At 37.1% G+C, this 68,112-nt stretch overlaps 10 protein-coding genes and 1 long non-coding RNA gene across 14 annotated transcripts; 8 read left to right on the top strand and 3 right to left on the bottom strand.

The window, feature by feature from the left end:
- The first annotated feature begins 2,398 nt into the window (after window positions 1-2,398).
- On the top strand, window positions 2,399-6,751 carry LOC137576203 (solute carrier family 35 member F5). Its single transcript, XM_068289168.1, has 7 exons — window positions 2,399-2,728; window positions 3,319-3,694; window positions 3,761-3,901; window positions 4,984-5,037; window positions 5,101-5,695; window positions 5,760-6,174; window positions 6,243-6,751. The coding sequence occupies exons 2-7, from the start codon at window positions 3,605-3,607 to the stop codon at window positions 6,292-6,294; spliced, it is 1,347 nt and encodes a 448-aa protein (XP_068145269.1). The 5' UTR covers window positions 2,399-2,728; window positions 3,319-3,604; the 3' UTR covers window positions 6,295-6,751.
- Window positions 6,752-7,312: 561 nt separating this feature from the next.
- Window positions 7,313-8,823, bottom strand: LOC137576671 (uncharacterized). Its single transcript, XR_011032311.1, has 2 exons — window positions 8,606-8,823; window positions 7,313-8,468 (listed from the first exon to the last, which is right to left on the bottom strand). It is a non-coding gene; the product is annotated as an uncharacterized lncRNA (long non-coding RNA).
- A 3,849-nt stretch (window positions 8,824-12,672) lies between these two features.
- LOC137576001 (peptidyl-prolyl cis-trans isomerase 6) lies at window positions 12,673-13,999 on the top strand. The gene is made up of 3 exons (XM_068288809.1): window positions 12,673-12,804; window positions 12,975-13,099; window positions 13,345-13,999. Exons 1-3 carry the CDS (start codon window positions 12,718-12,720, stop codon window positions 13,745-13,747), a joined length of 615 nt encoding a protein of 204 aa, XP_068144910.1. The 5' UTR covers window positions 12,673-12,717; the 3' UTR covers window positions 13,748-13,999.
- A 2,728-nt stretch (window positions 14,000-16,727) lies between these two features.
- Window positions 16,728-18,979, top strand: Ugt317A1 (UDP-glycosyltransferase family 317 member A1). Its single transcript, XM_068290076.1, has 5 exons — window positions 16,728-16,924; window positions 17,041-17,199; window positions 17,266-17,353; window positions 17,409-17,864; window positions 17,918-18,979. The coding sequence occupies exons 1-5, from the start codon at window positions 16,922-16,924 to the stop codon at window positions 18,808-18,810; spliced, it is 1,599 nt and encodes a 532-aa protein (XP_068146177.1). The 5' UTR covers window positions 16,728-16,921; the 3' UTR covers window positions 18,811-18,979.
- A 142-nt stretch (window positions 18,980-19,121) lies between these two features.
- On the top strand, window positions 19,122-20,133 carry RpS24 (ribosomal protein S24). Its single transcript, XM_068291899.1, has 2 exons — window positions 19,122-19,255; window positions 19,565-20,133. Exon 2 carries the CDS (start codon window positions 19,575-19,577, stop codon window positions 19,968-19,970), a length of 396 nt encoding a protein of 131 aa, XP_068148000.1. The 5' UTR covers window positions 19,122-19,255; window positions 19,565-19,574; the 3' UTR covers window positions 19,971-20,133.
- A 674-nt stretch (window positions 20,134-20,807) lies between these two features.
- Window positions 20,808-26,551, top strand: LOC137577445 (5-oxoprolinase). Its single transcript, XM_068290914.1, has 6 exons — window positions 20,808-21,085; window positions 21,154-21,433; window positions 21,507-21,819; window positions 23,162-23,924; window positions 23,985-24,994; window positions 25,054-26,551. Exons 1-6 carry the CDS (start codon window positions 20,909-20,911, stop codon window positions 26,405-26,407), a joined length of 3,897 nt encoding a protein of 1,298 aa, XP_068147015.1. The 5' UTR covers window positions 20,808-20,908; the 3' UTR covers window positions 26,408-26,551.
- Window positions 26,552-26,785: 234 nt separating this feature from the next.
- LOC137578227 (small subunit processome component 20 homolog) lies at window positions 26,786-35,600 on the top strand. Its single transcript, XM_068291898.1, has 5 exons — window positions 26,786-26,916; window positions 26,975-32,213; window positions 32,406-34,288; window positions 34,352-34,984; window positions 35,048-35,600. The coding sequence occupies exons 1-5, from the start codon at window positions 26,872-26,874 to the stop codon at window positions 35,480-35,482; spliced, it is 8,235 nt and encodes a 2,744-aa protein (XP_068147999.1). The 5' UTR covers window positions 26,786-26,871; the 3' UTR covers window positions 35,483-35,600.
- A 471-nt stretch (window positions 35,601-36,071) lies between these two features.
- Sec24AB (Protein transport protein Sec24AB) lies at window positions 36,072-45,051 on the top strand. Of its 2 annotated transcripts, none has more exons than XM_068291059.1 (10): window positions 36,072-36,356; window positions 38,761-40,367; window positions 40,432-40,558; window positions 40,623-41,122; window positions 41,196-41,421; window positions 41,498-42,120; window positions 42,195-42,430; window positions 43,371-43,468; window positions 43,535-43,673; window positions 43,750-45,051. In XM_068291059.1, the coding sequence occupies exons 2-10, from the start codon at window positions 38,796-38,798 to the stop codon at window positions 43,859-43,861; spliced, it is 3,633 nt and encodes a 1,210-aa protein (XP_068147160.1). In that variant the 5' UTR covers window positions 36,072-36,356; window positions 38,761-38,795; the 3' UTR covers window positions 43,862-45,051. The 2 variants fall into 2 exon arrangements, with proteins under 2 accessions (XP_068147160.1, XP_068147161.1); XM_068291060.1 differs by lacking the exon at window positions 36,072-36,356 and adding an exon at window positions 36,401-36,417.
- Window positions 45,052-49,156: 4,105 nt separating this feature from the next.
- LOC137577566 (zinc finger protein 692-like) lies at window positions 49,157-56,629 on the bottom strand. Of its 3 annotated transcripts, XM_068291062.1 has the most exons (4): window positions 54,771-56,629; window positions 54,605-54,714; window positions 49,660-50,606; window positions 49,157-49,555 (listed from the first exon to the last, which is right to left on the bottom strand). In XM_068291062.1, the coding sequence occupies exons 3-4, from the start codon at window positions 50,604-50,606 to the stop codon at window positions 49,528-49,530; spliced, it is 975 nt and encodes a 324-aa protein (XP_068147163.1). In that variant the 5' UTR covers window positions 54,605-54,714; window positions 54,771-56,629; the 3' UTR covers window positions 49,157-49,527. The 3 variants fall into 3 exon arrangements, with proteins under 3 accessions (XP_068147163.1, XP_068147164.1, XP_068147166.1); XM_068291063.1 differs by lacking the exons at window positions 54,605-54,714; window positions 54,771-56,629 and adding an exon at window positions 50,845-50,954; XM_068291065.1 differs by lacking the exons at window positions 54,605-54,714; window positions 54,771-56,629 and having other exon boundaries at window positions 49,660-50,718.
- Window positions 54,629-55,531, top strand: LOC137577568 (protein transport protein Sec24A-like). Its single transcript, XM_068291066.1, has 3 exons — window positions 54,629-54,723; window positions 54,790-54,928; window positions 55,005-55,531. The coding sequence occupies exons 1-3, from the start codon at window positions 54,651-54,653 to the stop codon at window positions 55,114-55,116; spliced, it is 324 nt and encodes a 107-aa protein (XP_068147167.1). The 5' UTR covers window positions 54,629-54,650; the 3' UTR covers window positions 55,117-55,531.
- A 3,761-nt stretch (window positions 56,630-60,390) lies between the features above and the next one.
- Window positions 60,391-63,695, bottom strand: LOC137577565 (uncharacterized). The gene is made up of 3 exons (XM_068291061.1): window positions 63,529-63,695; window positions 61,068-62,014; window positions 60,391-60,963 (listed from the first exon to the last, which is right to left on the bottom strand). Exons 1-3 carry the CDS (start codon window positions 63,541-63,543, stop codon window positions 60,936-60,938), a joined length of 990 nt encoding a protein of 329 aa, XP_068147162.1. The 5' UTR covers window positions 63,544-63,695; the 3' UTR covers window positions 60,391-60,935.
- Window positions 63,696-68,112: the final 4,417 nt, after the last annotated feature.

The following is a 68,112-nucleotide window of genomic DNA, read 5'->3' as shown; positions in this document are numbered from 1 at the left end:
ATGTTTTGAGTTCGAGTTTCAAGTAAATTAGATCAAAATCTATGAAATTATAACATTAATCTTTGGCCAATTGTCAAAGTCTTAAAGTCAATTTTGGAAAAAGAATCCACTGAGTGCATCCTTATCGATATATTTTGCAGTTATCTTTTCCAGGTGGACTTACACTAGGTACATTCCTATCCTTCGTGGCTAATAATAAAATGATTAAGTTTTTATATTTAATTGTCAGATTTTGTTCAGTTTTTTTAAGACGTAATTTTTCTTGAGGAAAGTTTCGTGGATCTCTTCATAGAATCCGATTTCGGTATACGATCAGAGATAAATATTTGGCCATTTGTTGACTTACGATATAATCAGAGATAAATATTTGGCCATTTGTTGACTTACAAACCTTCGACATACTTTTAAAGGGCATACATTTGTCGGAATACTTAGGGATGTTAATTTCTTTGGTTTTTTACTTTTACTTTCACATTTTTTGCCGTTTCCTTTTTATTTTTTCTAGGATAATTGATAATGGGCTTGCCACTCCACAGTCAGTGGGTTGAGTTTGCTGTTCATCTCCGTCTCCAGGAGCAGACGTCAGGCTGCTTTTCCTATTGCTAATGAGTTTAATGCTGCTGTAATCTGCTTACAGGAACATATAATTGAATCATAATACGTATATAGAAAAAATCAAAATAAAGAAACATGAAATTATGTCATTTGTCGACAACAAAAAAAGGGATTTAAAAGTACACACACACACACACACACACACACATTTATATATATATATGTATATAAAAAGTACTACAGGACATGAGGGAGTGGGGGTTCGGAGGGAAACACACCTAGAAAGTATTCCCCATTTTTATTGGCCAAGCCCAAGTGAAACTTAACGGAAAAGAAAATTACATCATGCTCGTCTCAATGGGTCGACATAATATTATTTTCTTCATCGTCGTCTACACTGGCTGTAGGGGCTCAATTTTTTTATTTATTTATTTTATGCCTACGCACATCTATGCCAAGGAGTGGAGCAATACGATAGAAAGGATGGGCGGTGGGCGAGTCGGTGGGTGGGTGGGCAGGCTGAGGCAAACGGAAAGGCAGTTTGACAGGTGTCGCCGACTCAACTGACTGACAGAGCCTGAGCACGGGCCAAGAGAGAGAGAGAGAGAGAGAGAGAACTTGGATTGTTGCAAGGTATGGCGGGTGGTAGTGAGGGGGGAGTAGCCGACCCCGGGGTTGTCCTGGTGGCAACGGCAGCGGGTGGTGGTGGTGTATGAAAAATTGTAGCCTATTATTCTTTGTATTGTTTTATGTGTGTATGCGTGTGTATGTGTATGTGTGTTTATGGTGTGTGTGTGTGTGTATGTGTGTTACACTTATTTTTGTTGTCTTTTAATAGACGGCGGGGGGCAGCCAACGGCAAATACATATAACAAAGGCAATTTCTTTGGCCTAGCCCCAGCCCAGCCCAGCCCAGCTCAGCCCAAACCAGACCAGACCAGACCAAGCTCAGCTGGAGGGTGTTTTTATCCATCATCATCACCATCATTCCAATCAGTAGATAAATAACGCATAAAATGAGGTGCTTAATCGGGTTTTGTTGTTTTTTGAAGTGATGAAAGTGAAATCTCAAGTAACAACTTTATATTTGGTTATCATTTACAGCTTATTTGTTGTTGTTGCTGTTGTTGCTGCTATTGTTGCTGTTGTTGCTACTGTTAGTATTGGCAGTATTGGTGGGCGTGACAACATAAATTTTATCTTTAAATTGCACGCGTATACAAGTGATTTGTCAACATTATTGGCATGAATTGGATAGAGTAACCTTAAATGATTGGCAGCTTGACTAAGAGCCATCAAATTGTTGCAACTAAAATGAGTGCGGTTATGTATTTAGATATTAAAACCATTATAAATAGATATCACATATTACTAACTGAAACAAATATCAAATTTTCAAATTTTTAGCCGTTATTTTAGCAAATGAACTGTGAGGTGTCGAACGCTCAAGCCGTCAAAATAACTTTTTTTTTACAAAGGAATTGTGACAAAAAATAAATTTTTAGCAAATGTGTTGAAGGTGAATGATGAATATTTCACATTAACTTAAATATTTTCATTAAAACGTTTCATCATAATTATTCATCTAATCTGCAATAATATCCTGTTATACGTGTATGTAATGAAATTACCATCAAGGAAAAGAGAAAACAAAAGGCAATTGAATAATTTTACAATATTTTTACAATTTATTCTCTATTTCATTCGTTTAAAACCAACGGTTATTACTTTAAACAAAAAAATACTGCACATATGTGGCGCCCTCTTGTGCGGTATTTTTAGTATTTTCACAGTTGCTCACACTGTTTTTGGCATTTCCTGACTTTTAAAAGACAGCTTTTTATTGCTGTTTTTGTTGTTGTTTTGAGTGTGAATTAAAGAGAATTTGTTTCAAGAAATTCTGTAATCACTGCTTAAAAACATTAAGTAATAAGTAAATGAGCTAAATAACAACTAAAAGCAAAGGGTCGGGAACGAAGCCGCCGCCAACGCACGCAAATTTAAATATTTGTGTAAAAATCAGTATTATATTGCTCCTACTACATATACCCAAGCCGAAAAAGTCAACTAAAATTAATGAATTTGATAACTACTACTATCAAAAGCGCTGAATTAAATTAACTGAAAAGGAATTAAAACGAAAGAGCCAGCCAAGTACTAAAGAGAATCAAAGGTAAGATGACCACAAACGAAAACCAAAACCCATTTACATGCAAATGAAGTGAAAGAAATTGAGTAGAAAAAAGTAAAAAAGACCAAAACTTGTTGCTGGTTATTAAGATATTTGTTGGCACAAATGGACAATAGGATGTTTATTGATTTTGTTATCAGTTAGCGGTAAACACACGCCCCTTTTTTTGGGTACCTGTCAACGCCATCACCATCCCGCCACCCTCCCATGTTCGTTCTCTGTCACTCACTCTATCCCGCTCGCACGCCCACAGCAAAGTGCGTTGTCTTTGCTCATATTATTAACAACAATAATTCGATAACAAAAACAAAACTGAATCACATATGGTTGCCTCTCCCTTGCCCCTCCCTGCCACTGTCAATGAACCCCTAAATTAATTTATTTAGCAAACATTTATATTTCAATGCTAATTGATTGCCTTGTTAAATGAAATGTTCTGCCCAATTTTTGATTTTTTTTTCTGCTCACTATCTGTCTCTTCCTCTTTCTCCGTTTTGCTCTGACCTGCTTCTTGATTAATTAATAAAATCAATAATTGCATTTGTTTTGTCTGTTTGTTTGTTTGTTTGCAGGTTTACAATGACCGTAAAGCTATCCTCCAGAGAATTGTCAATTTGCCATTTACTCTTATCGTATTGATAGATTGACAAAATGAAAGAAAAGAGCTGGCGGCATAAGCGTAAATAATTATTATTTGCCTTTTGATAAGCCACAAAAAAAAAAAAAAAAATAAATAAATTGAAATAAGCCAAGACGAAACAGCATTGGTAAGAGGGAAAGGCACACGACCGCAACGCAACGCAATTAAACGATAAAATAAAACAACAACAAATATTAAAAAATAAACTATAAATAAACATGCTAGGACGCACACAAAAGCTTCTATTGGGCATTGCAATCTTGATACTAGTCGATGTCGTCTGGGTCTCATCCAGTGAGCTAACCAAGGTAAGTGTAAACAAACCTCCGCAGACATACAATAATAATTAAAACTTTAATTTATTTTTCACACAGTTTCTCTACAATGAGGCCAAATTTGATAAACCCTTCTTCTGCACATATTTCAAGACTTCAATGTTTAGCATCTATTTGCTCATCATTGGCATTGTGGCACCCTGGAAAGAGTCCTGCGATCGACAGAATGGCAATTATGCGGTAATGTTTAACAACCTTAAACCTTTAGATTAAATTGTCTTTGCTTTGGTCTTAAAGTTTTTTGAGGTTAAAATATTTCAAGTATATTCTGCTGCCCACCAGCTTCCGCTCTCATTTTAGACGAATGAGAAAATTGCAATAGGAACAGTTTTTAAACGTAAAACGGACTTATTTACGATTCATTTTTAGGAAATAAAATTAAAATATTCTCTGTTAGATTGCTTAGAAGGCAATGATTTAAAGGCTAACAAATCGTGTTATTTATTTATTTAAAACCCTAAGCAAAAGGAGAAATCAATTATTATTGGGCAAATACGTACATTATACGGAATCGAAAAAGGAAACAAATTTATAGACTTTCTTTTGTTAAAGTGAATGTAATCGTCGTGTAGTTAAAGATTTTTTTATTTAATATATCACAAAAAATAAAGCTTATCTTTAGAATCTATTAGTGTGAACACTTTAGATTTGTTTGCACGTTTCCCATTATAAAGTTACTTTACAATGATATAGAAACAATGAAACTTTCAATTTCAATTTTTAATTAAATTAAGTAGTTATTTTGTATTCAACTTCTTCAAGCTTAGCCTCTTCTTTCAAATTAAAAGTTCTTCGTCTCTACAAAGGTTCAAGATCCATAAAGTGCAATGAGAAATTGAAATATTTGTTATTCTGGAAAGAAAGCTTCAGTATTTTGTTATTAATCTACATACTTGGCAAAAGACAGAATGAAAAACATTATTGTATCTAAAATAAACAACTTATTATATATAGAAATGCTTTAACAAAGCATTTATAAAAGATATAAAGGGTTATAAAAAATGGACTCTTCTTTCGAAAATGATTTCATCTTTAAACCTTTTCTACATACATTTCATATAATTGCCTATTAATTTATTAAGTAGAATTTCAATTGTTATCGACAATAACTTCCAAAAGCAATAAACATTTCATATGCCATATACTTTTATGGCATAGTCTAAAGATACCCGATTTCATTTAATGACTGTAAATAAAAGAAAGCAGAAAATACTTCTTCTTTTTTTTTTGCATATTATTAAGTTTATGTCCTTCTGTTTTAGATGATGGAACAGAATGCTGATGATGAAAACTATTATTCCAATCAGGCAGCTTTGGTAAGTTTTGAACTGAAGTCATCTCCATGGAATTTAATTAAATAGGTTCTCTCTTTCTCTCAGGGCGATCCCACCTATGTGCCCATACGTTCAGCTGCTAGGCTACATCAAATGCCGCCATCTAATACCCTATCCGGGACAGAGAGTGATGATTCGAGTGTGCGGAGTGTACGTTTCAGCAAATTGGCCGAGGTCAGAGAAATGTCTGCTCATGAAGCGACCGATGCTCTAATGGCAAGACTCTCGTATGCAGCCAGTTTGCGTATAAAACGACAAAAGACCCATCATAAAACGGCCAAGACGGCATTGCTCTTTTGTTTGCTCTGGTTTGTGGCCAATTACTTCTTTCAATTGGCCTTGGGCATGGATGAGACGGCAATGATAACGTTGATCAGCTCCAGCTCTTCGTTTTTCGTAATATTTCTGGCCGCAGTGTTTCCATCAGCATCGGGGGATAAACTAACCATAAGCAAAATGATTGCTGTTGGCCTCAATATAGGTGGCATTATAGCCGTCACCATGAATGATCTGCATGACACGAAAATGTCCAGAGGCGTGATATTGGCCTTGTTTAGTGCATTTTTTTATGCCTCGTATTTGGTATTTGTGAAAAGGAAAAGCGATACAGAGGAAAAAGTGGATATACCTTTGTTCTTTGGTAAGTTGCAAGATATTTTCAACATTTCAACCAATCTTTAATGAAGGGTTTAATTTTCTTGCAGGATTTGTGGGCCTTTGGAATCTCTTGCTGTTGTGGCCAATTTTCTTTATCTTACATTTTACCAAAATTGAAATCTTTGAGTTGCCCAGTCAGGGACAATTCGCTTTATTATTTCTAAATGGCTTTGTTGGCACCGTTTTGGCCGAGGCCTTGTGGTTATGGGGTTGTTTCTTAACCTCATCCCTCATTGGCACGTTGGCCATGTCGTTGCAAATTCCATTGGCCATAGTATTTGATGTATTGCTGAAACATAAGCCATATTCGCCCATGTTCTATATGGGCTCTATTCCCATATTTATAGCTCTGATACTAGTAGCTCTACTAGCCCGGAATGATGATTCAGATCCACTGATGAAACTGTTGAAAATTCTGTATAGAAAATTGGTATGTGGCTGTCAAAAGGCCAACATAGTGAGGTATGAGTTCTTATCATTTTTTGCCAAGATGATTTACTTATTAAACTTTGTTCTCTTTTCCTTTGCAGAGTCAACGACGACGAGCAACAGGAATCCCTTATAAGCAACAGTGTTGATTGAAGGACTTTATTATTATTTCATAACATTGCTCATTGCAACAAAAACAAAAGGATTAAGAAAACAAAACTTGGCTGTTCACGACTTCGTTTCGAATCGTTCTTTGATCTTTACTTCATATAGGGACAACATAATATACTATACTGCACAATTTATTTATCGTTTAGTTATTGATTATCTCTGCTCTTATGTTTTATTTATTTAATTATATATATAAAAAAAAACCAAGATCTATAAATATTTCTAATTTTTGTAAATAGCTTTAGCTTTTAGTGCTTATTCTATGTGATAGTCTTAGTTCTTAACCGAAAGGGGAAAAAAATTAAAATATTCATATTTATTGTGCTTTAGCCTGTATATGTATCTTGTTGATTCAACTGCAACCTCAATTACAAAATATTTAAACATTCATTTTGTCGAACAATAAGATATGCCTATTAAACGAATATATACATACATACATATATATTTTGCTATAGTTGTAGTTTTACATGTTGAGCTAGAAGAGGGGTAGGAGGAGCATGTTGCATCACCTGATGATTGCTGCTGGAGAGACCAAAACCAAAGTGACCAGTTTATCTGTAAATTGCCCCAAGAAATTTCGTACTTTTGAGTTTGAGTTGAGGTAGCTTACAAGGTTTTGGCTGTGTGCGTCCTTAAGTTACATAACAAACCCGTTGGAAAGGTTGGAAAGCACTGAGATCGCCTACTACATCGTATAGCCCCATTTACAACTGGAAACAGTTCTTTTTTTGGCAAAATCTTTGCAGAATTTGTTATACATCATTCAGAACAGATTTGAAGAACTCATTCAACTCCTACGGCCCTGGAATGATTGTATAACAATAATACAATTATTTTTTAAAAAGGATATAGTTGTTAACTATCAACCTAACTATTTTTTACCAGCACTCGCAACTATGGCCTTCTACTAGTATGGACTCCAAGCCCCAATCATAATTGACTGGGCCACTTAGGAAACTGATCTGTCAAGAACTGCTTCAATAATATTGCTTAATAATTTGACTCTCGTGACATTTACGTGATTTTATTTATCTCAGTTTACAAGCAAAACAAAAAATATATGGATAAGGCGATTTCAACAATTCTTTCCACATAGAAGAACTTAAAAATAATTATATCCCAATTCAATCGATCTTCAGATGATTCTCTGTGCTGGCGATAGGGTAGATCGGTCACTTAAAATGGTTAAAGGGATTATGTTTACTAAGAAATGCAAATTGCTTATGCTAACAAATAGAAATATAAGGATCAGTGTTTATGTGTGCGGGATTTCATTGGAGTATCGGCACCCGAATTCATTAAGCCGTTTGCTCTAGTAATATAGATATCCCTCATCAACATCATTATAAAAAATATCATTTGGATCGTTGAAATCTATTGTATCTGGATAGTGGTTGCCTTGGAAAAGATCTCCATCATCAACATCGTTATAAAAAATATCATTTGGATCGTTGAAATCGATTGAAGCTGGATAGTGGTTGCCTTGGTAGGAGTTGCCGTTACGGCCTTTGTAGTTACTGTTACCAGTTCCTTTGCTAGAAGATGAGCCATGACTATTGCCTCCAGAATGGGATGATGCGTTGTTTCCTTTCTTGTTGTTACCTTGCTTCTTGCTTCCCTGAGGATGATTGTTGCCTTGGGAGTAGGATGTGCTCTGATCATTGTTGTTACTTCGGTAGGAGTTGTTACGGCCGTTGCGGCTGGAAGAAGACCCTTGGCCATTTTTCGCATAATTGGATGATTTACCCTTGCTTGCCTGCGAATGATTGTTGTCCTGGGAGTTGGATGTCCCCTTATCATTGCTGTCGGATTCGGTTCCCTTTTTATTTGGGTATATTGTAAGGCGTTTCGGGGTAGCCCCTGGGTAGGCAAGATCTACTGTTGTATGAGAGGCACTTCCAGAGATTTCGCAATCAATCCCTAGAGCAGCAAATCCCTCGGTCACACTAAGTAAATTCTTAAGTATTTTCTGGGGCTCGGTCTGACTCATGTTGGAATTCGATATAGTCCTTAGCCGGTTTGATGTTATTCCAATCTCTGATCAGAGTCAGCAATGTTTCAACGATTTTAGGTTAATTTTCAGTTATTAGGTGGATCACTTGGTAGATTGCAAATCGTTGATGCTCGTCCGTTTCAAGTGTTCACAATAGTATCTGGAAAAACAAAACAAAAGGTGCAGCGGATGAGTTTCACATCTGAGATGTGGGTCGAATGAGAATGAATGAGTCCACTTTTAGTCCTCACCCGCAACAAGATCTCTTCATTCAATCGATTCCTTGTATTTACTTACCATTGATCTCACCAAATAGATGTACCCAGATGGACTTCACAAGACAATAAGACAAAATAAGTGTACTCCTTGTGTGCTCTAAATGAAGACTGCCCCTCCTTGTCAGACTTGGGTCTTATATAAGGTTCGGGTCGTGATTGGCTTTTCCACAAGCAATCGAATATGGAATGTATTCGGTGTCTCGTTGTGACTATAAACAATTGTTCAAGTCGTTTTGTTTCCCAAGAAATAAAAAGTGCTGATGCCAACAAATAGAAACGCCGACTTTGGCGTAAAAGAAATCTTTCAAATAGGACCGAATACATATGTATGTATGTACATGTGTATGTAAATCAGGGGTAGGCACGCATACAATCAACTGCAACTGTGTGTGTGGCAACGATCACGAAGTACGAACCTTTTTCTTGCTTTACACTGAAAAAACAGTATGGCAAAAAGAAATATATCTTGCTGAACAGCAACTGATTTGTGTGTTTTGTTTTTATTTTTTGTATTATAACCTACTTAAAGAAACTTAAAAGCAAATAACGCATTGCACATCGAATTAAAATTGTCAATCAAGAGGAAACAAATTTTTCCATTTGTCAATAAACATTTTTTTAAGTGTAGTTTTGACATGTGGACCAATTTTTTTTTTAAATCATTTTTTTTTCGGACAACCACGAGTCGAATTGTTTCCGAAGTGCCATTGCCGAACCTACACGAGCATTTACAGTGTATGTGAGACGACTGCGCTGCGGCAGAGCTAGGGCCTAGTCCGGGGCATGATGAAATAACATAGGATGTTGAGTCTGAGTGAGAAAGCGATATGATTGTTCCTCTCAACAAGCAAACATGCACCGAAGTTAAGTGTATACTTCGGAAAGCTTCGGCTTCCGACGAGACCACCTTATGTTATTTCATCATGGTCCGGGGAATGGGCCGTGCCGACCACTGATGTAAATACTTACATACATATGTATGTATGTACATATATAAAAATCTTATGTATTACATTGTCTATTTTCAGTCCAATTTTATTCAAATTACCTATGTATGTATGTATGTACATATATATTAATGACAAATTTTAATTGCATGAGTTGAAATAATATCTCTAACTTTAATAGTATAACAATCAGTTTAATTCATTTCGGAGAGTCGGATGAAGGCGAGGCCAAGATTAAACTTGATACTGATCACGAATTTACTTAAGGATTACAAACATTTTGGCGACTTTAACATACCATTTCACCCTGTCAGTGCATGGTATAACAAGCCCCTTTAGCCGGCGGACTGACTAGTCAGCGCCTTGCAGGAACGGATATGAAACAAAAACTGGGTGGTGGGGGGTCCAAACAAAGAGTGCGTAGCCGTCCCTGGCGCCTTTTGCCGCTAGCAGCGTTTGATGCCTTGAGAGCCAGATCGTATGTCTCCAGGCCTTGGAATCGCTTCCTCAGCGGTAAATGTCGAACCCGCAATCGAGTACTTTATGGGCTCGATCTGTTGATATTTTGGAGACTTTAAAACTGGATGCTTGTTATAAGTACCCAATGGTCAGTGTTGATGTATTTGGGTTAGTGGTTAAGTACTTATGCTTACTTTGAAATACCGAATGCTCATGAACCAAACCGGGGTCAGTTTTATAGGTGGACATGGATTGTTCCCCATGTTTATTGCTCTGCTTATAGTTTGGAAAATTTGAATATCAATTACACTTCAAACTCTTCAAAACCTGTTTAAAATGCTAATATGCAATTATGGAAAACACATTTTTCCAAAAAAACCATGTTCGAAAGGAATTAGCGACCCTAAATTACCCTAGAAAACAATGTGAGGGACTTATTTCAAGTGGCTGCTGAACAATGTTATAAACAAATATCATAAACAAACCTCAAATGTCAAAGAAGCTAACTCAGCTAATAGAATTTCATCTGCTTTTAAATTGAGACCGTGAGAGTGAGCAGAGACGACTCGGCATCTCATTCTGTTCGATATGGGTTCAAAACTACTCAATTTTCTTATAAGAATATAAAATCCATCCTTATTATTATTAATTTAGATCAATTAGTCCAAGTTTTAACTAATTCTAAAACATAATGCTTTTACAAACAAATGGGGAAACTAAAGATCCAGGAACAAGTTGATATGTGTGGGATATGATTACATATGTGAATTATGACCTTAAGTACTTAAAAGTCCTGGAATATAGGTGACCTGCGGAGGTGAACAGGTCCTTGTGACAACTCCAACCATTCTAAAAATTATCATCGCAGATATCGCGATCGTCGGATAGATCGTAGTCGTCATAGTTTCGATTGTCATGCCAATAGTTAACACAATCGTTGTTGAAACAATTTTTTCTATTATAGTAGCACTTAGAATCAGGAGCAAAAATTTTAAGTATGGAGCCTTGAGTAGCCAATCGATCGATCTTCGTATTAACCTCAGTAAGCTTTGTCTCATATCTGCAATTCTCGTTATCCAAATTGGGTTTATATAACTCTCTAATTAAAATCAAGATTTTTTTTAGCCTTATTTCATGTACATACATATGTATGTCTGATCAATGGTTGTTAGTTATTGTTGCCACCTCATAATGGCCTTGTCTGTAACGTTGTTGGTAGCAAAAAAAGCATTTTTATTAGAATCTAGGGTCGTTTTGTGAGCCGGGGGGATTGCGGGATGACCATTTAGCACCATTTACCATTATGACTTCCTGCAGAATCGTATCATTTGTTGCAACCTCCTTGGAGACGATTCTTAAGTGGAAGAAACCATTCCCACGAAAGTTACTTTCCGATTAAGGAGCATCCTTTGGCGTATTTCTTCGACGAAGTGACCACCATGAGTACAATTAAATCAAAATTCGTTAAAGTTGCTTATCTTTAAGTCGCTTAGTTTTTGGACTGACTAAGAGTGCTTTTATCTTCGGTTTTTGGACACTGCTTGTCCTGATCCTGCTCGGATGCCAGTTGATCAGACTTGTTGTGGGAAGTCCTGTCACTTATTGCTTTTAACTGGATTAACATCAGTCTTTTTTTGACAAGGATAAACAGACAACGTTACGCGTTTGTTTCATGTATAGAATAAGCTTTAATTCAATATTTATGTATATTTGTTCACGTGGTTGTCCAGATGAGGACTGTTTCTCTTCCTCAGGTGTGGGAATTGAATAGATCCTGAACCGATCGAATTGGACTGAGGGTGGACAGAGGGTGATTTATTTAATAGTTCAAGCGGTTATCCTTACAAAGAAATACCAAGTATTATGTTACAAAACAGGACATTAACTAAGGCTCAGTATTCAAGTATTTTGGGTAAGTGTAAGTGGGTTAGTTCTTTATTTCAGAATGCTTAGGGTAGCAAACATAACATATGTATGGGATTTTTGAAGTTTCAGCGTTTGTGTATGACCCGACAACCGTATATGTACATATCTTTATCCAACTGCCTACATATCTCATCATAACTTTCATTGTATATTTGTAAATTTGTAGTATGCAGTTTATCTTAGATTTACTAGACCTAAAACTTTTTCTTAGGGTCCGAAGGTGTACGATTATTTTTTTTAAATTTTAATAGGTGTCTTTTTTTGCCAGGTCTGAATTTTGGGGCTTTATATCAAAATACATATTAAAAAAAATCGTTCGAGATTCGCCCACAACGGTACATCATCTCGATAGAATGACCAACTCAGCGCAATAAATTAATACATTAAAACTTTTACTAAAATTATGTAAAAATCGAATGAAAATTTAAGATGTAAGAAATTATGTCTCCATATTTTTGCCGCCACTGTATAGACGATGGAAAAAAGTTAACTTGAACATTTGTTCCTTAACCGTAGAAAGTTTCCAATAAACGAGATAATCCTGTACATTTCTCTATGTTTATATTGGTAAAAAAAAAAAACTCTATTAGTTTTAATAACGATTTTAAAATCGCAAACACGATAAATCAGAGCGCCATTGGGCTAGAGATGAATAAATGTCGATAGTCGGACTGTACAAAAGCAGAGCGAATTTAAATTCACTCTGGCCGAGCGAATTCACCAAGACAAAGCGAATTGAAAAAACCAGGCGAATTATAGCAGGTTTATTTTTTCGTATTCGCTGTCAAAAATTCAAACGATGAAGTTGTTAACCGCTTTGTGCGCTCTTGGCCTGGCCGGCTTTGTATTGGCTGATGATAGCAAAGGACCCAAAGTGACCGACAAGGTATACACACACACACTCATACAGATACACAATAGGCAAAGCGTTGGTGGTATACATACAGATGCAAACAGACAGCCGCCATTTCCCTTGAAGCCCCCCCCTTCCCTTTATGACGTTTTGATTTATGTGTTTATTTATTTTAATTCTGAATGATGACGTATGTCTGGTAGGTGTTCTTTGACATCACAATTGGCGGTGAATCGGCGGGACGCATCGAGATTGGTCTATTCGGCAAGACGGTGGAGAAGACGGTGAGGAACTTCAAGGAGCTGGCCGAGAAGCCTCAAGGAGAGGGGTAAGTGAAATAGATTAACCGTGCAATTGAATACAATTGCAACGAGTGCGAAAGAGAGGCGGCTAGACCAAGATTTATAGGTTAGATAATTCAAGACGCTTCAATAATACACTACGTGGCCTTTTGCTATGAGAAATTGTTTAACAAAAGCAACAAATTAATGTAAATTTGTGTGTGCAAATTGAATTGAAGTGCTTACTAAATTTATTCCCTGTTGCTGTTTCCTCTTTTTTTTCTGTGTATAGCTACAAGGGCAGCAAGTTCCATCGCATCATCAAGGACTTTATGATCCAGGGTGGAGATTTCACCAAAGGCGATGGCACTGGCGGTCGCTCCATCTATGGTGAACGCTTCGAGGATGAGAACTTCAAGCTGAAGCACTATGGCTCCGGTTGGTTGAGCATGGCCAATGCTGGCAAGGACACCAACGGTTCTCAATTCTTTATCACCACCAAGCAGACCAGCTGGTTGGATGGTCGTCATGTGGTCTTTGGCAAAATTCTGTCCGGCATGGATGTGGTGCGTAAAATTGAATCGTCTGCCACCGATGCCCGTGATCGTCCCGTCAAGGATGTGGTCATTGCCAACAGCGGATCTCTGCCAGTACCAGAACCATTCTCCGTCTCCAAGACTGATGCCACTGAATAAACGTAGACAAACACACACAGAGATTGGAAGAGGAGCTCTTCCTTCTTCAGAATTTTAATAAAATAAAAAACAAAAATAAAATCATTAAGCAATGAAAACAAATAGTTGATTTTGCATTTAAAAACCTCACACATTTTTGCTTATTAAGAGATTTGCTTCTTTTTTCCATTCTTAGATCTTACGTTTGCTCAACTATATTCGATCATAAATATATATTAATAAATAACAATAACTACTACTTTTTGTGATAAAGATCGATGAGTTTTATTGCATTTCCAGTTTATGTTGCGGAGGGGTTATAAGGTTCAACGAACCGGTTTTTTACCTTCTACCCTCATATGTGTGTGTGGGTGTGTGTGTAAGCCGCTTTCTTCTCGCTTCTTTTGTATGGAAAACCCGTTTTATTTCTTTGTTGCTAATTCTTGTTTGCTCCCTTTTCTTTAATATTATTATTATTCTTTGGTTTTTTTTTTACATCCCGCTTTCATGTTATCGACAAATTGACAAGTTCTTGTCCCACTTTCCTATACCCTACCCCTAAAGTGGGGGACAATTTCAGTCTCTGGTTAAAAAATTCCTTATCAAACCTTTAAAAACGGGAAGTAAACGCGAGTTTAGTTTCATTTGGAACAGATTACTTCAAAACTAATACATATATACGATCCTCTTATAATCTTCTGTGAAACACTTAAATTCTAATCACAATTAACAAAATATATGTATATTCCTTTTTTTTATCAATTTAGATCCCTTCTCTCTCTCTCTCTCTTCCATTAGGTAAGAGCTTGTTGGACTGAAATTTCTTTAAGACTATATTATAACTATATTTGTTTTAATTTTTATTCATTTCTTTACATCACGAAACTAATAAACTTTAAGTTAAATTACTTTCTATGTGAAAAACAACTACTTTTAGTAATTTTATGTAATAAGTTAATATTTTTTAAGAATTGACGTTTAAATTTCCAATATTCTTTAAAATTTTTGACAAAAACAGTGACTAGAGACTAAAGGTAAAATATATTCAAAACTTTGACTCTAATTTTCTATTTTGGGACTTGAAATTAGATTTTAGGAACGGACTGTTTATTTTCAACAATTTTTGAACTGGGTTGAAAAAGGATTTCTCTTAATAATTAGAGTCCAAACAAAATGCACATAGAACTTCACTTTTAGTAGGAACAACTGTAAGGGTATTAAAACTTCGTTACAGCTCAAAATATTTACAAATCCATATGGTTTTAGCATTCTGTTTGACATGTTTGCGGTAATTATTTATATACATATTTGTCTGCGATCTTGACAAAATAAAAACAGCTGCTAAATTAATTCGGCTAACTTTACTTAAATCAAAGCGTAGTGAAGTTTAAATAGGCAAAATAAAAATATACATACATACATATATAGAGAATAATACGTATTTTTTGTTGTAAAATCTTTTTTTAGAATTTAAAGAGAAAGTTTGCAATGTTCTTGCCATTTTCTGTCCAGTTTTAAAACAAAGGGAACTTCATAAATGGTAGCTTGGACTTCCTCAGTAATTGAAATATTTAAATAGTTCAATACATTATTATTTAAAGAGGGACTTAAATCGGAGAACTGAAAAACGCCCAGATATGTAAGCCTTTCAAAATTTTGAAAAACTGAGAAAATGTTTCTTTGCACAATTGATTTCTTACTCTATTTTAGTGTTTTAATTATCTTATATTCAAAATTCGTAGACCTACAAATTTCCACTCCGGAATGTACCCATTCTTCCTCCAAAACTTTAACAATGTCGTACTACTAAAATGATTTCTTATTAATTTCTTGCAAATTTGATTTGACATTGATATTTTAAAACTTTAAGTTACCCTACAATATAAGGGGACAAATCTTCAAATACAAAATTTTAAATTCGCAAATTTTGACTTTCAAGTTCACATAACTTTGTCTTATTAAAAGTAAGCGAGGTGTGTTTAAAAGCTTTGAAATTCTTAAAATTTTAGATTCGTAGTTAAAAAGTTAATTCAAGTGGTTTCTAAACAAAAATGGATGGACATATTTATAGTGTGAACTATTTATAATGTAATAATTTTATTTATAAAAAAAGTAAGATTATGATTTTCATAATCCATAATGTTCATAAGATTTAGGTATGTATTTGTGTCTTCTCTTGCCAAAAGTTAAGTAAAACAGTATGAAAAGAATTAAAGACCGACAAAAAATATGCAAGTTTATGTGAAATTTCAAGGTTTTGTCATTGCTTTTTCTTTGACTTGGATTAAAATCATGTCTTACCACAAGGTCGTAAAGTGTTAAGTATAGAGTCAAAGTTTGGGGCCACAAGTAATCCATTCATATAACTTTTTATACCGATTTATCCGAAACTCCTCGCCCTTCTTAATGCATTCGTGACACAAATTTCCTTATAAGTATTTATTTATTTATTATTAAAGCCTTATGAACAATTAGTTATAAGTGGAAAGAATTATAAACTGAACTAAGAAACGTCTCTTAAGAAAAATTCTCCCTAAACTTGTCTCTGTATAAATGTTTTTAATAAATTGTAAGAAAAATAAAAGAAAAGAAGAAAAGTCTCCAATTGCCGAAATTTCCAGTGCATTTTAAGAGCGTCTTCCAGCGACTCTTTTGCTCGCCAAAAGGGGAAAACGATCTTTAATATGGAAGGAATTATTATTTTCTGTCTGTGTCAGTGCAATTGAACCCCCTTTCCACTCACATTTCCATTTTCAGTTTCATTTGTAGATGTATGTAGTATATAAGGCAGGGCCGCATTTGCGGTGATCTTTATGTTGAGATATTTATAGATAAGCGAGGAGAAGGAAATGATTTGCCTTGTAAATGATTCGGCGTCATCTAAAGTTGTTTATTCCAATTCTCCCACCCATCGGCCTTAGTCCGCTCCTGTATGTATCTGTGATGTTATGTTTATGTGCCACTTTTTCTACATGTGTTCCAATAAACCGCAGCCACAATTCTCAATTCTCTGGACGAATGCTCCCGGCACATTTAAGATTATTTTTTTTTTTTGTTTTGTCGAGAGTAATTATAATCAGTTTATGTTGAGTGTTCAGTTTGTGTGGAAGTGCTGGAGCTAGTGGAAAATCTGTCTTCTCCGGAAGAAATCCAAAATTTCGATTTAGGTTTTGGGCAAAAGATTTAACTTTCAATATGGTGAGATTTTCTTTGAGGAAGCTGTGACACTTGATAAGAATCTAAAAACGGAGGATGATGTGTTCTTTATTGAGTACAGTGGAGCATGGCTAACGGCAATTCTTTTTTGTTTGCAGCCACGTTTAGTGGAAATTGGTCTATTTTTGATTTTATTCGTTTCCTGTCAACAATTTGCAAAGGGGGCCAAAATTTTATTGCTCTTTCCACATGCCAGTGAAAGTCATTTTGCGGTGATGAGGACTTTGGTCACAGAACTGGCCACAAGAGAACATAATGTAAGTCATTTTGGAGCATTTCCGCGTGGAAAGTAATCTTCGAATTACTCAAATTTAATTTACCAGGTAACCTTATATACAAGTCATGGTCTTCATGAACAATTGGAGACAGTGACAGAGCATATTATCCCGGAATATCCATTCTGGAGCAAATGTTAGTATGTACTAAGACCAATGAAGTCTAGTAACTAATTTTTAATCCTTTAAAGTGCAAGAACATGCAGCGCCCAAGGGAAAACTCGAAGATCTTGGCAAATTACCATTGGAAAAGTTACGCAAATCCTTGGCTCATGTGGGAGCCGCCTCTTTGGATCATTTTCTTGGTCAAAAGAAATTGCAAACATTGCTTAAACTCTCCTACATGGATTTCGATTATGATTTGATCATTGTGGATTACTTTTATAGCGAAGCATTGTTAGCTTTGGGTTTTATGCAACAGAAGCCAGTAATGGGTATAGTTAGTTCCGATTTCGGACAATATATGGAGGCTGTGCAAGAGTCATTGGTGCCCACGGCATGTTCACCCATTGATTTTGAAAACTATTCACCCCATTGGGATTTCATGGAGAGATTGGGAAATATTCGGGAATGCATTGCCCGGCGAAAGGATTTCGAAAGGGAACACTATGGAGCGCAAGAGAAGCTAATTGAAAAGCATTTCAAAGGTAATAAGAAAATTTCGAATGGAACATCTGTGATTCATCTGTCCTCTTTGCAGTGCAAACTTCAGTAGCCGAGCTTCAAGCTTTTAATCTGGCCGTTTTGCTGATTAATAACCATGTGCCGCTGATGACTCCTCGTCCATTGATCCAGCAGATTGTCCTGGCAGGCGGCCTACATATTCGTGGACCACGTGAGTTGCCCTGGAATGTGAAAAAGTTTCTCGAAGAAGCTCGCTCGGGAGTTGTCTATCTGCAGCTGGGCAATGAGCAGCCATGTGGCCAATTGTCTGATGCTAAAAAGAAAATTCTATTCGACCTGTTTAAATCGCGGAAACAGAGTTTCATTTGGTCCTGCCATGATGTAAAGAAGTTGAAAGATTTACCCGAGAATGCTTTAATAATTCAGCATTCAGTGCCTCAGATTGATATCTTGGCGCATCCTCGCGTACGTGCTTTTATTATGAATGGCGATTTGCTCAGCCTGCAGGAAGGCATCTCTCGGAATGTGCCCATGGTGGGTCTGCCATGCTTCCAAAATGAACAGAAAAACATGCAATTGGCTGTCCGGTTGGGAGTGGGCCTGCAATTGAATCACGATAATGTCACCACACCATCGCTTAATTGGGCCTTGGATAGATTACTTACTGAGCAGCACTTTCAACTGACCATCCGAGATGTTAGTCTGGAGTATAGAGATCGTCCCTTGGGTGCTCTGGCCACAGCCGTGTTTTGGGTAAACTATGTGGTGAGGCACAAAGGTGGTGTTGCCATTAGGACTCGTGGCATTGGCATCTCCTCCAGTCACTTGCATCTATTCGATTTGTTTGTCTTCTATTTTGGTGTGGCTGTCTTAATTACAGCACTGGCAGCGGCCGTGTACTTTATTGGATTCTTTTTGTGGCAGAGAAAAAAACAAACCAGAGAAATTAGCAAAGGCAAATTAGGTTAAAGTGTGAAAATAAATTTAAAATTTGTGCCAAAGATGCAAAATTTAGAGTTTGAATTTATTTGAAACCGCCAAGAACTGATATTTTTAATTAACTGTCAATACAAATTCAGAATTACAAATGTGCTGTAAATTCGTATTGCTATTTTAAATAAACCAATATTAACGAGTAGTTTTCAAATGTCGATTTTCGATAGGTTTTGCTCCGGAATGTCGATTTTCGATAGGTTTTGCTCCGGAATGTCGATTTTCGATAGGTTCTGCTCCGGAATGTCGATTTTCGATAGGTTTTTACTTATCGATAGTCTTTTAGCTTCTTTTTGTGGTCGCATTCAGAATTATCGATAATTTGTTGGATTTTCTGGTAACGCTGCGGTTGCCATCTTCCTTTCCAAAGATTCGCGTTCGCAGTGAGACGTGTTTAAAACCTTTTCAAGCGTTTTAAAAGGTAAAGAATCAATTTAAATGGCGTAAATAGCGACTAGAATGGCCAATGAAAGTTGTGGAGTGCCGCCGATATGAAAACAACCTGATATTGCTGAGAACGGACTATGAAAAGGCAGCAGCGTGTCACACGTGGGACCCAGCGCTGTTGGCCAGCGAAGTGAGAGAGAAAGAGAAGGCACAGTGAGGTTATGTTGTTCTCCAGGCAGCAGAAAGAAACAACAAAAAATTTGGCCAGCTTAAAGGATTTTTGAATGTGTTTCAAAAAATGTAAATCACTAATTCCTTTGTTTTCTCTCTGCTTGGATTACAGCTCCGTCAAGATGTCCGGTACAACTGCCACCATCCGCACCCGCAAGTTTATGACCAACCGCCTGCTTGCCAGGAAACAAATGGTCTGCGATGTCCTCCACCCTGGACTTTCATCGGTCAACAAGACCGAAATCCGCGAGAAACTCGCTGCCATGTACAAGGTGACACCCGATGTCGTCTTCGTTTTCGGTTTCCGTACAAATTTCGGTGGCGGCCGCTCCACTGGCTTTGGCCTGATCTACGATACTTTGGATTTCGCCAAGAAATTCGAACCCAAATACCGTCTAGCCCGTCACGGCCTCTTCGAGCAGAAGAAGCAGACCCGCAAGCAGCGTAAGGAACGTCGCAACAGAATGAAGAAGGTCCGTGGTACTGCCAAGGCCAAGATTGGTACAGGCAAGAAATAGAGCCCTTAACAATTCTGCCTGAAGCTGCTGTTTATGCATTAGTTACACTTTTTTACGTGCGGAACAAGAACGACAACTGAAAATGGATGTTTACTTTTGGAGCGGCTTTTGTCTTTCTGTATAACTAAGTTAAATAAAACTCTAAAAGTAAAAGGAAAAAAAAACTAAAGCCTAAAGTGAGTTTTCATTTCATATTGAAAGTGTTAAGATAAATAATTCTACACGCTTAAAGGCGGCAGGCAAATTGAAATTGTTTGGATTGGATGCATACAATCGTCTTTTAACTTAAAAATATCCTGTGATTTTTTGAAACTAATGGACCAATTTTTGTACTAGCAAAAAAGCTACAAACTTTGAATTAAGTCATAATCTTTGATTACCTTCAAAATCATCTTAAGAAGTATGGAAAGACAAAGAACATAAGTTAATATTGTTTAACTAACCTTGCCAGGTTTTATCCTATACATACTTATCATCAATGTGACATGTTCGTATTTATTTTCGCTTTCAATGTTTTTATTCTTTTGGCGTTAATCTGGTGTAAATTTTTTAATTTGGCGGCTTTAGTCATTCTTCAATCTTTCGAAAAAGTAGTATTCAAAATGAATTCTAATTTTTAGTTTCTAAAGTTAATATTTTCTCTTAATAGACTCTGATTCAAGGTTGATTGTATACAATTAAAGCACTATTCAAAATAAAAGGTACTTGGGCAACTTCTTTGCCTAGAAAGAACGTCGCAATTTCTTAGCACGCATAAACCCATTGAAAATTATGAACAGTTCTTCGAGAATAAATGCTTGCTGGGGTATCTCGTGCCCAACATGATAAGACTGTTAAGTTTTTCAAAGTGCCATTCCAGCTAAGATCGTCGTTGCAACAAAGACGCGTATAAAGAAGAAAAAATAACAAATTAGTCTAAAACGGAGAACACAACAGAAATGACGTCCTCAAATGTTGGTGAAAAATATTGCTTTGCCATCGATCGGGGTGGCACCTTCACCGATGTCCTTTGCATTTGTCCCGGCAACAAAGTGCGCACCATGAAATTGTTGTCGGAGGATCCCGAACGTTATAGCGATGCACCTAGGGAAGGAATACGTCGTATACTCAAAGAAGTATGAATAAAATAGAATAACAAAAAGAATAGGCAGATGGATGAAAGTAAATTTATAATTCTTGCCAGGAAACGGGACAGGATTTGGCTGCCTCTGGTCTGGTGGACACTTCGAAAATTGGTTGGGTTCGAATGGGAACGACAGTGGCCACCAATGCCTTGCTGGAAAGGAAAGGTGATCCTGTCGTTTTGGTGGTCAATAGAGGATTTCGAGATCTTCTCTACATTGGCAATCAGGCGAGACCGAAAATCTTTGATTTGAATATAAAGAAACCAGCGAATCTCTATCAGACTGTGGTGGAAGTGGATTGCCGGATTGTACCCCAGCAACCAGATCGTTGTCAATTGAGTGAGTTGCATAAAACCAAGATCAAGAATAGTGATGAAATTAATTGAAAATGCTCAACCAATGACATTTCCAGAACAAAATTGGAAACTGCTTGATGGCGTTGCAGGGACGAAGTACTTGGAATTGCAACCTGTTGATGAGGCAAGTGTTCGAGAGTCCTTAACAGTTGCCCTCAAGCAGGGCATCTCATCGGTGTCCATTGTATTGGCCCATAGCTATGCGTGTGCCGAGCATGAGAAGCAAATTGGTGCTATTGCCCGAGAATTGGGATTCACTCATATTACACTCTCTCACGAAGCCATGCCCATGTGCAGGGTGGTGGCCCGGGGTTATACAGCCTGCGCTGAGGCATATTTAACTCCTCATGTGGATCGTTATTTGGCTAGGTAAGTTTAGTCTAATCTGTGTTTGTAAATTAACTCCATGATTTAGCTATTTCTTTTGAGGGGAGGCAGAACTATAAAGATAAGAGACAGACCTCAAACAAATAAACAAAACAACAAACATACATACATATGTACACACATTTGTAGATGTATGCATATGTATAGCTTAGGTGGAATTACACCATATAAACACTTGATAGAATAATAATAGCATTTAGCATACAAATTCCATTTAAAATAGATTGGAACATGTGCGGAATACTCGAGAAAAGATACACACCCATCTTTTAATTAGAATGAAATTAGAATTCCCTATTAAATTCAAAATCTTAACCTATTCAAATCTTGATCGAAACCGATATAAGTACATAAATGAGTCATTAGTCAAGAACATTCAAACAAACTGGGTCAAAATTGCATAATGCTTTAACTCTGTTTACATCCCCAAAAACTTGCTCCAGTTATTGCATCGACTTAAATATACCCTGCTAAAAACTTTTGCCTTTAACTGCAAAGATCAGTAAAAATATTTTTATTATGCTCTATTCATGCTTTATAAAGTTGATAAGTTTAAAGCTATGTAGCTATATGCAGATATGTTTTATTATGTTAAATGTATAGCTGCTTAATAGAGGGACCTTGTCCCTTAAAGTATGCAATGGGCTAAAAAAGTATTCATTGTTTTTAACAAAATATAACTTGTAAATCATGTAAATTTTCGACTTAAACAATGTTTGCTTCGAGAAATATATTTTATCCACAGACTCTCTAAAACATTTGTTATATTACAATATATAGACTGATTTTTTCATACTTTAGGGGGCAAAGTTCTCCAATAGGAAATGCCTTTAACACTTCAATCTCTATAGCGCACATGTCCGCCAATTCTAGTTCTTCTTCTCTTTTCTTGTAACTCAGTCATTTATATTCCAATTTTTAAGAAATTTATTAGACCAATTTATATGTTTTATATAATTAAAAACCTTAAATTTATAAACGATTCATTGAATATTAGAATGAAAATTAAAATTTTACTGAATCGGAAATAAAAGTGCCCAAATTTTAAAACAAGCCTTTACTATTATATCTCTAGCTCTTATATTGTTCAAGTTCTCATAGGACATACACTTAATCGACTGTTAAAGGCTTTATTTTATCTATTCTTTCAACATTTTATCACTCTTTTTGGTGTGTAGTGTATAAAACATAAACATTAGTTAAGTTCTTTAGTCTAAAATTAAGATTTTACATAGATAAGACCTTGACAAAAAATATGATCACATGAGTTGGTTTTAATTACACCATACAAATCTTGTAATTTCATCACCATCAACGAAAACAGCTTCAAATCCGGTTTCGATAATCAATTGGCTGGCGTCGATGTTTTGTTCATGCAATCTGATGGCGGTCTTACAAATATGGAGAATTTCCGTGGGGCTCGTGCCATTTTGTCTGGGCCGGCTGGTGGCGTAGTGGGCTATGCCTTGACTGGATCGAGGGAAACTCAACTACCGCTTATTGGATTCGATATGGGTGGCACTTCGACAGATGTCTCTCGATATGCTGGCAGCTATGAGCATGTGATTGAGAGTACCACAGCCGGAGTGACCATTCAGGCACCACAATTGGACATCAACACGGTGGCAGCTGGCGGCGGATCCCGTCTATTTTTCCGTTCTGGCATATTTGTAGTTGGTCCCGAATCGGCAGGCTCTCATCCTGGACCGGCTTGCTATAAAAAGGGTGGACCCTTGACAGTGACTGATGCCAATTTGATATTGGGTCGCATATTGCCGCAATATTTCCCCAAAATCTTTGGTCCCACCGAGAACGAACCGCTGGATTATGAGATAAGCAAAACAAAGTTTGTGGAGCTGCAGAAGGAGATCAATCAACATTTGAAGTCCACTGGAGATAAGAGAGAATTGAGCATAGAAGAAGTAGCTTTGGGATTTATACGAGTGGCCAATGAGACTATGTGTCGTCCCATACGAGCTTTGACTCAGTCAAGAGGTCTGGATACGGCCAGTCATGTGTTGTCCTGTTTTGGCGGTGCCGGCGGACAACATGCTTGTGCCATAGCGAAGAATTTGGGCATTGCCAAGGTAAGTAGCAGTGGATGAGAGCAAAATGATTCACCAACTGACTTTTTTTCTTTATTCCAGGTGGTTGTTCATAAATATGCCGGCATTCTTTCGGCCTATGGCATGGCTTTGGCCGATGTGGTGCAGGAAGTGCAAGAGCCCAGTGGCTTGGTCTTTACCGATGAAAATCATCAACTGCTAAAGGAACGCCTGGATGCATTGGCAAAGAAATGCCATGATAAGTTGAGTAGTCAGGGCTTCCATCGCATAGAGCTGGAACCTTTCCTGCATCTGCGCTATGAGGGCACAGATGGTGCTTTAATGGTTGCTCCAGCCGGCAAGCAATCCAGTGGAAAGTCACCTCTTCTTGCTTCTTATGGCGATTTTAATGCCACATTCTTGGAACGTTATCGCACAGAATTTGGATTTGTTTTGCAGAATCGTCGCATTATAGTCGATGATATACGCATACGTGGATTGGGTAAAAATGATACACCACCAGAGGCAAAGGTTAGCCAAGCTGGGGAACAAATACCTCAAGCTGAGGGCACCACACGATTGCATTTCGATGAGGGCATCTTTGATGCTCCCATTTATTTGACCAAGAACCTGAAAGCAGGTCACACAATACCCTCGGGACCAGCCATACTCATCGATCAGCTATCCACAATTATAGTGGAGCCCAATAGCAATGTTCAGGTCACTGAATTTGGCGATTTGATTATGAATGTTAAAACTGGTGGCAAACAGGGCATCAATTCTGAACTAGATCCTGTTCATTTGAGTATATTTAGTCATCGATTTATGAGCATTGCCGAGCAGATGGGCAGAGTCTTACAACGCACTTCAATCTCTACCAATATCAAGGAACGTTTGGATTTCTCTTGTGCCCTGTTCGGTCCGGATGGTGGTTTGGTTAGCAATGCTCCGCATATACCCGTTCATTTGGGTGCCATGCAGGAGACGGTGCAATATCAATTGAAAGTACGCGGCGATACTCTCAAGAATGGTGATGTCATCTTGGCCAATCATCCTTCTGCGGGTGGTTCCCATTTGCCCGATTTGACTGTCATTACGCCAGTGTTTTATGAGTAAGTATCTTATGGATACTAATTCTTTTTCAGTGGCAACTACTTCTCTTTTATTTTAGGGGTCAAAATCGTCCTGTGTTCTTTGTTGCCTCACGTGGTCATCATGCCGATATTGGTGGCATAACACCCGGGTCAATGCCGCCGCATTCCACTTCTCTGTCCCAGGAGGGAGCTGCTTTTAAATCATTTTTGATTGTTGAGAATGGTCAGTTTCAGGAGAAGGAAATCGTAGAACAATTGACCACTCCACCAAAAAATGTTAAGGGAGCTGTGGGCACACGCAATCTTAGCGATAATCTCTCCGACTTGAAAGCCCAAATTGCCGCCAATCACAAGGGCATTCAATTAGTGTCCGAACTGATTGACAGCTATGGTCTGGATGTTGTCCAAGCCTACATGGGTCACATTCAAGCCAATGCTGAGCTGGCGGTACGGGATATGTTACGTCAAATTGGCCAGGACACTTTGGAGCGAACAGGATCGACAGTGCTGCAGGCACAGGAATTCATGGATGATGGTTCGCCCATCACTTTGAAGGTGACCATCGATGCTAAGCTGGGCTCCGCCTTGTGTGACTTTACTGGTTCTGGTGTGGAGGTGTGGGGCAACTGTAATGCTCCGCGTGCCATTACTCTGTCGGCATTGATATATTGCCTACGTTGCATGGTCGGTCACGATGTGCCCCTGAATCAGGGATGCCTTGCTCCGATTAGTGTGATCATTCCTAAGAATTCCATTCTTGATCCCTCCGAGGGTGCGGCAGTAGTGGGTGGCAATGTGCAGACATCACAGCGCATTGTGGACACTGTGCTAAAGGCTTTCCGTGTGTGTGGTGCCTCCCAGGGATGCATGAACAACATCACCATCGGCGATGAAGAATGGGGCTACTATGAAACAGTGGCTGGTGGTGCTGGAGCTGGTCCAGGATGGCATGGTGCCGGCGGTGTTCATACCCATATGACAAATACGCGTATAACCGATCCGGAAATATTGGAATTGCGCTATCCCATGATTCTGAAACGTTTCTGCTTGCGTACAGATAACTCTGGTGGTTTCGGTCAATGGCAAGGCGGCGAGGGAGTTGAGAGGGATTTACTTTTCCGCAAGCCAGTCACCTTGTCCGTGCTTACCGAGCGCAGGACATTGCAACCGTATGGTCTAAATGGTGGTGGTCCAGCTAAAAGTGGACGCAATTTAATCTACAAGCATGATGGTCGGGTTATAGCCTTGGCTGGAAAGACTTGCATCGATGTCGAAACGGGAGATACGTTTGCCATGAAAACACCAGGTGGAGGTGGTTATGGTTCGCCTGAGGGCGAGTCATCTAGCCAGGACAAAACTGCCAATGACGGTCAACGATTTGTCGAACGTGGCACAGTTTTCAATTACCTACAGGCTCAGGAGTCGGCCTAGGTTTCGCTGAAGAGAAATTTGAATTTGTGCAATTTCTTAAATTCCATTTTTTGTTTGTTGCTATATGTATAAATGAATCATTTTAAACTTGTTAAAAGTAAAACGATTTAATCCTGCAGTTTTGAATAAAATTTTTTACCAATATCTAGTACTGATATTCTTAACTAAATTGCCCACAGTTTTAGAGGCTTTGTATTAAATGTTGTCTTTAAAATACATTTCTATATTTTGAGTCTTCTTTGCCTTGTCTGCAACAGGTGTCTAGTTACGGTAGATTTGAAGATTCAAAATGAATTTCAAATATAGCGGCCATTGAATAATCAAAATACCAGAAAATACTAAATTTTTTGAGGCCACTGCGGATAAGTGTGACCAGAGATGACACTTTGCCGCACGTGCACTTAAATGTGGTCGGATTTAGTTTATTTGTATTTATTTAAATAATTATAAGTCGAGCCATCAAAATGGCATCGCTAGCAGAGAAAACAAAGGATACCAATACATTTCGGGTAAGTCCTACATTAGATCCTCTTGTAGCACCCTAACATCCCTTTATTACTATTGCAGTTTAAATCCTTTGGAGACCGAGTAAATGAAATAGATCTTCGCCGCTTGGCGCTCTATCACATTGGCCATCGCAATGAGGAGCTCGACGAGGCAGAGACGGAAACTTATTTCCAGCAGACTCTACAAAAATGGAATGTCCTTAATCTTACAGAAGAATATAATTATTTTAGCAAGCGATGCCGCAAAATCGTGACCCTGCCGCAATTGTTGCACCAGAAAGATTTTGTAATTGATTTGCTCTTGGAACGTTTGGCCACAGCCACAAATCTATCGCAGCAACCTCTCTTGGAGCTGCTCTATGTGCTGGCACGAGATTTACGCGAGGAATTCTATCAATATTTTCAACGTGTATTGGATCGCTTGATTTGTCTACTCAATACCCAAGATTCCGAGCAGTTGGAGTGGACGCTAATATGTTTGGCTCATTTGTTCAAGACTCTGAAACCCTACTTAAAGCGAAATATTGGTGTGGTCTTTAATGCCATTCTCCCACTGCTGGATGAACAACATTATGCCGAGCATGTTACCAATTTTGCTGTGGAATGTTTTGCCTATATAGCACGAGATGTCAGAGATTTCCCTCGATTTCTTGCCTATGTCTTGAAAACAGTATTGCGTGAGCAAGTCGAAAGCATCAAAGGTTGCGGCCGTCTAATCTATGAGATTCTGCGCGGAGTTAATGGACAATTGCATAATTCAGCTGGTGATTTGGTGGCCCAGATTCTTGATGTATTGGTCAATAAGGAGGCCACCTATACATCCGATCAAACCGATCTATTGGCTGAAATATTGGAACATTCGCTGGCATTAATTTTGCCCTATGTGAAAACCGATCAGATGTCCATATTATGGCAGAAATTATGCTTAGCCATTGGTCCGGATGAAGACAAATATATTGTTAACTTAATGTTACCTTTGGTTAGCTACAAAGATGGGCGTTACATTTCGGAACTGACTCTTATTGTGTCCACACTACTGAAACAACTTGATCAATCGAAGCAAGTGCAACAATCACTGACTTCGTTGATTACCCACCTCCTGACTGCTTCACATGCCCAGCTAACGCAACTGGATGCTAGCAGATTACTCTCCAAACTCCTGGCCACAAGCGAGAAATCGTTCAGCATATATGAATCGAGCATTTTGGAATTACTGAATTATCCGCAATTTGAACTTTTAGTTCTTCCCCATGTCATTGCCCATTACGAAGCGAGCAAAGGAGATTTGGCTAGTTTGGAATTGCTAGGAAGAATCATTTTACACAAGAGACCTTTGCAATTGGATGCCACTTCTTTGTCTCAATGGCAAATTTATCCTCTACAATTAAAACAAAAATCCACGATGGATAAACTCGCCAAGGATTTAGCCAAAATCGATCTGACTACTGAAGAACATTTGTTATTACTTTTGCTTGTACCTCATTTTAGAGGATTCAGTAAAGATTTCCTAGAGAAGAGTATCCAGAAGGCAATTGAGGATCACTTGACCACCCTCTCCAAGGATCACTTGGTTTTACTTTTACTGCTGCAAACTTATTTCCTACTGAAATACAAATTGCCAACCAAACTGGGTATCAACCTTCATCAATCCCTGCTGCCATCTCTATCTAATGATCTTTGGGCTTTGGCCTGTTTGGAGTTACTGCTGATTGAATTGCCCAAAAAAGATTTGGCCCAATCAAAAGAAACTAAAGCCGCTTTGGCTCCACTTTTGACACACTCACAAGTCCAATATAGACGCATGTCGTCCCATTGCCTGCAGCTACTGGGCTCATTGGAGAACAGTAAGACGAATCCCTATACTTATTTTCATGCCGCCAACTGTGTGCAACCAACTGTACATAATTATCGTGAGCTTCTCCTGCAACTGCAACAATTGGAACCAAGTTCGCTGCACTTTAAGGATTATTCCCAGTTGCCGCATTTTAAGGAACACACCATCAGCCTGCTTCTCGGCTTACTTTATAATAATTTCAAATTTATTTGGGCTCCGGTGCAGCAGCTCTTGGCAGCCTATGTCAAGGAAATGGGAATCGAAGACTTTTGGCTAATCTTCAAGGATAAATTAGAAACAACAGTTGCCATAATACATCACAAAAACGAAGATTCTAAATTGTCTGCCAAAAGAAGAAGTTTCATATCATCTACATTGACATTAATGCTGCCACAAGATGCGGAGGAAACGGTGGTTGCACAGGAGCAAAACGTACAACAGGCTCTAAATTATCGCCAATTGCTATGGCAATGTATACCCAAAATGGGACAAGTTGCTGAGGTAAAAAATAAGGATATAGTGCGTCTATTTCTTGATTTTATTGAAGTGGAATACCATGGCCAACTGGAAAAGGCCGAATACACTTGGAATGTGACAGAGGAGAAGGAAGATTCGCAATTTCTTGAAGAAAATGATGATGATGATGAAGCGGAGGAGTCGCCAAGTCAAACCCGACGGAAGCGTAAAAACTATAATACACAAACGAAATTTATATTACAAACTCTTCAACTAAAACTTGCTTGCTTCACAATTCAACCCAATCCCAAGGCTTTGTATCGTCAAACCGAGCTGAAAGAATTCTATTTGGAGCTGCTAGCTGGACCGAATCCTCAACTGCAACAATTGGCATTGGATTGCCTGGTCAAGTACAAGGATCCAACCGCCTTGGTCCAACATAAATCGACACTCAGTGATCTCATTGATGAATTAAAATTTAAGTCCACTCTAAGCACTTGGAATCTTTCAAATTTGCAAACGGAGGAAAGAGCCCAACTACTGCCATTCGTGCTACGTTTGCTCTATGGAAAAATGTTAACCAAGGGATCACAGAAACAACTAAGCGCCCAGCAACGTAAGACCCTAATCCTACGTTTCCTGGGTCAACTGGAGGAATTGGAAATTCTCAACTTTCTACAAATGGCTTTTGGACGTTTTAATATATACACGGATAAACCAATTGAAGAACTCCACATAGAAGTGATTAAACACTATGAGCCTTCCGCGGTTATTGCGGCAAAACAATTGCAGCGTGTCGTTAATCTGCTCGAGCTTATACGCAAAGAATTTGCTGGAAAACTAAGCGAGAAGTTTCAAAGTTATGTTTTAAAATTGTTGCTACTGGTGGGCAGTGTCGCGCAGCAAGTGATCAACGGAGGAGAAGGAGGCAAATTGATGGTGGCCTACAAAAATGTTAAACATGCTGGACTCCAGACATTGGTCAACTATTTCCAACATTTAGTCGACATGCATGAACTGTGGCAGGAGCCAGAGATACAAGCCATTTGTGAGGTTTATATATGGCCGAATTTATCAAGACTCTCTCAGGATTCCATCCACAATCCCACACCGCTATTAAAATTGCTTCTGCTCTGGGGTGCCGAGGTTAACTATCAAAAGTGGCTGAAAAGGCAACCAGAGAAGGGAGCGGATCCCATTATACAACATTTGGTGGCCTTACTGCTCAACGAGAAAGCCAAACCAGTTGTGAAGCGTTCACTACTGCAGCTAATTGAGCAAATATTAGAAGCCACTGCACTAGATGAGTATAAGGAGGAAGCCTTGTCCCTTATCCGACCATATATACCAGAGATTTTAAAGCATCTGCAAGGTAATTGGCAACGCAAAACAAAAAAACAAATGCTGGACAAGAGAGAACTAAATATTTTAACCCTTATAACAAGTCATGTGGATGATTCCTCAACCTGTGATCTACTTCTGCAATTGGTTTTACCAATTTTCTCTAAACAAGTAGCTGGTGCTGGCCCAGAGATGGTAATTCAATTAATTACCACACTGTCCAATCTTCTGAAACGTGTAAAGCAACCACATATCTATGTTAATCAATTGGCGCCACTATTTGAATTGGTTCAGGTTATACCAGCCCGTAAAATGTTGTGTGAAATACTTACGGATATGGCCAAGCAGTTGCATAAAGCTGTCAAGGATCAACCGCAACTAAGTGCGCAGGCCACAGCTTTGAGGGAATCGGCAAGGATTGTTTATCTCCTTAATGCCTGGAATAAACGTTGGATCGAACAGCCCGACTATGATAAGCGTTTAGAGGCTCTAAAAGAAGTTAAAGAAATGGTGTTGGAAGAGAAAAAACAACTGGACATGCAATTGGCCATTCTTGTGGTCTACAATTGCTTCTATATGCTTAGGCACGATAATGATTTGGGCCTAAGAGTCAATATAGGAGAATTACTCAAAGGATTGCTGCCACAACTGACAATTCAATTGGCGGAAAAGGAGAGAAATTTCTGGTTAGATGACATATTGATGCCTCTCTTCCAACGTTATATACGTGATGAGAAGCATGAACATGCCAGAAGTGAGGCCATATCAGCTTTGGGTGAAATGGCACGCCAATGTCCCATCGATTGCCATGAAGTGTTGCGAGATTTGGCACCTTTGACGGATAAACACGATTTGGAAGTGGATTTCTTTGAAAACATTCTGCATTTGCAAACTCAACGTCATGGTCGTGCCCTCCAACGTGTGGTCAATATCTCGGCGGGTAAATGGCGTCAAATGCCTCAGCCATGTGCTCGAACCCTTACTCACGTCCTGATGCCGCTGACTACACGTTATTTGCTGAATGATAAGCATACCGGAAAGCATACTCTAATAGATGCCGCCATCGAGGCAGTTGGAGTCATGTGTGAGCTGCTTCCGTGGCAACAATATCTTGCCATTCTCCGATATTATCTAAACAAATTGCGCTACTCTCAGACCCATCAAAAGCAATGTGTTCGCTTGGTCGTTCGCATCTTGGATGCTTTTCATTTTGATCTTAGTCAGGGACAAACTGATTTAATTATGCTAAATAAACTCAAAGAGCAATTAATTGAAACGATACCAGAAGAAACCAAACCAAAGGAGGAGGAGCAGGGGGAGACTAATGAAACCTCTGTGAAAGAAGAGGCCGATGAGTTGGACTTTGAGGCTGAAAATGAGGAAGAGGAGGCGGAGGAGGTGACAACCACAACGCAGGTTACCCGGACATCCTATCTGCTGTCGGCCAATGCTGCTAAACGAGTCATAGCCACCATTACCACCATTCTGTTGCCCGCTCTTAATCGTTCCATCACTGAGAAAACCAATTATGATGCCAAACATAAAGTCAATCGTCGTCGTTTAAGCTATGAACGGGAAGAGGAGGATATTCAACGTGTACCCATTGCCTTGGCTATGGTAAAGTTGCTGCAAAAGTTGCCCTCAGATCTAATGGAGAACAGTTTGCCAGGTAATTAAAAAATGTCGAAATAACGTTATTTTCCTTTGTGAACTAAGTGAGAAAGAGTTAGGAGATGAAATACAGGCCGAACGGAAGAACGAGGAAAACCCGTTTCAGATGGATCGAACAGAAAGTGAACATTATTCTAAGGAAGCTTAATGTATTCTATTTACTAAAATTTTACTCATTCCTTTCTTTCAGGAATCTTCATGAAGGTTTGCACGTTTTTACGTTCACCCTTAAAGTCCGTACGCATGCTGACTCGTGATATACTCAAGAAGATTATGTTAACACTCGGTGGAAGTTATTTGGGTCTATTGCTGGAGCAATTGCAATCTCTGCTAACGCGTGGCTTCCAAGTGCATGTGCTTTCAGTGACTCTTCACGGAGTACTCGATGCTCTTAAGGGGGATGAAAACTTTAAGCCAGCACACATTGAGGATTGTCTGCAGAATTTGCTAGAAGTGGCCCTTAATGATATTTTCGGAGATGTAAGTGCCGAAAAGGAAGTGGAGAAGATTGTTGCCCACACGCCAGAGGCGAAACCAAGCGCTAAGAGTTATCTAACTCTACATATAGCTGCGCGTTATATACGAGATAATTGTTTGTTGGATCTTTTGCTACCTTTTAAAGGACATTTGGCTAGAACGCATTCTCGCAAAGTCACACAAAAGATTCAGGAATGTTTTGCCAAAATTGTGTCCGGTTTGGTGGAGAATCCTCACATTGCTCGCGAGAGTTTGCTTATCTTCATCTATGGCACCATGTCGGAGAGTATAAGTGATTTGATGCCTGGAACACAAAAGCGTCAACTTACTGCCAAGGAGCAGGCCCTGATGAAAAGAGCTCGTCCCGACTGCCTGTTGCTTCAACCAGCTCCAAGCAGACGAAGTGTAGAAGTGGCTGGAAACAAACAAGTGAAGTCCAATGCCCAGGCCAATGCCCATATTCTAATTGAATTTGGTCTTGAGCTGTTGCATTTCGTATTGAAGCGAAAGAAGCTCAATGAACTAGACTATGAGCCATTCCTCCAACCACTTTTGCCCTTGCTTAAGGACTCTTTAAGCAGCAGCCACGCGAGAACCACCACCTATGCCTTGAAATGTTATACGGCCATTTGGGTAGGAGATTATAAGCTCTCCGAATTGGGAGCCGTTGAACTGGAGCCGGTCGTGAAGCGAATGTTTGAAATCCTGAAGAATTTCTCAACATTTGGTGCCACACGGCAGGAGGAGAATGCCCAATTGGTGCGCTCCAGCTTTAAGGCTGTGGTAGCTCTGTTACGCAAATGTGAGGAATTCAAGCTGAACGATGAGCAAATAGAACAACTTTTGCTTCACATCGAACAAGAGCTGCAGGAAGGTGAATGTAGCAGTCAATCGATGTGCTTTACATTGCTCAAAGCTCTGGTCAATCGCAAAGTGGACACCCGTTCATTACACGATCTAATGCGGCGTCTAGCCGATTTGGCCATCATCTCTCAGTCGGATTATGTACGCGATGAATCGCGTGGAATTCTTCTCATCTATCTGATGGAATACACACTGCAAAAGCAAGTGGATCAAATGGTGAAATTCATGTCAGTGCAATTGTGTTACTCCCAGACAGCTGGACGGCAATCGGCCATACAGTTTATGCACTCGATAATCAATAAGTTCCCTCAACTGATTCTGGCCAAACAATCGGAATTCTTATACCTATCGCTGGGCACGAGACTAGTCAATGATGAGGATCCCACCTGCCGTCGCAAAGTGGCTAGTGCTTTGGAAGCTTTGCTCGGTCGTCTAAACAAGGTGGAACGTCAACCTCTTTTGGACCTAACATTATTGTTCTTCACCTCAGAGCAGGAGACCAGGAGAAAAGCAGGTGTAAGAGAAATGGCTGCTGCTTTGCTCTCTAGATTTGTTTTGGCCGAGAAAAGTCAATTTGCTGATAGATTACCCCAAGTGTTGCCTATTCTAGTAAATGTATTGACCATTGGAGATGCCGAGGCAGGCGGAAGATTTGTTCGGGCTCCAGGAAATTTAAATAATGCAGCGGAACATTTCGATGACCCTAAGAACAAAAAGAAAAAGCGACGAAAAGTAAGTAAAAAGTTGAGAAAAGAAAGTCAATCCTTTGAAATAACTCCATCTTCTTTATTATAGCTACATCAAGAAGACATCCTGGAAGCGGTGGATCCGGAAACTGAGTTGGAGGAAAAACAACGTGGCCTGGATCACCAGATCATTCAGTTACAGTATTGTCTGTTGAAGATCTTTGAGCATTGCGGTGAATCACTTTTCTCAAATGATTCACTAGCACCCACTCTCGATGAACTGGCCTATGGGTGTCAACGATTGCTTGGACACGAGCACAATTGGGTGCGATGCAATGCAGCCAAATTGCTGGCACAAATATTGTCTCACTATGATTACGATTATGTTGGCCAACAGTTAACGGGCATAAAACGCGAGCAAGAATCGGAAGAAAAGTCATTAGAATTTATTTATCACCAGCCAGCTCATGATATAAAGAGTTTGGTTTTGGATTTATGTGCTCAATGCATACCTGGTGAAACGGCATCAGAAATGATTGATGAACTGGCCAAGATTATGTTGTATATAGCCCAAATGATGAGAGATGTGCCTTTTGGTCTCAAGCAGGAGATTAAATTGGAGCAAGATGACGATGAAGAGAACGAGACGCAGACTAATAAAATCAATCTCTATTGGCTGGTTAGGAATATACGTTTTCTAATCAACAGGGAGGTGGCCAAAGCTCCACACGATACCAGCTTAGTGAGTTCTTATTAACCTCATTCTTTATGCCAATCCCAAATAATCATAATTCTTCTTTTATAGCGCACCGCATTATTTACTGTCATCGAGGGTCTAAGCACTTTGTTGAGTGTTGATGCTGTCACCAAACTAGCTCCCGCACTTCTTCAGGCTTTGGTACGTGAAATGTCCGAAGAGGATCAGAATGTAGACGCCGATTTGCGACAATTGGCTCTAACTGTAGGCAGCCGACTTCGTAAACGGATCGGTTCGGATATTTATGACAAACTCCGCAATTCAGTGCAAACCAAATTAATGGTTCGACGCGCTGAACGTCGAAAGGCTGTGGCTCAGGAAAAGATCCATGATCCAGAAAGCGCGGCCAAACGAAAGGCTGGCGTACAGGAACGAAAGAAGGCAGCGAAACGTCTAAAAACGGCGGTGATACGTGGCAAGGCGCCGGACACTAAGCAAAAGTTAAAGAAACGCAAACGGAAAGCGGAATTCGACGGATTTTAATTTAGTTTGGTTAGTTATTTTAGCTAAGTTTGTAGTAAAGGAAAAAATCATAGAAATGACCATTGTGTAATATATCTAAAGGCATATATTAAGCAGAATTTTATATTCTACATTTATAAATAACTAAAAAAAAAAAATAAATGAAAATATTTTGTTTTACAAAAAATCGACCAATCAGGGACCATAAATTGGCTTAAATTTAAATAATTTAAATTAACAAGTAAGCTAAAGAAATCAACTGAGAGGGATAATTGCCTTCTCAATGAAACTATATAATATTTTATTTTGTTTTATTTCTATAAAAATACCCAATTGTGGTATACATAAATACAAAAACATTTACTCTATCAATCCCAAAGAGTAAATATAAACATTTTAGAAAGTTAGAAATTTTGAATGGTATAATTTAAAACAGCTATGCAGTAGTATTTTTTTTTTTTAAATTAATAAAATTAATATTTATATTGTGTTCGTGCGTGTTTTATATATCGTGTGTCTGTCGTGATTCTCAAAAAATTGGCACAGCCACATCTCTAACTTGGAGAAACTTCCCAACACTATTTATTGCCCGCATGTGCATATGTGTGTGTGTGTGAGTGATTGTGTGTGTGATAGTCGTGGCCTCAACTCAAAATTTTTTGTTCGTTTTTCCTCTTGCTGCCACAGCAAAAAAGCAATAAAATAATTAACATTGCATTGATTTTAATATATAATTCAGCGGTCACCATTTACTCCAGCCCAGCCAAAGGCCAAAAATTAACATTAATTTTTAGCCAGTTAATATTTTTGCAGCTCAAAAAATATAGAAAAATCATACTACGCGAGTGTTCGTTTGACACAGTGAGAGCGAGAGAGAGAGAGGGAGAGAGAAAAAGTGAGTGCAGTGACAGTGCGAGCGAGAAGGGGCTATAGGCTGAGCCAACTGCCTATTGAAAGTGAGAAATTCACTAAAAAAAATTTGTTAATTACTAATATTAATAAGAAAAAGATCCGATTAAATACAGACTTGGCCCAAAAATACTTTAGTGTAAATACAGTCAACTAAATCGAACCAAAAATTCACACAAAATTAGCCATCAAGGGCGGAAGAAAAAAGGGAAGAGGAAGCAGACACAACTACAAAGTGCAAAATGCTCGGGGGCTGCCTCTGTCGCTCTTCTTCCTCTTGCCTCGGGCTGGTCAAGTCAAGTGCGAGACAAGAGCATGAAATATACAATTTAAATGAATTTATATACTACACTTCATATTATATACATATATATGTACATACATATACGTATTTGTATATGCATTTGATTTAAACACAAAGCTTCAACAACTTTTCATTGAGCTTTCTTTCTTCTCTCACAGGACTTCAATGGGCGAGAATGTGAGGGTTTGGGTTAGAAGGCAACTGTTGTAACGTCATCAAAACGAATTTCTTGTTGCTCTTTGTGTTATCTTCAAAAAACTCTCGAACCACAGCACGGTCATGATGATTAAACATGAAAAAATTCATGACTTCTTCTCTTCTGGGTCATTATCATCGAAGTCAAGTTAACTTGACTTGAGTCTCAATTTTTTCCGCATCTCGTGGTTTATCTTTAGACCCACCAGCTGCTCAAATAATACGTAAAAAGTTTTTAAATATTTCCCTTAACATTTCATAATTCAACCAAAAACTATTTGTTGACGTCTACAATTGTTCTGACAATGCCAAAGCCCGCCCAACAACTGTGTTAAATCTACAATTTGGTTAAATACTACGGGCCCTTACTAAAAGACAGGGGCGGTTCCACAGATAGGCGGGACATCAACACAAAGGAAGATTGACAGTTGATTATATACGGGCTCTTAGATGCTGTAGAATTGCTTCCATTCAGTTGTGGGCGAAACATGATAATAACATATATTGTCATTTGTCAGTTCTTATCATATATTCTTTATAAAGATAACTAAAGCTTCCTTTTATGTGTCGCTGGTACACGTAGAAACGAAGCGAATGCTGATAAAATTTTAAAGAATATTTGCAGATAGTAACTTTCCAAAAAAACGTAAAAAGTGTAAGGGAAAGTGTTTTTAAAGACAGGACTGTATTCATAGTCAATGCCGCCTCGGGCTCTGTTAAATTAAGCTAGCCTTTTTGCGTGGAAGTCACAACTCTTATAATTATTCTTTCATGAAAATCGTTTAAATATTTATTATATTTAATTGAAGACTTGTTTCTTTATTTATAAGTCACTAAAATATTACGAAATATGAAAATATTCAAAATTTCAACGAGACTTGAAATTTTTTTGTCCAAAACGCATTTACGAATGTGGACGTTAGTGGATATATTTAAACTTCAAACTAAATAAAGGATATATTTTTTTGATGATTTATCTATCTATCAGAGCTAAACTTATGCCAACTTTAAAATTTTATCAGACTATAGAAAATATGTATATATTCGGTATATTTTGAATCTCTTCAAAAATGCCTAAAACCGTCTTCTATCTGTTTTATTCAACTAAAAACTTTAAATATATATAAATATTATTTTATATATGAGTGTAAAGTAAATAGTTGAGAGATATTTAAAATACATATTAATAATTTGTTGCACAGATCAGTATTTTGATTCAAACTTTCGTAAGTAAAACTTTTACTTACAACATTCAAATTTATGTTTTAAAGAATTTTTAAAATTGTTTCGTCGTTTCCTTGGATTGAGCCCAATAAATTTATAACTTCTTGAGTTTAAGTAGGTACATATATAGGTCATCTGAAGTCTGAGGTCTCTTGTGAAAAACAAGTAGTCTGTATATTAAGTATGAATGTTTTAAATCGCTTACTCACCTATTTGGCCAACAAAGTGGCTAACAGCGTATGGTCTGAGTCAGAATCTTCAAGTGTTTTGTCCAATAATGTTTTCCATTAGAGGAAAACAGAATTAGTTAGAGTCACTGACTATTCCACAATTTTGTCTTCACTTTTTCAATATTTTCAAGTCAAGAGGGTGGGCGTCATAATAAAATTGCATTGAAATTTTCAACGACCTTGATTCTACAAACTAAATTCATATTGATTATTAACGGTTGAATGCCCCAAGTGAAAATTGGGCCAAATAATGGACGGATGGGTGGAGACACAGACACGGTTTATTTTTTCCTAGGTGACACGCACATGTAAAACAAATAAATGTTGTTGATAAGATAAGCGAGGAAAACCTTTATTTTTGGCCTCTAAATTGTGGCCTTCAATTGTGATTAGATTGGCGTTTATATTTACTTTACTTCTCTCTCTTCTATTTACAGAGTTGGATCTTATGAATTAAAAATTTTGGACTAGGATGTCTGCCTACAATGCGAATATAGTGCCACCACCAATGGCAGCACCACCCAATGGCAATCAGTTTAATGGACAGTCAGCTCCAGCTGTAGCTCCGCCACCAATGCAATATCAACAACAACAACCTGTCCAACAAAAGCTGCCTCTACAGCAGCAGCAACAATACCAACAGCCTCCTCCTCCAGTTAGTGCGTATCAACAACCAGGAGTTGCTGCACCAACTGTTGGCAATCTGCCTCCGCCTCCATTGCAATTTAACAGTAATGTAATCAACAAGTTTCTGCCGCCAGTAACCACAACAGCTGCGTCACCAGTAGCTGCACCACCCGGTCCCAATGGTCTGCCACCACATTTAAGACCCGCGCCCACCCTAAATGGACCACCATCGATGATTAACGGCAGCAATGGTGCCCATAGCAGTGCCAATTCTTCACGTACTGCATCGCCGGGCCTGATGACAACTGCTCCTAAGCCACCACCACCAACAAATGTGGCCAACTTGACGAATAATTTGCAGAATTTAAATCTACAGCCAACGAATGGTATATCAGGGCCACCTACAACACAACAACAGCAACAACTGGCCCATAAGGATTATCGTGGTGTGGCTGTGGCGAGTGGCAATAATCCCACTCAATTGGATACAAGTGGAGCCAATAGCCTGATTTCTGCCAGTGGCCTCCCGGCACAACTTCCATTACCAAATCACATGGCTAGTCCTTTTAGTGCTACAAACAAATTAATATCATCAGGGCCATTGAATTCGAATTCAGCTCGAGTATTTGGGAATGCAGCGCCCGCTGCTAAGCCGCCACAATCATCTGGTCAGAAAATTCTTTATGGTGTCCAGGCGACGCCGGAACAGCAGCAACAGCAACAACAGCTGCAGCAGCAGAATCAGCAAAATAATAATCTACAAAGACCACCCCAAACAGCACCACCACCTACAGCAGCAAGTCAAGCATGGCAACCCACTCAACTGATGAGGCCCCCAGTGCCAGGTGTTCCAACTATGCAGCCTCTTCAACCGGCTCAAGCCCCGCCTCCTTTGGCCAAGCCACCACTAGCAGGAGGACCACTGCCGCCTCAGCAACAGCAGCCAGGGTATCCTTATGGCCAAGCGTATGCTCAGCAAACGGCTTTGCCTCCGCCACCAACACTGCAACCGCCGCCTCCCACTGGCGGAGTATTTGGTGTACAACAACCCAATCAAGCTCCCTTGCAATATCAAACTCAACCTCCTCCACCTCCGGTACAGCAGCCCTATGGAGCTTCTAATCCTGCTGCTGCTGCGGCATCGCCCATGCAATTCGCTCCCATGAATGTCACACAGCAGGGATTCAGCCAGCTGTGGGGTCAAGATACAATTGATTTGATGCAAAATCGTCATATTCTGTCGCCAGCCACATTGCAGGCACCAAAAATAGTTTTGCACAATCAATTCCAAGAGTCCATCAATTGTAGTCCAAACATTATGCGTTGCACTTTAACCAAAATACCCGAAAGCAATTCTCTTTTACAAAAATCAAGATTGCCATTGGGCATAGTCATACATCCATTTCGTGATGTAAATGTGAGTACGAAATAAACTTATAATAAGTGATTCTTATTAAATTTCTTTCTCTTTCTTTTGGCAGAGCCTACCCGTGATTCAGTGCATCAACATTGTACGTTGTCGTCTGTGTCGCACTTACATTAATCCCTTTGTCTATTTTGTTGATAGCAAAATGTGGAAATGTAATCTCTGCTATCGTGTTAATGAATGTGAGTTACAAGAGAAAGTGATAGATAATATTAGACTCTTAATAATAATTTACTTTTATTGCAGTGCCTGAGGACTTCCAATTTGATCCGGCCACCAAGACCTATGGCGATGTAACGCGTCGACCTGAAGTCCGATCGAGTACCATTGAGTTTATTGCCCCCTCGGAGTATATGCTGCGTCCCCCACAGCCGGCCATGTATTTGTTCCTTTTCGATGTATCGATAATTGCCCAGCAGAGCGGCTATCTGGAGACTGCTTGTGCGACGTTAAGCCGACATTTGGATGAAATGCCAGGAGATGCACGCACCCAAGTGGGTTTCATATGCTATGACAGTTTTGTGCACTTTTATAGTATGGCCGATGGCCTAAATCAACCACATGAGATGACCCTATTGGATATTGATGATCCGTTTTTGCCACGTCCCGATAGTTTATTGGTTAATCTTAAAGAATGTAAAGAATTGGTCAAAGATTTGTTAAAACAATTGCCCAAACGATTTGCCCATACGCATGATCCTGGTTCGGCATTGGGTGCTGCCCTCCAAGTAGCCTTCAAACTGATGGTAAGTGGATTGAAGTGAAATCTCTCATGAGAAATCTTTATTAATTTGCGTCTTTTATTTTTTTTTTTTTTAGCAAGCCTCTGGTGGTCGCATAACAGTGTTTCAGTCGTGCCTTCCCAATAAGGGCCCCGGATCCTTGGAGCCACGTGAAGATCCCAATAATCGTTCGTCCAAGGATGTTGCCCATCTGAATCCGGCCACAGATTTCTATAAACGCTATGCTTTAGAATGCTCTGGCTATCAAATAGCCTGCGATTTATTCTTAATGAATCAACAATATAGTGACATGGCCACCATTTGTAAGATCATAAATCCATAGTCTATAGTCGAGTTGGGTTAATTAACTGTTCGTTTTTTCGTCTTCTTTGATCACAGCTGGCATCAGTAAACACAGCGGCGGCTGTGTCCATCATTTTCCACTCTATCAGAAGAGCAAACCCCATATGGTGGACTCGTTCCGCATGTGTTTCAAACGATATTTGACACGCAAAATTGGTTTTGAAGCTGTAATGCGTATACGTTGCACACGCGGACTCCAAGTCCATACATTCCATGGCAATTTCTTTGTACGCTCTACGGATTTGTTATCCTTGCCTAATGTTAATCCCGATGCTGGTTTCGGCATGCAAATCTCCTATGAGGAGAACCTAAGCGACGTTAAAACGATTTGCTTTCAAGCGGCGTTGCTCTACACGAATAGCGAGGGAGAGCGACGCATACGAGTGCACACGGTGTGTCTGCCGGTGACGGCGTCTCTACCAGAAGTGATGCATTCGGCCGATACGGAAGCCATTATTGGTCTGTTATCCAAAATGGCTGTTGATCGTTCAATAGCCTCCAATCTATCCGATGCCCGGGATGCCTTCATCAATGCAACTATCGATGTGTTCAATGCATTTAAGATTGCCCAAAATCTACCATCTGGACAATCGGGTCAATTGATAGCACCACGAAGCTTAGCCCTAATGCCAATGTATATCTTGGCTATGCTAAAACATGTAGGTTTTTCTTTTTCCTCATTATCATTATTATTATGTATTTAATTGTTGTATATTTAATCTATTGCTTGCAGCCTGCTTTCCGTGTGGGCACCAGCACTCGCTTGGATGATCGTGTCTATGCGATGGATTGCATGAAAACCTTGCCTTTGGATCAGCTTATGAAATATGTCTATCCAGAGCTATATAAAATCGATGCACTCATCTATCATGCACGCAATTCTAATGTCAGCAGTAACCAGCAGGAAGACGAAGATGACGACGATGAGCCATTACCAGATTTGCCGCGTCTCCAATTGTCGGCAGAGCAGTAAGTTATCAATTAGAAAACTTAAAGGGGGTGTCTATCTTTGACCTATCTATGACAGTAAATCAAACTTAAAGATCAGAAGAATTAACGATTAGAAAGCTTAAAAGGGATGTTAATAGTTCTATTTGAATACTTTCACCTAATTCTTGCCCTTTGACTAACTCCCTAACATATAAATGGGCTGATAAACCAAAGAGTTTTTAAGAGAATGATAATTTGTGTAGTCTCGTCGTTTGAAAAATTGGAGAGATGTACCCTTTATTCTATAAATTATAGAATTTATATTCTGCATTTAAGTTCTTGGTTAGATTCTTCATAATACACTATACTATATTATAGTTTCGAAGCACTTTTTAATAATAATATTAAAAGCAAACTATTTTGTTTTGATATTTGATTGGTTGTTTTGTGCGACCTTTCAAACCTTTTCTTTTACTATTTTCGAAAAGAAAAACGTTTAAATTACTTGATACACTATGTATCCAGATGACTGTTAATATAAAGTAAAATACTTTTTAAGCTTATATTCATTTAATTTTATATACAGTCCTAGTTTTTGCTCGGGTCTATGATTCCAAGCCTAACCTTTTTCAATTTCAATCCATTTGCCTTTCCCTTAGAGGAATAAAAAGTAATTTCAATTTTGGCAGACTTACATTTTAGCTTTACCTTGAAAGAAGAATGAAAGAAGTAAAAGTCAATCATTTCCATGCAGCTATAAATATCTAAGATGCATTCAAAATGAATTAGAATTGTACATTTAGCGAATAAATCGGTTTGAAATTGGGTTTTCTACATGGAGATAAACGTTAGTTCAGGGACGGTCCCTAATTTGCAATCAGTATCTAGTATATGACATTCAAATATTGCCTTGATTAAATGGTCTTTAGAATCTTTAGAAACATATTAACATACATACCTAACTTTTATTTATTTGCAGTCTGGATTCACGTTCAATATTCTTGATGGATTGCGGCACCCTCATAATGCTCTATGTGGGACTCAATGTGCCCGTTGATGTTCTAGAAGCTGTTTTGGGTAAGCTTTTATTGAATATGGACATTATAACGTTTACATTTACTTACCAAAATGTTTAATTTTCAGACATCAGTTCGACAGCTGAATTGGCCGACTATGTCTACGGATTGCCAACTGTTGCGAGTGCCGAGAATGATGTGCTCAAGCGCTTCATTTTGCGTCTAAATTATGATAAGCCCTATGGGCCGTTAGTGCAAATAATTAGGTAAGTTATCAGCGACCAACCACTTGGAGTGATGGCTCATTAACCTTGAATGCTTCTCTCTTTGTTTTGCCTGCAGGGACACAAGCCTCGCCAAGGGTATGTTTATTGAGAGATTAACCGATGATCGCAGTGAATCTAGTTTGTCCTATTATGAATTTTTGCAACACATTCGGGCTCAGGTTAAATAGTATATAAGCAGAAAAACCAATAACTATTATTGTATAAACGATAAATGGGAATTTCTTAGAACTTGAGACAACATAAACAAAAAAAAAAAAAAAAAAAAAAAAAGAAATGGTGACTATGCAAAAATCTGTAGAGAGAACAAAAGAGCTGGAACTACTTGATATATTATAATAAGTGAGAGAAGAGATATTTAGGAGAAGATTAAAAAAAAAACAGAAAATACCATGTAGTAGTACATTAAACATTATATTATATCGATGGAATTGTGGGGATGATGAAGCTCTTGCTCTTTATTCCTTTTGTATGTAATAATATTGTTTATATATTTTTTTTTTTCCAAAAAAAAAGTGCATGTATTTATTTATTTGTTGATTTGTTGCACTAAAAATATTAATAAAATCAATTAAAACTGTCACAATTGAGGAAATTTCTAATCGATGAAAGAAGAAAAAGTCAGAGCTAGAGTCAGTAGTAGAAGGAGCTGGACATTAACGTCTTGCAAATGTTATTTATTATAAACAAATACATATACACACTTCCCCACACACACACAAACACACACTGGTATGTAAATTAAATAGTCAGGTTATTATACAAATTATATTTTTATTATTTTTGCTTGATACATTCTGTTGTTGCTTTATAGTTTTCATTTATCGCTTTCAAATAGTATTTATTTTATAAATTTTACATTTATTTAGATTTATTTCTAAGAGAAATTGTGAAAACGAAAACAAAAACAATACAAAAGCCAGCAAATTTTTAAGTTGACAAATGAAAACAAATTTCCAATTTGTTTCTGTAATTCGTAGTTAGCAAACTTATTTGAAATGGAAAATCCATCTGTGTATGAGAGGGAACATAAGTGAATGTCTTTTTTAAGCTTAGAGAAGAATGTAATAAAACTAATCACAAGACAAGAAAGTAAGTAACATAAACAAAAAACGAAATATGGGAAATCACTGTAGGTAATAATATGTAGATGAAAACAAAAAAAAAAAAAACTTTAAATGGAAATGAAAATAAATATATACAAAACGAAAACAAAAAAGAAATATATATATACATAATTATGTATTTGTAATTGTACAATATACTTTATATATATACAAACACACACACACACACACATAAACGAAATACAATACATCAAATACCATTTAAAACGAAATAAACATTTTATTGAGAACCATTCAACTTCTTTTCATTGTTATTTTGTCTTAACAGCCATTTACCGTAAAAATTAAAAATGTATATAATTTTGAAACTTATTTTTTTAATGATTTAATGAAGCCTCTTTCTTTGCTTATCATAAAATCGGACAGCTCTTTGGGCTTTTATTCACAAGTTCTATTCGAGCTTAGAATTTTTGCCTCTTTGATTGAATAAAACATAACTGAAATTATTATTTTCTCCATTTAAACTAAATATTTTGGAATATTATAAACTCTTACGTTTATGTACTTTAAGTTTCCAACAAGTTTTTCAACCAAAGATTTCTAAAAACAAAAAGTGGCCATAAAGTGTGAAAATTTTTAAAGACTTTAATAAACTTACGGGTTGAAGTACGGCGAACGGAGAGGATATTCACGTTTGGGGGCTGCAGATACGTTGGCAATTTGAGGTTTATTTTCCTTTTGATTCGCACTATGCTTCATCTTTAAATGATTTTTTAGACAGTCCGCATCAATATACACTTCATCACATTTTGGACATTCTAAAATCTCAAAGTGTTGGGACGGTATGGTATTGCATTTTAACTTGGCTTTTACATGAGCTTCATGATAACGCTTATGATGTCCATCAAGAGCTAAGCGAGAACGTAGATTCCGGCCACAGAGATCACAGGTAAAAATTTCACTTGAACACTCCAAGACCGGCTCAGAGGTATGCAAGTTAAGATGCTTCTGTAGCTCGTCCATATGGTCAAAAGGTTTACCACAGAGGAAACATGGCAAGGTCATTAAATAGTCGCTCGAAGATTCCATGTTTGTCTGAAACAGGGAAAAACAATCATAAAATTGAACAATTAAACCGTTTTTTATGTATTTCTTGGGTTTTTTATTTATGATTTTTAAGTTTTAGTCTTTCCACAGTGGTTTCCATATGGCTTAAACGATCTATTGAAGGAAATTTTAGATCTTTGATTTCATTTTCGTCTAAAATTTCTAATCTTTATCAAAAGGTTGTAAAAAGGTCTCTCTTTTTATCATAAAGTACTTTAACAACAAATCGAAAAAAAGAGTTTTGAAAACCACTTTATTCGATTTTTATGTAAATTTCACGTAGCTGTTGATGATACGATGTGCAATCCGTGAAAAAGTCTCTGCAAGGGTGCAGAGGGTATTCTAAAATTGCTCAGAAAAATTTGTAACGCCCTGAAGCAGAGGTTTCCGTCCCCGTAAAGTATATTTTTAGTTTCGGGTATTTTTTGAGTATATCAAGAAGTTCTATAAAAATTTTGGAAAACGTTGGATATTGATGGAATTAAGCAGGAGTTATTCTACGTTCAAAAACATATTCACATGTTCCTTAAGTCTAGGAATCCTTTGAACACATTACCTCAACAAGTGGTGCTATTTTTAAGTTCGTAGTTGTATATTCTTGATCAGCATGAGAAGCTGAGTCCATATCATCGCCAAATTGTATGCAACACGCAGAAGGAAACTTTTCCGACCCGATAAAGTATATTTATGCTTGATCAGTATCAACAGCCGATTCGATCTGGATATGTCCGTCTGTATAAGCACCTAGATCTCAGAGACTGTAAGAGCTAGAGCTACCATATTTGGTATTTAGACTTGTGTAGTATGTAAAGTGATCAAGTTTATTTCAAATTTTTGCCAAGCCCCCTCCCTCCACCACAATTTGAACAAAAGTTTTCAATTTTGCCACGCCCCATATATAGCCAAATTATGCATAGAAACGTTTTTTCTTGAGGCCGGAGTTGGCCGTTGGCTGGTGGGGGCGCTGGAGTGTTCATATGCTTCAGTGAGCAAGATACTGAGATATGCTTGTAATAAGCATATGAATTGAATTTTTTATAAATATTTAGGTTATCATAAATTTAAAATATATTTATTTTACTGGTGCATGGTATACTCAAGTCGGCGAGACGACTCACACACTTCATGTTTTTTTGCTATTATTTGGAATTACAATTCTTCAAAATAATATCATAATTTCGGTTGGTAACGGAAAATTTTGGTTCTTTATAGAACTGAAGGATATTTCACATCAATTGAAAAGAATATTACATGACAGTGTTTTACAACAGACTACACACATTAGGGCAGAGTCCTGTCGTGCCTATCCCACGATGTAGACGAAGTAGACATCTTAGACCCTTTAACTCGAAGTCGATGCATGAAACTTTTACTTTAAAGGATTTGCTCTTTAAAAAGTCCTCTTTTCCCCTACTAAAAACGTCTATCCTTTCCTATTTTGCTCATAGATAGCTGTATGTAATATACATATAATATGCGATTCGTGCCGTGCTACATACGGATTCTCCCCTAGGTCGGGCGTATGGGAGACGGGCAGCTATCTGATTGGGTTTGCGCGCAAGAGACTCTGTCCCCTTACCTTCCAGAGTAATATCAATAATTAAAATCTGACATTTTTCGAAAAACTAAACTAGACTCTGTTTAATTGAAAGGTTCGACTTTCTTTAGAAGCTCTAGTTCGCCTGGCCTTATCAAGTAGATAAAGAATATTCAGTAAATGTATAAATAATAATACATATATAAAAATTAAAAGTATTGAATTGCAAAACAGATTACATACGTAAAACAAACTGACCTGTCAGAAAGAACTTCAAAGCGATAAAGAAATTGTTTCTGGTTTCAAGAATCAGAACAATTCTACAAAATTTGCCGACGCTCGACAGTCTCGAATGACATGTGTTGACTTTAAGAACGGAAATGCATAAACAACTATTATATTTTAGCATGTGTGGGAGACTTTTTGATACATACATATGTTTGAGATTTCCAATGCGATCACTTGAACTTGAGTGTGGTCCTATACGGGCGAAGAAACCGATGCCCGCATGTGCAGTAAATTTGACTTTGCATGGGGTAATATTTGACCCCATATTAGAAACGAAAACCCTGACTAGTCAGGGTCGCACTAAAAGGAGTATAATAAGAATGTTGACTTCTTAATAACTATTTATATTATTATCTATAACTTCCAACTACAAGTCACAAAAAACTATCCAAAGAACAGGAAAGAATTCTAGATATTATGAAGAAACTTTTCAAAAACTATCCTGGCCCAAGATTTCTCTAAATGTGGCCCTTTGTTTAAAAACCATACAAACGTGGCCATAAAAATAGGTATCAATCTATTTTTAAACTTGTTGTTTAAGAATAAACATCGTGTTCATCTGAAATGGCTCCACCAAACCAGATGGACCAACGAAATATACAAAACATAAAACAAAAATAGGTCATACAGATTCATATATCAAGTATGGCTTGAAAACCAAACAAAATATGCGTCCACACTCTGTGGAAAAGCACTTAAGATTATAACAACGGCGCAATATCAAGTCGCCAATGCTGTGCATGAAATATAAACATTAGAATAAGCATTTTTAAGAACAACTGTCGGCTCCTAGAGTCTAAGATTTCATTTATATACACAAGACTTTTGTTAATACATAAAATCAGTTCATATTTTGAATTCAAGGAATGAAGATCGTGTGTTTTAGTTCACAAGTCTAAACTTAATATTAAAGATTCGTGATACTGATAGAGAATCGCCCTATCTATCATATTGGGAATAATAAAACCATTGAAACCTTAACAAAAAAGGTCGCAAACAATTTTCCAAGTCTTTTGGCCACTTGTGCTCAAAAGACATTTTGGGACTTTTGAATCCCTTTTAACGACGTCCATGCATGAGTGTGTAGAATGTCATCGTTCTTCAAATGTTTAGTCTCACAGCATGGGGTCGTTTCTGATTTCAATGAAATTCGAAACATTTCGCTTGTTTACTTCGTTGAAGTGGTTATTATAATCCCTTAGAGAGTCCCATTTCTCTGTCCCAAGATCGGTACGAATAAGTTTCACTTTTGGAAACTAAACATACAATGCGAAATAAAACACAAGTAATTGAAGTAAAATCACATTTATATACTCATATGATGTACATATGTATAGAAATAAAACAAAAATAATAAAGAATATAATAAACAATATATTCGAATATTCGAGAGTCTTTTGGAAGGTACATAAAAATATGTATATATATGTATATATACACATCTATAATGAAATTGTATTCCGATGGGAATCGGAAAACAGATGACTCATCGTTTTTTTTTTTATTATTTAAATGCAACGATAATGTCTTTGCGAAATCGGCTATATCAGGAAGGCAAAAAAGCAGCATTAGCAAACTTTTTGTTTCTCCGAGTTGCCCGAGTTGAATGACATTTGTAAATAAAAGCGATAACTAATACATACAAATATGTACAACACTTTGTATCAGCTTAGCTGTAATACATAATTTAAAAAAAAAAAAAAAAAAACAAAATTATTAATAAGATGCACTTAAATTTAGCCTAGCGTTCCCTTCGGATGGATGGCGGCATTCATCATTCCCGTCATTTGATGGTTTTTTCTTTGGTTTTGTTTACGGATTTGTTCCTTGTTTTTGCTTATTTGAAGCCGTAGATCCAAAGATTACTAGAAGAATAAAATAATCACATTTATATTTTCTGTTTGTTTTTATGTTCTCTTTTAGTTATTTTGATTGATAAGCACTGAATCTACTAGAATTCAAGACGTACGGGTTGAAAAATGGGGAACGCAACGGATATTTTGGTTCCGGCTCAAATATAGGTTTATGTTGCTGACGTGGCTCTGCCTCACTGCTGCTCATATATTTTTGGGCCGTCTCATTGGCTGGATTATATTGTGCTGCTGCCAGAGAGTTAAGTAAATTTGTGCTCCAGACTTGTCTTCCTGCCAGCTCAGTGGAAGTTATGCTCTCTGTGGAATTTGACGACAGTGATGATTCTGATGATGTTGGAGGTGCAGGTGACTCTTGGTCAACTCCATGTTTCCTCTTCAAATGTAATTTCAAAAATGTTAGACGTTTATATTGCTTCCTGCAAAGATGACATTTGGTAATATCTGGTGGTCTGTTTGCTTCCTTGGCCTGCTGTAGTTGTGCCCTCTTCTGAATCACAGCCTCACGATGATAATACCGACGATGATAGCTCAGTTTACACTTTGAGTTGACGATTTTGCCACAAAACTCACATGAGTATAATATATTCGTGCCAGCTGATTGACGATTCTGTGGTGTCTCCCTGGACACAGTCGCCTCAGCCAGGGCAGTTTGATTTATTATATCCGCATGTATGGACAAATGTTCTTTAAGTCTCTCGATATCATTGAATGGCTGTTTGCACAGATAGCATGGCACACTAATGATATATCCTTGAGGTGCCTCAATATTCGAATTACTTAGGAGTTCGCTTAAAAGCGGCATCGATTCGTGGGCGGCGTGTGGAGGCATTCCCACCGGGTAAGGCGGTGATTGCGGGGGAGTGGCTATCCCCATAACTGGCAATTGCATAGGCTCTACTGTTGTAGGAGCGACTATATCAATATAAGTCGGCTTGAGGCTGCCATATATAGCCGTAATTTGCACATCATCATCATCACTATCATAGCCATGACCGTCTATGGTGGAGGCTGGAGTTTTGGGCAATTCAAAAGTGTAAGACATCTAGAAAAATGGATAAAGAGAAAGTGTAAAGTGTTTTTATGCTTGTCACTGGCTTCACAATTTCAACTTTGAGAACTGTCATCCACGTATACAGTATATCAAATAATTCTTCGCACACGCAGTAATATTAAAGATGACATTTCACAGTGCCATGAAGTTTCAACCGATTTTTTTTTGGCTTCACATATAACAAATCATGAAAATGGACTTTAATTTCATTATAGGATCAAAGACAAACCAAAAACTCAATTAATTCCTTGCCAAAATGCAAGGCTCAGCAATAAAGGGAAGGGAATAAAGTAACAGTGAATATTTTTCGACAAGTTGAGAAAGTCCGTCGTGTGTGTTTGACGTTTAAGAACTACAGTAGCGAGCAAAAGTATAGAAACGATGAAAACTTTAAATATTTGGTCCATTAATCGGTTATCTAATTGTGGGAACCCTGCCATGCCGATAATTGAGAACGTATGGGGCAACACTCGGGGACTTGAAGTGTGACAGCCGACTGCTGTGAAATTAGACATTGCTTTTTGTCCTTTAAAAAGCAAAAGTAGTGAAAAGATATTAACAAAGCTGTTCACGTTATCTTCTTTAACGAATAAAGTTCCATTTTATATTCAAAATTAATTTATTAAATTTCCAATTTTCGTTTTCATTTCCAGGAAAAGCGAAAAATGCAGTTTTCTCTTTCTCACTGATGTCCGCTGCTGTAAATGATTTGCAAAGATAACGGAACTCCAAAGAAGGCAGAGCCACGTGCATTTAACACGTGGATCTTTAGAGGACTTTGAATCGTGCAAATTTAGCCGAAGATAGGCAACAGACTAAGATATTTTATACATTTAAGAAAATGTAGTAAAACCACTTTTATTTTTTTTTTTTTAACGTTTAATTTATATTTGTTGAATCTACTCTTAAATTAGAGCCTAACAACAAGTTTGAGATATTTTTCTTAATCTAGTACTTAAGATAAATCCTGGGGATATTGCAGGCGGCCCGAATCACTTGTTATTGGGTTGGTCTGTCATTTCTTTTAAGACGAGTTCTATTATTAGTTCGCGTAAGGGAATTGGCAAGAACATTTGGGTGTGCATCCAGTTTCGCAGAATACTTTAGTTGTTGACTACCTATTTCAGATTTTACGCTAGGTATATTTAGATCATTTTGAATGTTGTCGTTCCGTATATACCACGGGGCCCCCGTGATTGATCTTAAAATTTTCGACTGCGCTCTTTGTATAATATCGACATTGCTGGTACTTGCCTTCCCCCATAGTACGGCTTCGTAAGTCCAGATGGGTTTCAGTACGGAGTTGTATAGGAGGACTTTATATTCCAGACGTAGAGGGGACCGAGCATTGATGATCCAATGTAGGCTACTTGCTTTCAGTTTAAGCTGTGACTTTTTTGCTTCGATGTGCTTGCGCCAAGTTAGTCTTCTGTCTAGGTGGATACCAAGGTAAGTAACATCCTCGGCTTGAGGAACTGGTACGTTGTTTAGCATTAGAGCTGGACAGTTTCTTTTGTTAAGCGTAAATGTAACATGTTTGCATTTCTGCTCGTTGACCCGGATACGCCAGGTTGCTAGCCATTCCTCTACCACCTTGAGGTGTTCCTCTAATTTTGCAGAGGCTTGTATTGGGCATTTGGATCTGCTGAGGATTGCCGTGTCATCGGCAAAAGTGGACGTTGTAAGTCCTAAACTCGTTGGTAAGTCTGCAGTGTACAGTAGGTAGAGCAATGGGCCGAGTACACTGCCTTGCGGTACACCAGCTTTGATTTCAAAATCAGCCGAGACGGAGCCATTACATCTTACAGCGAATTGCCTATTGTAAAGGTAAGATTCCATGAGTTTGTGGGTGTACTGTGGCAGTTTTTGCCGGATTTTGAACATCAGACCCTCCAGCCAAACTCTATCGAAAGCCTGGGCAACGTCTTTTAGTTCGAATGCTGTTCGTATTTCGGATGTTATGCGATTGACTTGTTCAATTTTACCATGTTTTTCGCGGAAGCCGAACTGGTGTGAAGGGATTGTGTTCTCCGATGCCAGAAATGAGTTTAGTCGGATCTGCAGGACCTTTTCAAAAAGCTTCGAAAGACATGGTAGCAAACTAATTGGCCTATAGGATGATGGCTGGGTTTTGTCCTTTCCCACTTTAGGAATCATGATGATAGTGGACCTTTTCCATGTTTTTGGGAAGTAGCCAATTCTTATTATAGCGTTGAACAGTTTGCAGATGTATTGTATGACAATGATAGGGAGTTCCAGGATCATTTTCGGTGTGATTAGGTCATGGCCAGGGGCTTTTTTTGGCTTTATGTGGTTTTTAATAACTGCAGTGATCTCGTCCGATTGGAGTTCCGAGTACTCACTATCCGTTAGTGTGCTCGAAGGGGGAAGTACAGAGGAGTTTGATGTTGGATTTGGCTGGAAAACCATTTTAAGATGTGTGGCAAATACGGATGCCCTCTCTTCGTCACTGCGGGCCCATCCACCGGTTGGACTCCTTATCGGTGAAATTGTCTCCGCAGGAGCGCTTAAAGTTGGGTGGGCTTTCCACAGAGGATGTTTAGTGCTTGTTGCGCTGAGCTTTTCTATGTATTTTCTTTGAGCCCAGCTTTCCTCTTGTCTTAACGCCTTGGAGAGGTTGCGATTAGCATGCCTTAGGCGAAGTTTTGCTGCTGGTGAGCGAGTAATCTGCCATTCTCTTCTTAGACGTCGTTTTTCCGTTACTAATTGTTCTATCCGCCGGTTCGTAGGCCTGTCAACAGGTTTAGTGTAAGAAGAGGCAGGTGGAGTAGATACTCTTGCTGCAGCTGCCATCATAGACTCAAGTGCAGAGACGCACATATCAATGTCCTCTGCAGCATCCAGTTTCGGCGAACAGTCAATGTGGGCACTCATGTACATTTTAAATTTAAGCCAATTTGTTTTGTTGTTTGTAAGCCTATATGGGCGATCAAGTACTTGAGGTCTTGTTAATAGTGTGAATAGTACTGGAGAGTGATCGGAAGTTAAATCTAGCAGTGTATCCGCAGTGATCCGATTACGTGGAATCCTCTTGGTTACTGCGAAATCAATCACGTCAGGCACTTTTATGATTTTAAAATAGTCGGTTCTTAGGACTGTGAAACTTAATGTTTAAGCACAAAAGTTACTCCAGTCTCTAGAACAACTAATCCTCGCATTAAAATATGACAGCACACTTAAAACATCTAATCAACAACTAAAAACTGATGTGAACGACAAAGAAGCTAACTTCATATACCCGTGCGTGTCATTCCTTAAGTCGTTAAAATCCTTTTGTAGAACAAAAATTCAATAAGATCGGTTTTTTCTGTTCTACAATATGAGAAAATGATTTATTTTTCTATTTATTTATTTTGTGTAGTCTCGTCCTTTGAAAAATTAGAGAGGTGTACCCTTTATTCTACAAATTTATGAATTTATATTCAGCATTTAAGTTCTTGGTTAGATTCTTCTTAACACTATATTTTCGAAACCTTTTGTAATATTAATTTTAGTAGAGCGAAATGTTTAGAAACAAACTATTTTGAACACAATTTGTTGGTTGTTTTGTGCGACCTTTCAAACCTTTTCTTTTACTATTTTCGAAAAGAAAAACGTTTAAATTGATACACTATGTATCCAGATGACTGTTAATATAAAGTAAAATACTTTTTAAGCTTATATTCATTTAATTTTATATACAGTCCTAGTTTTTGCTCGGGTCTATGATTCCAAGCCCCTTGAAAGAAGAATGAAAGAAGTAAAAGTCAATCATTTCCATGCAGCTATAAAACTCTAAGATGCATTCAAAATGAATTAGAATTGTACATTTAGCGAATAAATCGGTTTGAAATTGGGTTTTCTACATGGAGATAAACGTTAGTTCTGGGACGGTCCCTAATTTGCAATCAGTATCTAGTATATGACATTCAAATATTGCCTTGATTAAATGGTCTTTAGAATCTTTAGAAACATATTAACATACATACCTAACTTTTATTTATTTGCAGTCTGGATTCACGTTCAATATTCTTGATGGATTGCGGCACCCTCATAATGCTCTATGTGGGACTCAATGTGCCCGTTGATGTTCTAGAAGCTGTTTTGGGTAAGCTTTTATTGAATATGGACATTATAACGTTTACATTTACTTACCAAAATGTTTAATTTTCAGACATCAGTTCGACAGCTGAATTGGCCGACTATGTCTACGGATTGCCAACTGTTGCGAGTGCCGAGAATGATGTGCTCAAGCGCTTCATTTTGCGTCTAAATTATGATAAGCCCTATGGGCCGTTAGTGCAAATAATTAGGTAAGTTATCAGCGACCAACCACTTGGAGTGATGGCTCATTAACCTTGAATGCTTCTCTCTTTGTTTTGCCTGCAGGGACACAAGCCTCGCCAAGGGTATGTTTATTGAGAGATTAACCGATGATCGCAGTGAATCTAGTTTGTCCTATTATGAATTTTTGCAACACATTCGGGCTCAGGTTAAATAGTATATAAGCAGAAAAACCAATAACTATTATTGTATAAACGATAAATGGGAATTTCTTAGAACTTGAGACAACATAAACAAAAAAAAAAAAAAAAAAAAAAAAAGAAATGGTGACTATGCAAAAATCTGTAGAGAGAACAAAAGAGCTGGAACTACTTGATATATTATAATAAGTGAGAGAAGAGATATTTAGGAGAAGATTAAAAAAAAAACAGAAAATACCATGTAGTAGTACATTAAACATTATATTATATCGATGGAATTGTGGGGATGATGAAGCTCTTGCTCTTTATTCCTTTTGTATGTAATAATATTGTTTATATATTTTTTTTTTTTCAAAAAAAAGTGCATGTATTTATTTATTTGTTGATTTGTTGCACTAAAAATATTAATAAAATCAATTAAAACTGTCACAATTGAGGAAATTTCTAATCGATGAAAGAAGAAAAAGTCAGAGCTAGAGTCAGTAGTAGAAGGAGCTGGACATTAACGTCTTGCAAATGTTATTTATTATAAACAAATACATATACACACTTCCCCACACACACACAAACACACACTGGTATGTAAATTAAATAGTCAGGTTATTATACAAATTATATTTTTATTATTTTTGCTTGATACATTCTGTTGTTGCTTTATAGTTTTCATTTATCGCTTTCAAATAGTATTTATTTTATAAATTTTACATTTATTTAGATTTATTTCTAAGAGAAATTGTGAAAACGAAAACAAAAACAATACAAAAGCCAGCAAATTTTTAAGTTGACAAATGAAAACAAATTTCCAATTTGTTTCTGTAATTCGTAGTTAGCAAACTTATTTGAAATGGAAAATCCATCTGTGTATGAGAGGGAACATAAGTGAATGTCTTTTTTAAGCTTAGAGAAGAATATAATAAAACTAATCACAAGACAAGAAAGTAAGTAACATAAACAAAAAACGAAATATGGGAAATCACTGTAGGTAATAATATGTAGATGAAAACAAAAAAAAAAAAAACTTTAAATGGAAATGAAAATAAATATATACAAAACGAAAACAAAAAAGAAATATATATATACATAATTATGTATTTGTAATTGTACAATATACTTTATATATATACAAACACACACACACACACACATAAACGAAATACAATACATCAAATACCATTTAAAACGAAATAAACATTTTATTGAGAACCATTCAACTTCTTTTCATTGTTATTTTGTCTTAACAGCCATTTACCGTAAAAATTATTAATATTTATTTATTAATTCACAAAGTTCTGACTTTGACTCAAATTAAAAATGTATATAATTTTGAAACTTATTCTTTTAATGATTTAATGAAGCCTCTTTCTTTGCTTATCCTAAAATCGGACAGCTCTTTGGGCTTTTATTCACAAGTTTTATTCGAGCTTAGAATTTTTGCCTCTTTGATTGAATAAAACATAACTGAAATTATTATTTTCTCCATTTAAACTAAATATTTTGGAATATTATAAACTCTTACGTTTATGTACTTTAAGTTTCCAACAAGTTTTTCAACCAAAGATTTCTAAAAACAAAAAGTGGCCATAAAGTGTGAAAATTTTTAAAGACTTTAATAAACTTACGGGTTGAAGTACGGCGAACGGAGAGGATATTCACGTTTGGGGGCTGCAGATACGTTGGTAATTTGAGGTTTATTTTCCTTTTGATTCGCACTATGCTTCATCTTTAAATGATTTTTTAGACAGTCCGCATCAATATACACTTCATCACATTTTGGACATTCTAAAATCTCAAAGTGTTCGGACGGTATGGTATTGCATTTTAACTTGGCTTTTACATGAGCTTCATGATAACGCTTATGATGTCCATCAAGAGCTAAACGAGAACGTAGATTCCGACCACAGAGATCACAGGTAAAAATTTCATTTGAACACTCCAACACCGGCTCAGAGGTATGCAAGTTAAGATGCTTCTGTAGCTCGTCCATATGGTCAAAAGGTTTACCACAGAGGAAACATGGCAAGGTCATTAAATAGTCGCTCGAAGATTCCATGTTTGTCTGAAACAGGGAAAAACAATCATAAAATTGAACAATTAAACCGTTTTTTATGTATTTCTTGGGTTTTTTATTTATGATTTTTAAGTTTTAGCCTTTCCACAGTGGTTTCCATATGGCTTAAACGATCTATTGAAGTAAATTTACATCTTTGATTTCATTTTCGTCTAAAATTTCTAATCTTTATCAAAAGGTTGTAAAAAGGTCTCTCTTTTTATCATAAAGTACTTTAACAACAAATCGAAAAAAGAGTTGTAAATTTCACGTAGCTGTTGATGATACGATGTGCAATCCGTGAAAAAGTCTCTGCAAGGGTGCAGAGGGTATTCTAAAATTGGTCAGAAAAATTTGTAACGCCCTGAAGCAGAGGTTTCCGTCCCCGTAAAGTATATTTTTAGTTTCGGGTATTTTTTGAGTATATCAAGAAGTTCTATAAAAATTTTGGAAAACGTTGGATATTGATGGAATTAAGCAGGAGTTATTCTACGTTCAAAAACATATTCACATGTTCCTTAAGTCTAGGAATCCTTTGAACACATTACCTCAACAAGTGGTGCTATTTTTAAGTTCGTAGTTGTATATTCTTGATCAGCATGAGAAGCTGAGTCCATATCATCGCCAAATTGTATGCAACACGCAGAAGGAAACTTTTCCGACCCGATAAAGTATATTTATGCTTGATCAGTATCAACAGCCGATTCGATCTGGATATGTCCGTCTGTATAAGCACCTAGATCTCAGAGACTGTAAGAGCTAGAGCTACCATATTTGGTATTTAGGCTTGTGTAGTATGTAAAGTGATCAAGTTTATTTAAAATTTTTTCCAGGCCCCCTCCCTCCACCACAATTTAAAAAAAACGTGTTTTCACAAAGATTATTCTTTCTAGGGACATCATATTTGATATGTATACTCGGTTAGTAATGGCGCAGATTTTGTATGTATAATAATTTTGCCACGCCCCAAATATAGTAAAATTATGCACCTTATTCCTTAAGGCTGGAGTTGGCCGTTGGCTGGTGGGGGCGCTGGAGTGTTCATATGCTTCAGTGAGCAAGATACTGAGATATGCTTGTAATAAGCATATGAATTGAATTTTTTATAAATATTTAGGTTATCATAAATTTAAAATATATTTATTTTACTGGTGCATGGTATACTCAAGTCGGCGAGACGACTCACACACTTCATGTGTTTTTGCTATTATTTTTGGGCAATATTAATATTCATTTGAAAAGTATTTGGAATTATAATTCTTCAAAATAATATCATAATTTCGGTTGGTAAGGGAAAATTTTGGTTCTTTATAGAACTGAAGGATATTTCACATCAATTGAAAAGAATATTACATGACAGTGTTTTACAGCAGACTACATATATTAGGGCATAGTCCTGTCGTGCCTATCCCACGATGTAGACGAAGTAGACATCTTAGACCCTTTAACTCGAAGTCGATGCATGAAACTTTTACTTTAAAGGATTTGCTCTTTAAAAAGTCCTCTTTTCCCCTACTAAAACCGTCTATCCTTTCCTATTTTGCTCATAGATAGCTGTATGTAATATACATATAATATGCGATTCGTGCCGTGCTACATACGGATTCTCCCCTAGGTCGGGCGTATGGGAGACGGGCAGCTATCTGATTGGGTTTGCGCGTAAGAGACTCTGTCCCCTTACCTTCCAGAGTAATATCAATAATTAAAATCTGACATTTTTCGAAAAACTAAACTAGACTCTGTTTAATTGAAAGGTTCGACTTTCTTTAGAAGCTCTAGTTCGCCTGGCCTTATCAAGTAGATAAAGAATATTCAGTAAATGTATAAATAATAATACATATATAAAAATTAAAAGTATTGAATTGCAAAACAGATTACATACGTAAAACAAACTGACCTGTCAGAAAGAACTTCAAAGCGATAAAGAAATTGTTTCTGGTTTCAAGAATCAGAACAATTCTACAAAATTTGCCGACGCTCGACAGTCTCGAATGACATGTGTTGACTTTAAGAACGGAAATGCATAAACAACTTTTATATTTTAGCATGTGTGGGAGACTTTTTGATACATATGTACATATGTTTGAGATTTCCAATGCGATCACTTCAACTTGAGTGTGGTCCTATACGGGCGAAGAAACCGATGCCCGCATGTGCAGTAAATTTGACTTTGCATGGGGTAATATTTGACCCCCCATATTAGAAACGAAAACCTTGACTAGTCAGGGTCGCACTAAAAGGAGTATAATAAGAATGTTGACTTCTTAATAACTATTTATATTATTATCTATAACTTCCAACTACAAGTCACAAAAAACTATCCAAAGAACAGGAAAGAATTCTAGATATTATGAAGAAACTTTTCAAAAACTATCCTGGCCCTAGATTTCTCTAAATGCGGCCCTTTGTTTAAAAAACATACAAACGTGGCCATAAAAATAGGTATCAATCTATTTTTAAACTTGTTGTTTAAGAATAAACATCGTGTTCATCTGAAATTGCTCCACCAAACCAGATGGACCAACGAAATATACAAAACATAAAACAAAAATAGGTCATACAGATTCATATATCAAGTATGGCTTGAAAACCAAACAAAATATGCGTCGACACTCTGTGGAAAAGCACTTAAGATTATAACATCGGCGCAATATCAAGTCGCCAATGCTGTGCATGAAATATAAACATTAGACTAAGCATTTTTAAGAACAACTGTCGGCTCCTAGAGTCTAAGATTTCATTTATATACACAAGACTTTTGTTAATACATAAAATCAGTTCATATTTTGAATTCAAGGAATGAAGATCGTGTGTTTTAGTTCACAAGTCTAAACTTAATATTAAAGATTCGTGACACTATCATATACATATGTAGACAGAGATAGAGAATCGCCCTATCCATCATATTGGAAAAAATAAAACCATTGAAACCTTAACAAAAAAGGTCGCAAACAATTTTCCAAGTCTTTTGGCCACTTGTGCTCAAAAGACATTTTGGGACTTTTGAATCCCTTTTAACGACGTCCATGCATGAGTGTGTAGAATGTCATCGTTCTTCAAATGTTTAGTCTCACAGCATGGGGTCGTTTCTGATTTCAATGAAATTCGAAACATTTCGCTTGTTTACTTCGTTGAAGTGGTTATTATAATCCCTTAGAGAGTCCCATTTCTCTGTCCCAAGATCGGTACGAATAAGTTTCACTTTTGGAAACTAAACATACAATGCGAAATAAAACACAAGTAATTGAAGTAAAATCACATTTATATACTCATATGATGTACATATGTATAGAAATAAAACAAAAATAATAAAGAATATAATAAACAATATATTCGAATATTCGAGAGTCTTTTGGAAGTTACATAAAAATATGTATATATATGTATATATACACATCTATAATGAAATTGTATTCCGATGGGAATCGGAAAACAGTTGACTCATCGTTTTTTTTTTTATTATTTAAATGCAACGATAATGTCTTTGCGAAATCGGCTATATCAGGAAGGCAAAAAAGCAGCATTAGCAAACTTTTTGTTTCTCCGAGTTGCCCGAGTTGAATGACATTTGTAAATAAAAGCGATAACTAATACATACAAATATGTACAACACTTTGTATCAGCTTAGCTGTAATACATAATTTAAAAAAAAAAAAAAAAAAAAAATTATTAATAAGATGCACTTAAATTTAGCCAGCGTTCCCTTCGGATGGATGGCGGCATTCATCATTCCCGTCATTTGATGGTTTTTTCTTTGGTTTTGTTTACGGATTTGTTCCTTGTTTTTGCTTATTTGAAGCCGTAGATCCAAAGATTACTAGAAGAATAAAATAATCACATTTATATTTTCTGTTTGTTTTTATGTTCTCTTTTAGTTATTTTGATTGATAAGCACTGAATCTACTAGAATTCAAGACGTACGGGTTGAAAAATGGGGAACGCAGCGGATATTTTGGTTCCGGCTCAAATATAGGTTTATGTTGCTGACGTGGCTCTGCCTCACTGCTGCTCATATATTTTTGGGCCGTCTCATTGGCTGGATTATATTGTGCTGCTGCCAGAGAGTTAAGTAAATTTGTGCTCCACACTTGTCTTCCTGCCAGCTCAGTGGAAATTATACTCTCTGTGGAATTTGACGACAGTGAGGATTCTGATGATGTTGGAGGTGCAGGTGACTCTTGGTCAACTCCATGTTTCCTCTTCAAATGTAATTTCAAAAATGTTAGACGTTTATATTGCTTCCTGCAAAGATGACATTTGGTAATATCTGGTGGTCTGTTTGCTTCCTTGGCCTGCTGTAGTTGTGCCCTCTTCTGAATCACAGCCTCACGATGATAATACCGACGATGATAGCTTAGTTTACACTTTGAGTTGACGATTTTGCCACAAAACTCACATGAGTATAATATATTCGTGCCAGCTGATTGACGATTCTGTGGTGTCTCCCTGGACACAGTCGCCTCAGCCAGGGCAGTTTGATTTATTATATCCGCATGTATCGACAAATGTTCTTTAAGTCTCTCGATATCATTGAATGGCTGTTTGCACAGATAGCATGGCACACTAATGATATATCCTTGAGGTGCCTCAATATTCGAATTACTTAGGAGTTGGCTTAAAAGCGGCATCGATTCGTGGGCGGCGTGTGGAGGCATTCCCACCGGGTAAGGCGGTGATTGCGGGGGAGTGGCTATCCCCATAACTGGCAATTGCATAGGCTCTACTGTTGTAGGAGCGACTATATCAATATAAGTCGGCTTGAGGCTGCCATATACAGCCGTAATTTGCACATCATCATCATCACTATCATAGCCATGACCGTCTATGGTGGAGGCTGGAGTTTTGGGCAATTCAAAAGTGTAAGACATCTAGAAAAATGGATAAAGAGAAAGTGTAGTGTTTTTATGCTTGTCACTGGCTTCACAATTTCAACTTTGAGAACTGTCATCCACGTATACAGTATATCAAATAATTCTTCGCACACGCAGTAATATTAAAGATGACATTTCACAGTGCCATGAAGTTTCAACCGATTTTTTTTTGGCTTCACATATAACAAATCATGAAAATGGACTTTAATTTCATTATAGGATCAAAGACAAACCAAAAACTCAATTAATTCCTTGCCAAAATGCAAGGCTCAGCAATAAAGGGAAGGGAATAAAGTAACAGTGAATATTTTTCGACAAGTTGAGAAAGTCCGTCGTGTGTGTTTGACGTTTAAGAACTACAGTAGCGAGCAAAAGTATAGAAACGATGAAAATTTTAAATTTTTGGTCCATTAATCGGTTATCTAATTGTGGGAACCCTGCCATGCCGATAATTGAGAACGTATGGGGCAACACTCGGGGACTTGAAGTGTGACAGCCGACTGCTGTGAAATTAGACATTGCTTTTTGTCCTTTAAAAAGCAAAAGTAGTGAAAAGATATTGACAAAGCTGTTCACGTTATCTTCTTTAACGAATAAAGTTCCATTTTACATTCAAAATTAATTTATTAAATTTCCAATTTTCGTTTTCATTTCCAGGAAAAGCGAAAAATGCGGTTTTCTCTTTCTCACTGATGTCCGCTGCTGTAAATGATTTGCAAAGATAACGGAACTCCAAAGAAGGCAGAGCCACGTGCATTTAACACGTGGATCTTTAGAGGACTTTGAATCGTGCAAATTTAACCCAAGACAGGCAATAGACTATGGGATTTTACACGTTTAAGAAAATGTAGTAAAACCACTTTTATGATTTTAAAATAGTCGGTTCTTAGGACGGTGCACCTTAATGTTTAAGAACAAAAGTTACTCCAGTCTCTAGAACAACTAATCCTCGCATTAAAATATGACAGCACACTTAAAACATCTAATCAACAACTAAAAACTGATGTGAACGAGAAAGAAGCTACATACATATGTAACTTCATATTCCCGTGCGTGTCATTCCTAAAGTCGTTAAAATCCTTTTGTAGAACAAAAATTTAATAAGTTTCAAGACAAACAAATGTGTCAACAAAGAGGAAAGCCTCTTCTTCTAAGACATCTATTTGTTACGACGAATTATCAAACGTCATCTCAGTTAGGTAATGAAAAGTTTAATGCAAGGATTTAAAAAAAATAACAACTAATCCGCGTGGTTAAATATTATAGCAATCTTCATACATTACAAAATAAAAACACTTGGAACATAAAAACTCATAATTTTTGAGTTTTCTATGCTTTTCCCATACGCCATACATTCAACACCAGCATCAGGAATTTCGTTTTATGGCGTAATAACTGAAGACTATAAGGCAGCACTGTGGCTTGTTATAGTAAATTTATTTACAATTCCACTATTTCACTTAGATTTTTAAAATCGGTCTTTATTTAATAAGTTTCCATCACTTACATACCTGTTCACAATTCATTTTCACTAAATTTTGTTATTATTACTGTTATATTCCCAAAAACAAAATAAAATAAAATCTAAATTCCTCCGCAACGTGCGAACTGATGAACAGTTAACCATGAAATGAGCGGCCCTTGCGCTTTGCTACGATCCGACGTGACGGGGTGTTAAATATGTACATATGTATCTTTCCTTCTTCAACTCTAAGCGACACAACGAGAAAGAGAGAGAGAGAGAGAGGTGATCAGAAAGATTTTTTTTGCTTCAATTTATACTTATTCTTTCTCACTCTCTCCCTATTATTTTCCTAACTGTTTTCTTCATATTGCTTCCTTCTACTTATGTATGTATATGTATGTATGTATGTATGTATGTATGTATGTATGTGTGCGTTGTGTTGTCGTTGTTTTTGTTTTTTATTATTGCGTCTCGCCAATTACTATTTCCGAATGAACGGGATGCTAAGGCCAAATTAGATTGTTTGTGGAGTTTCAATTCTCAGTCCTTGCTCGTTTTTGTTCGTTTCTGTCTTATGATCGGTTTGACTTACTCGTAACGTTTCCGAACGACAACTGAACAATCTAGAAATTAATATTCTGAATATTTTCTGTTTTTGTTTTTGCGCTTAAGAAGATAAGAAAACGTTGTGCAAATTGCTGACTTACTAAATCACAAGCAACATTCTAATATGATGATTAAAGATTTAAATGATGAGCGAGGGAGGGGAGTTAGTTGGAGTCTTGCTATTAAAAATTCGGTCGATTTGTTTACGCACTTTGTTTTATGTATGTATGTACAGTGGCTCACAGCTTATTTCGTGCAGGGGTGCAGTAAAACTTTAACAGCGTGTACCTCTTAAACTATTGAATTGGTTTAAGTTCTGATTATGAAGCCCGGTATTTCGTTGGCGCCGAACATATTGCATCGAATCCGACCTAAGGATATTGAATTTGGATTCATCTGCATATATTACTTCATTCCAGAAAGAAATTGAGCGGGAAACATGATCCTTGGCAAATGTTACTCGACACTATGAGCCCACCATGAAACATGGCGGTTGAAGTGTCATGGTTTGGGCATGCATGGCGGCTTCGGGAGTTGGAATCCTGGTTTTGATCGAAGGAACAATGGACAGACATATGTATCTATCAGTTTTAAAGGATAATTTACTTCAAAGTGCAGAGAAATTGGGTCTAGAGGGCCGATTCCGTTTTTATCAAGACAATGACCCAAAACACAAATCCGGCATTGTCCAGTCCTGGTTGATCTGGGATTGCCCAGATGTGGTCAGTCCTCATGTCCAGTTTCCTGACCTTAATGGGATTGAAAATTTGTGGACAATATTGGACATGACCATCCGGAAAAGGTCAATTTGCAATAAAAATGACCTTAAAAAAGCACTAATGGAAGAGTGTGGAAAAATATCCACTAAAGTGACAAAAAATTTGGTTTTCTTGATGGAAACATGCATTAAAGAGGTCATTAAACAAAATGGGGGTCCAACCAAATACTATATTAATTTGTTTAAAATAATTTCTAAGGTTAAGTGCAGTGCACGAAATAAGCTGTGACATAGAAAAAGCCACCAATGTTCATTTTTTTAATTTTTAAAAGTTATTTTATAAGTAAGAAAAACAATAAAGTACCTAAATATAGTATAAACGATCACTAAATAAAACTGCATTTCAATTTTTTTGATATCTTCAATAGTTTAAGAGGTACACGCTGTTAAAGTTTTACTGCACCCCTGCACGAAATAAGCTGTGAGCCACTGTATGTGCGTATGATTGTTGTTGTTGGCTCTTTTGTCACTTCCGTTTATTGGCTGCTGTTGTCTCTAACGTTTATTTTTAACTATGGACCAGTAGCTGCAATTAAAGTCCTGCAACCTGCATCCACAAAAATGTCCGCCCACTTGTTTGAGTTGAACAAAGCTTTCACATAAAAGCTCATCAATCTACTGCATTGATTGAAGGTGGGTAAAAAATTGACTATTACAGTTGCTGGCATAAGGATTTTGACAAAAATTTATCTTTATCTTTGATCAACGAGATCTCTCATATGTAGATAAAGAAGGGAAAAGCGAAGGCTTTTTGCCATTAGAGCCGAAGGGACATGTAAGATTCCTCAGATTTGGTTAGTAGACTTTGATGAGTAGTTTTCTGAATGTGTATTAGTAAGCTTCTAGCCAACGACAGTCCCAATCAGTACATGGATTAATTGGACAGTGGAGATGAGTTGACAAAATATTGGACAAAGTAGAGATCGTGCTTCAAGTCATTTTTTAACCTGATTACTCTTCTTCAAATTTTTGTACAAATTTCTATTATCTATGCGTAATCATCCTCCGTATGGAGAAATAGCGTTAGGTAACTAGATCAAATAGGTTGAAATTGCAGTCACTGATTTAGTAACTATTTAAGTTATGAATATTTCGACACGGTGTCCTTTTGTCGTGTTGATATCTTAAGTATGACCTAACATATAAGTTTTCTTATCAAGAACGGGAACAAGACTGAATAATTAACCTTTTTCTATATTTTTATTCGAAAATTCGTATAACCGTGTGTTGGGTTAAGGGTTATGTAGAATTAAAAATTGTTACAATTGAAATTGTAGAGTAAAAACATTAAAAAAGGAACAATCCTTACCTAGGATTGTATGAAATACTTTATTGCTTGTTTTTTTATAAGAATTTCTATTGACAAACAACTGTTGTTTCAGATTAAAGTCATTTTATAAGAATTTTTGTATTAAAAACACTCAATAAAGTGCATAAATGAACATGATATTATAATGTTAAGCTGCCAAAAACAGGTTTATAAATTCGTAGGAAAGACGAAAAAAGAGATAACAGATAACATCTACCGAACAACGGAAGTCGGACCAGAAACTAAATTATCCTTCACCGTTGGTACGTGACCTTTAAGCGATCGTGTTTAGCATTAGAAAAGAAGAAATTTGATATGAAGATCGCATTTTAAAATGTGTGATCGGAGATGGAAATTGAAAAGAAATAGATATTCAATTCAATATACGTTTTCGAACATAAATGTATGTACATATGTACATACAGTTGTGTTCAAAAATATAGTAGCGCATCACCTTAAAACATTTAAATCAATTTTTCGACATGTTAAAACATGTTAAATGAACACGTGTTTAACTTTTTTTAAGAATAGGATGTAAAGAAGAAAATAGCGATTGGATCCCGTTAGTTTAATAATTAATCTCTTGTTTGTACCCTAATCTTTAAAATATTTGAAATAAAAATTTAATTTTTTATGTTTAACATGTCGAAAAATTAATTTAAATTTTTTAAGGTGATGCGCTACTATATTTTTGAACACAGCTGTACATACATATATCTTCTTAATTTTACACACCAACAATAAGAACCCTTTCTAGATTTTTCATCAACAAATTCAGGGTCAACAAATTAACTTAGCATTTTAACTCAAATTCTTAATTTAAAGCAAGATCTGCCCCTTCTCGCCCAATCAAACTGATATATGTACATATGTATGTATGTATATGTATTCACAGACCAAACAAATCATAAAACTTAGAAACTAAAGGATCACAGTAGTTCTTATGTTCTTAAAAATCGTACTATAAGATACACATAATTATTCATAAACATACATACATACTTACATATGTATGTAAGGATTTTATAACTCTCATTTTTATAAATGATGCGTCAATTTCTAATCAGCTCAGGAAACAAAGATAATAAGACTCTAATCAGAATCTTTAACGTTGGTTGAATCTTTTTTAGTTGGCTAACCATTAATGAAAGGGATATCTTTATTATATTTTTGTGTTAACCAACTAAAAAAGATTCAACCAACTTTAAAGATTCTGTTCTTATTCCATAAGAACAAATAAACTCTAAAAATTGCAATGTTTATATTGCTATCTGAAACTTTATAGTCTATGAATACTTTCCATGAAAGCTTTTTGATATAGTAATCAGAGCTGGCTGCATCGCACGCATATATACATACATACATATAGGTACATGTGTATATGTATAAACCTTAATGTTAATTTAAAATACATACATATTTGTATTAATATGAATGTATGTATATACATATATATATATTTTGGTCAAGTCTGCATATACATACATATGTATACATATGTACATATATGTAGATATGTATATATGCAGACTTGACCAAAATACATATATATGCATACGTACATATATAAGTTAAGAGACTTAAGTACGAGTCTAGTCCATGGATACGAGTCTGGTCCCTACTCGGGAGCCAGTTACGAGTCTATCTTATGTGTCTCTATGTGGGGGTGTGGCATTACAATGATCTTTCGGATACACATGGGAGATGACACACAAGACTCTTTCTTTAACCACTAGTTTACCATAAAACTGATTACACATAAGCTTCTGGATCAGAGGCCAGACTAATTGTAAGACTAAAACTGCTCCAGAGATTGGAGCCTTAAATATACCTCAAGAGGGCTGATCAACGTCTATCGATCGAAAGAGTAGGTCGCTCTTCCGGTAAAGTCAGCAGAAACGGGTTGAAAAAGTGCTTATGCTATGTGATAGGAAGTT

Source organism: Drosophila tropicalis, unplaced genomic scaffold, assembly GCF_018151085.1.
Source record: "Drosophila tropicalis isolate 14030-0801.00 unplaced genomic scaffold, ASM1815108v1 contig_593, whole genome shotgun sequence".
NCBI lineage: Eukaryota > Metazoa > Arthropoda > Insecta > Diptera > Drosophilidae > Drosophila > Drosophila tropicalis.
Note: the sequence above shows the minus strand (reverse complement) of the source record. Positions and strands in the feature narration are given on the sequence as shown.

What these genes read in the sequence shown, in the direction of transcription:
- LOC137576203 (XM_068289168.1), top strand. Translation starts at nt 3,605, where the DNA reads ATGCTAGGACGCACACAAAAGCTTCTATTGGGCATTGCAATCTTGATA. An exon ending in GGATATACCTTTGTTCTTTG is followed by an intron (nt 5,696 to 5,759) that starts GTAAGTTGCAAG and finishes ATTTTCTTGCAG; the next exon opens with GATTTGTGGGCCTTTGGAAT. An exon ending in CAAAAGGCCAACATAGTGAG is followed by an intron (nt 6,175 to 6,242) that starts GTATGAGTTCTT and finishes TTTCCTTTGCAG; the next exon opens with AGTCAACGACGACGAGCAAC.
- LOC137576001 (XM_068288809.1), top strand. Translation starts at nt 12,718, where the DNA reads ATGAAGTTGTTAACCGCTTTGTGCGCTCTTGGCCTGGCCGGCTTTGTA. An exon ending in GACCCAAAGTGACCGACAAG is followed by an intron (nt 12,805 to 12,974) that starts GTATACACACAC and finishes TATGTCTGGTAG; the next exon opens with GTGTTCTTTGACATCACAAT. An exon ending in GAGAAGCCTCAAGGAGAGGG is followed by an intron (nt 13,100 to 13,344) that starts GTAAGTGAAATA and finishes TTCTGTGTATAG; the next exon opens with CTACAAGGGCAGCAAGTTCC.
- Ugt317A1 (XM_068290076.1), top strand. An exon ending in TGGCCACAAGAGAACATAAT is followed by an intron (nt 17,200 to 17,265) that starts GTAAGTCATTTT and finishes TTAATTTACCAG; the next exon opens with GTAACCTTATATACAAGTCA. An exon ending in ATATCCATTCTGGAGCAAAT is followed by an intron (nt 17,354 to 17,408) that starts GTTAGTATGTAC and finishes AATCCTTTAAAG; the next exon opens with TGCAAGAACATGCAGCGCCC.
- RpS24 (XM_068291899.1), top strand. Translation starts at nt 19,575, where the DNA reads ATGTCCGGTACAACTGCCACCATCCGCACCCGCAAGTTTATGACCAAC.
- LOC137577445 (XM_068290914.1), top strand. Translation starts at nt 20,909, where the DNA reads ATGACGTCCTCAAATGTTGGTGAAAAATATTGCTTTGCCATCGATCGG. An exon ending in GTGGATCGTTATTTGGCTAG is followed by an intron (nt 21,820 to 23,161) that starts GTAAGTTTAGTC and finishes CAACGAAAACAG; the next exon opens with CTTCAAATCCGGTTTCGATA. An exon ending in AGAATTTGGGCATTGCCAAG is followed by an intron (nt 23,925 to 23,984) that starts GTAAGTAGCAGT and finishes TCTTTATTCCAG; the next exon opens with GTGGTTGTTCATAAATATGC.
- LOC137578227 (XM_068291898.1), top strand. Translation starts at nt 26,872, where the DNA reads ATGGCATCGCTAGCAGAGAAAACAAAGGATACCAATACATTTCGG. An exon ending in AATGGAGAACAGTTTGCCAG is followed by an intron (nt 32,214 to 32,405) that starts GTAATTAAAAAA and finishes CCTTTCTTTCAG; the next exon opens with GAATCTTCATGAAGGTTTGC. An exon ending in AAAAGAAAAAGCGACGAAAA is followed by an intron (nt 34,289 to 34,351) that starts GTAAGTAAAAAG and finishes TCTTTATTATAG; the next exon opens with CTACATCAAGAAGACATCCT.
- Sec24AB (XM_068291059.1), top strand. Translation starts at nt 38,796, where the DNA reads ATGTCTGCCTACAATGCGAATATAGTGCCACCACCAATGGCAGCACCA. An exon ending in CTGCTATCGTGTTAATGAAT is followed by an intron (nt 40,559 to 40,622) that starts GTGAGTTACAAG and finishes CTTTTATTGCAG; the next exon opens with TGCCTGAGGACTTCCAATTT. An exon ending in CCGTTAGTGCAAATAATTAG is followed by an intron (nt 43,674 to 43,749) that starts GTAAGTTATCAG and finishes TTTTGCCTGCAG; the next exon opens with GGACACAAGCCTCGCCAAGG.
- LOC137577566 (XM_068291062.1), bottom strand. Translation starts at nt 50,606, where the DNA reads ATGTCTTACACTTTTGAATTGCCCAAAACTCCAGCCTCCACCATAGAC. An exon ending in CGTTCCCCATTTTTCAACCC is followed by an intron (nt 49,556 to 49,659) that starts GTACGTCTTGAA and finishes TTATTCTTCTAG; the next exon opens with TAATCTTTGGATCTACGGCT.
- LOC137577568 (XM_068291066.1), top strand. Translation starts at nt 54,651, where the DNA reads ATGGATTGCGGCACCCTCATAATGCTCTATGTGGGACTCAATGTGCCC. An exon ending in TGTTCTAGAAGCTGTTTTGG is followed by an intron (nt 54,724 to 54,789) that starts GTAAGCTTTTAT and finishes TTTAATTTTCAG; the next exon opens with ACATCAGTTCGACAGCTGAA. An exon ending in CCGTTAGTGCAAATAATTAG is followed by an intron (nt 54,929 to 55,004) that starts GTAAGTTATCAG and finishes TTTTGCCTGCAG; the next exon opens with GGACACAAGCCTCGCCAAGG.
- LOC137577565 (XM_068291061.1), bottom strand. An exon ending in CGTTCCCCATTTTTCAACCC is followed by an intron (nt 60,964 to 61,067) that starts GTACGTCTTGAA and finishes TTATTCTTCTAG; the next exon opens with TAATCTTTGGATCTACGGCT.